Raw genomic sequence first — 72089 nt, forward strand, 5'->3', positions numbered from 1 at the left:
AACAAATGAGTTGGAATGATGTGTGTGTTCTGATGGCTCTCTCTTCAAATGAGAAAGAGGTGGAGGGGTATATAGCCTCCACACAAAATCCAACCGTTACACAGTTTTCCAATCTCGGTGGGACCGAATCATAAAACTCGGTCGGACCGAAAATGTAAACCTAGTGACCGTTAGGAATTTCGGTGGGACTGACATGCAACTCGGTGGGACCAATTCGGTTAGGGTTTGGGCATAACGTAATCTCGGTGAGACCGATTACACAAACTCGGTGAGACCGAGTTTGGTAATTAGCTAACCAGAGAGTTGGTCAGGCAAAATCGGTGGGACCGATTTGCTCTTTCGGTGGGACCGAGTGGAACTCAGTGAGACCGAAAAGTTACAAAGGGGAAACACTGAGTTTACATTGCAATCTTGGTGGGACCGATTCGCTCTTTCGGTGGGACCGAAAAGTTACGAAAGGGAAACAGAGAGATTGCAACCCCATCTCGGTGGGACCGAAAACCTTATCGGTAGAACCGAATTGCTAGGGTTTTGGCAGTGGCTAATGACAAGTGAAACTCGGTGGCGCCGGATAGGAAAAATCGGTAGGACCGAGTTTGGCTTAGAGTTTAGGTCATATGTGGATATGGGAAAGTAGTTGAGGGTTTTGGAGCATATCACTAAGCACATGAAGCAAGAGGCTCATTAAGCAACACCTCATCCCTCCTTAATAGTATTGGCTTTTCCTATGGACTCAATGTGATCTTGGATCACTAAAATATGAAGTGAAGAGTCTTGAGCTTTTGAGCTTGAGCCAATCCATTGTCCTTAGCATTTTGAGGGTTCCACTTTCATATCCATGCCATGCCAATCATTGAGCTTTCCTGAAATAATCATCTTGGAATAGCATTAGCTCAATGAGCTATATGTTGTTATGAATTACCAAAACCACCTAGGGATAGTTGCACTTTCAATCTCCCCCTTTTTGGTAATTGATGACAACATATAGATCAAAGCTTCGACAAATGATAATAAGCATGAAATATATCGTCGCTTTGAGAAGTATGTGATAAGTAAGAGCTCCCCCTAAATTTGTGCATATTTAAAATTTGCTTTGGACTGCAAATGCACAATGAGTTAGAGTCATGGGTTACTCTTCCATGTCACATACATCTTGGTGGAGCGCTCAAAATGATAAGAATGAAATACATGCACTCATCACCAAGAATAGTGAATGATCACAAATGATAGATATAATGATGATATTTAAGCAAGCATTAAGCAAACATTAAGAGTAGCTTATGATCAAACACATGATCATCGATGTCTCACAAATAATGACATAGTATCAAGCACTCAAAAGCAAACAAAGTTCAAAAAACCACTAAATAAAACAAGAGAGAAAAGCAACACTCTCTCTCGAAGCCTATGATCTATACATCTTCTCCCCCTTTGGCAACAAGTTACCAAAAAGTTTCCAGAAAATGCATAGCACTAGATCAACGCTCAGGCTTGATCTTCAGGTGGTGGTGGAGTCCGAATCACTCCAAGGACAAAGGCTTCTGTAGATGCTGAAGTAGTTGCAGGAGTTGGAGCTGAGGTAGACGCTGGAGTTGAGGCTGTAGCTGGTGCTGAGGTGGTGGATCTGGTGTCAGCGACTGGCAGTGCAGACGACCTCGGGCCTCGTGGCACTCTAGAAAAAGCATGAGTTGTGGTCCTGCCTCTCCTCTCATTCATGTCCTCCTGGAGCTGCTCCACTACAGACTGAACTTCTGTTACCTTGACATCCAAGTCATAGAACTTCTGTTCCATGATCCTCTCTAGGCTCTGCTGATTTTTAGTAAGGTTGGCTAGACTCTGCTCAATTCTCAGCGAGGATGCAATCAAGTAACTGAGCTTCTCTTGCTTGGTCTTCAAGAAATAGTCAGATGCCTCCTCTTGAGTAGGCATCCTGGCAGCTTTTTCCTTCTTCGCCTTCTCCTTCTTTGCAAATGCTTGTGCAGACGATGGCTCATTCTCTGTCATCACAACTTCATTGTTCTCAAAATCTGGACGGATGGGCAGGTGTTCCTTATCCAACAAGTATATGCCCGTGCCCATCTTGGAGTTGATGAGCTCCTGAATCTGAGGGGCATATCCACAGCTCCTCTTCTGATCTGCAGCTGTCCTCTTAATGGTTTCCACAATGAGACTCATGACCTTGAATTTCGGAGGCACGTCAAAGACATGAAGCAAGTTGATCGCGTGACCTCTGATCATCTTGTGATCTCCAGATTTGGGCAGAAGGGTGTGCCTAAGGATCCAGTTGATCGTAGGCAATCCTGAGAGCAGATAGTGCACTGACCCAAACTTGAATGTGTCAAGAGCTTCATTGGGAATTTCCTTATACATGTTGGACATGGAGTTATGGTCCATCTTCTTCTTGGCATAGATATCCAAGTCCTCATCTTGCTCTTCTGGGGCATTGATGATCTGTGCCCACTCAGCCACTGTAGATTGGTACCTTGTACCCTCAGACATCCATGTAATTCTTCCATCCGGATAAAAGTGAGCTGTGGAGTAGAACTGCATGATGAGTTCCTCGTTCCACTTTGTGAGCTTCTGCCCAATGAAGTCCTCTACTCCACACGCTCTGAAGCTGTCCTGAACTCCTGGGAAGTACTCCTCATTCTCCTTGATGTAGGTCCAGTCGACCCATCTCATGTCACAAACGATTGGCTTCTTGTCAAGAAAAACAGTCTCATAAAAGTCTTGTTGCTCCTTTGTATGAAACCTGTAATCCATGGCAGTCCTTCTCCTAGAAGCATACGGGTCTGCTTCTCTCCACTTTCTCAGCCCTGAGTCTCTCCTGAGCTTCATGTCCTCAGCCACAGGATGAGCATCGTTGTGGTCTGGGATCTTGGGCTTGAGCTTCCGGAGGACATTCTCTTCCTCTTCTTCAATAGCTTCAGGCACTGGGGCCTTGTTCTTTTCTGCAGCAGGTATACTCCTTGTGTTCCTCTTTGGTGCTATCTTAGGCTTAGGTGCAGCCTTAGGAGCTTCCTTGGGCTTGGATGCAGCTCCCCCTGACCTTATGGCATCTCCCATAAGTTTGGCTGCCTTGGGTGCTGGTGCAGCAACCTCTTCTTCCTCCTCCTCCTCTACCATGATGGAGGCTCTCCCAAGCACTTTGGCTACAGTCTTCTTTACTCTCTCCTTCCTCTTTTTGCTTTCAGCAGCAATGGGCTCAATGGGAGCAGGTGCAGGCTTCTCGGTTGAGGCTCTAGCCTTTGACATTGGCTGCCTCCCTGCTGGCCTCTTAATTTTCAGGCCTGGCTTTGAGCCTTGAGCTGGCTCAACCCTTTTGGAAGTGGCCTCTTCCTCTGCCACATAGTCTTCATCCTCAGAATCAGATGTTCTCTTCTTTCTTTGACGTGTGGCAGCCTTAGGCAGATTGCTGGGTGTGCTCCTGCTGCCATCATCAGAAGAACTTGAGGGGCTAGTGCCCTCACTCATCACAACTTGCTGCTCTGAGAGGTTTTGGCTGTCACTTTGATCAGACATGTTGCTCACTGACTGCTGACCCTGTGAATAGATTATGGATAAGATAGAGTGGATGAGCATCACAAAAAGCAGAGATTTTTGCAAAAGAATAATCCAAAAACTTGGTTTTAGTTTTCCACAGAAAGCATCTCGGATCTACCGATTTTCAAACTCGGTGACACCGAAGCAGTTTTGGCACCAGAACTGGTGAACTCGGTCAGACCGAGTCACAGTTCGGTGGCACCGAGACTGCTAGGGTTTCACAGAATTCCAAAATCGGTCGCACCGAAAAGTTATTCTCGGTCAGACCGAGTTTAACTTGTGCAATGGCAAAAGCCAGATCGGTGGGACCGAGTTTTTCAACTCGGTGGGTCCGAGATGGTTTCGGCGGAAACCTAACCCTAAAATTTTCGAATTAAACCTAATCTACGAGCGTTTTGACTGGATAGAAGTTTATCAATCGTGGCAAGATTCATGATGATCACAATGTGCTAGGAATCAGATTGAGGAATAGCACAATGATCAATTCCATACACTAGTTTGGCGTGGACTTGCTACGGCGGCAACGGCGGGGCAGAAATCCGTTGACGGCGGCGAAGACCAGCGACTGGAGGCTGCTGGCGGTGAGGAGACGATCCGGAGACCTCGGGGGCAGAGCAGGCTATCGCGTGGGCGAGGAGGTTTCGGAGAAATTTCCAAAATTCTGCCCGTCACTATATATAGCCCGACCCTGTCGGTGTGACTGAGTGGAACAACTCGGTGGCACCGAGATGCAAAATTGTGTGCAGTTATTGCAACTCGGTGTGACCGAAAAGTTCAAATCGGTTGCACCGAGATCGAAAACCTAGATCAACTTAATGAACTCGGTAGGACCGAAATGGAGTATCGGTCAGACCGAGATTCATAAAGAGGTTTTGGAAGTTTAAGTCTATGACGAATCGGGGACTCCGAGTGCTCCTCACACAGAGTGGTTCGAATCTGACTTGATCAAATTTTGTGATGCAGCATGAATAGAGTTTGAGACGAGAAAAGCATAGATAGCTAGAGGAGGTTGTTAGGCATTCTTGTCCATCCACTTGGCAAAAGAAGATAAAGCCAAACATCAAAGCAACAAGTGGATGTCCTCGAATGAGTAAAATATGCAATCAGCATGCTCACACAATGAGATGGCAAATGAAATATGTGGCAAAGCATGCACAACCAATTCTAGCATCTATCAAGCAATTTGCGATGACTAGGTCATCTATATATGAGTATATTGACTTAGGACTCAAGTGAGAACACTTGATCGTAGGTCATACTCATCGTTTAAGCTCAAGTGGGGTTACCACTTTTACATAAAGCATTGCTTTGTTCACATCTTTAGAGTTGCTTTAGCTCAAGTCTTAGAGTAAAGCTCCCCCTAGATGTGATATCCCCCCTAAGAGGGATGAACTAACCTTGGGTTTTGTCGATGATGACTTCATGTAGATATTGAAGATGTGGATGCTCAATGTTGATGTAGATCTCTTGGAGCTATCCTTTTGAGTGAATTGCACTTTCAATACCTACATGGGTTAGTCCCACAAGGAACAAACAAGGATATCCATAGACATAGAGTGATGCACACAAAAGATGATGTCCATGAAAACTTTAGGTTACCTTGTCCCTTGTCTTACCAACAAGAGGGTTTGTGACTCCTTGAACTAGTGCAAGATGTGGAAGTTGATTGCACTTGTTCTTGCCAAAATGATAAGAGTGAAGTATGTTGGCGGAGTCACCCTCAAGAACTCTCTAGTTCTTCTTCTTTTGGATCCACATCATCTTGATGGGAATCCTTGGAGTTGTAGTCGTACTTGATGAAGTGGAACTTGAAGTAGTCTTGGGAATCCACTTGACTAAGGTCTTAGGAGCTTCTTCAAATGCATCAATTTCCTCTTGAAGCTTGTCCTTGCCTTTTTGCTCGTAGTATTGTGGTGGAAGATCATCTTGAGCTTGTGTCCCTTTGAAAAACTTCTCTTGTTGAGGGACAAACTTCGTATTGGGGTATTGATCTTCTTCCCATTCAACTCCATTGGCATTGAACTTTCGTTCAAAACCAACACCTTGATTCTTCCGGTGCATTCCTTGCTTGCGCACAATTTCCTCGAATTGCTTACTCCCGGCAAGGCTTTTGTACACTCCTTTCTCTATAATTCCCTTCAATAAGCTATTTTCTTGCTCAAGTGTAACTTGGCTAAGAGAATCATTAGTGGAATCAAGAGAACTACTAGAAGCAACAATATTGGATTTAGCATGATCATTGTTACTCCTAGCGGAAGAATCTTTCTTGTTAGACTTGACTTGAGGCATGTAAGTGGATAAGAGTAAACGCTTGGCAATGTAATAAGAACTTTTCTTGCGGAGATCATCATTGATTGCCTTTAAGAACTCATGCTCTTGCTCAAGATTGAGCTTTTCAAAGCGTAGTTTCTCATGAGCTCTTAAAAGTTCTCGATGATCTTCGAAGATAGTGTCATGAGCTAACTTAAGAGTTTTTAGTTCTTTAGTTAGGGCCTCAATCTTCTCCTTATCATTGTCACTCGTTTTATCTTGATTAGCATGATTAATTGGTCTTTCATAATAGTATTCATCACTAGAGTTGTCACCAATCAAATCATCTCCTGACAAGTCATCCTCATCACTATTGAAATCAACATACTCGGGGTGTGTTACCTTAGGACCTTTGGCCATGAAGCATCTTCCAATTCCTTCATTTGGTGAGTCAAATATGTCGTAGGAGTTGGTTGACACAAGTGCTAGACCGGCAACACCTTCATCTTGAGTATCTTCGGAGTCGGAGTGATAACTTCTCTCGGAGTGGCTGTTGGAGTCGGATCCGGATACCCATTCACCAACATGAGCTTGATGTCTTCGTCTTGTGTAGCTCCTTGATGATTTTTTCTTCCTTTCCGAGTCCTTGCTTCTCCGTGAGTATCTACGTTCATAAAGATCATCTCTACTCCTTCTCTCTCTTGGTGGTGATCCTTTGCTTCTTCTTTTTGGAGAATCTTCTCTTCTCTTGTAGGGAGCCGTACACTCGTTGGAATAGTGTCCGGGTCTTCCACAACTGTAACAGTTTCGCTCTCGACTAGAAGATCTTTTGTCATTGTAGGACCTTGATTTGGAGCTTCTATCTTTGCTTCTACTCTTGTAGAACTTGTTGAAGTTCTTCACCATTAAGCTCAATTCTTCATTGAAGTCTTGTTTCTCACTTGATGATGTAGGGGCTTCACATGAGGCTTTATAGGCACCACTTGATTTGTTGTGAAGTTCCTCTTTATCCTTAAGTGACATCTCATGAGCAACAATTCTTCCAATCACTTCCGTTGGCTTGAGATCTTTGTAATTGGGCATCATTTGGATCAATGTGCACACGGTATCATATTTTCCATCCAAGGCTCTTAGAATCTTCTTGATGATGAATCTGTCGGTCATCTCTTCACTTCCTAAGCCGGCAATCTCATTTGTGATGAGAGCAAGCCTAGAGTACATTTCAGCGACACCTTCACCATCCTTCATCTTGAACTTGTGAAGTTGGCTTTGAAGCACATCCAACTTGGATTCCTTGACAGAGTCGGTACCTTCATGCATATCAATCAAAGTGTCCCAAATTTCCTTCGCATTCTCAAGATGGCTGATTTTGTTGAATTCTTCGGGGCACAATCCATTGAAGAGAATATCACAAGCTTGAGCATTGTATTGCAACATCTTCAAGTCATCCGCGGTAGCTTCACGGTTTGGTTCTCTCCCATCAAAGAAGTCACCTTGCAAACCAACACACACAATAGCCCAAACGGCGGGGTTATGTCCAAGAATATGCATTTTCATTTTATGCTTCCAACTAGCAAAATTAGTACCATCAATGTAGGGACCTCTACGGTGGTAATTTCCCTCGCTAGACGCCATACTCTCCTAGGTTGTGAAACCAAGGCTATGACCACCAAAGCTATGGAGATCAAAGCAAATGGAGACCAAAGCTTTGATACCACTTGTAGGATCGAAAGTATGTCTAGAGGGGGGTGATTAGACTACTTGACCAAATAAAAACTTAACCTTTTCCCAATTTTAGTTCTTGGCAGATTTTAGCTATTTTAGGACAAGTCAAGCAATCATCACACAGTTCAAGCAAGCATGCAAAGAGTATATTGGCAGCGAAAAGTAAAGCATGCAACTTGCAAGAATGTAAAGGGAAGGGTTTGGAGAATTCAAACGCAATTGGAGACACGGATGTTTTTCCCGTGGTTCGGATAGGTGGTGCTATCCTACATCCACATTGATGGAGACTTCAACCCACAAAGGGTAACGGTTGCGCGAGTCCACACAGGGCTCCACCCACAAAGGGCAACGGTTGCGAGAGTCCACACAGGGCTCCACCCACGAAGGGTCCACGAAGAAGCAACCACCCATAAAGGGTCCACGAAGAAGCAACCTTGTCTATCCCACCATGGCCATCGCCCACACAGGACTTGCCTCACTAGCGGTAGATCTTCACGAAGTAGGCGATCTCCTTGCCCTTACAAACTCCTTGGTTCAACTCCACAATCTTGTCGGAGGCTCCCAAGTGACACCTAGCCAATCTAGGAGACACCACTCTCCAAGAAGTAACAAATGGTGTGTAGGTAATAAACTCCTTGCTCTTGTGCTTCAAATGATAGTCTCCCCAACACTCAACTCTCTCTCATAGGATTTGGATTTGGTGGAAAGAAGATTTGAGTGGAAAGCAACTTGGGAAGGCTAGAGGAATGGAATGTCTTGATCTCAACACATGAGTAGGTGGTTTTCTCTCAGAACAAATGAGTTGGAATGATGTGTGTGTTCTGATGGCTCTCTCTTCAAATGAGAAAGAGGTGGAGGGGTATATAGCCTCCACACAAAATCCAACCGTTACACAGTTTTCCAATCTCGGTGGGACCGAATCATAAAACTCGGTCGGACCGAAAATGTAAACCTAGTGACCGTTAGGAATTTCGGTGGGACTGACATGCAACTCGGTGGGACCGATTCGGTTAGGGTTTGGGCATAACGTAATCTCGGTGAGACCGATTACACAAACTCGGTGAGACCGAGTTTGGTAATTAGCTAACCAGAGAGTTGGTCAGGCAAACTCGGTGGGACCGATTTGCTCTTTCGGTGGGACCGAGTGGAACTCAGTGAGACCGAAAAGTTACAAAGGGGAAACACTGAGTTTACATTGCAATCTCGGTGGGAACGATTCGCTCTTTCGGTGGAACCGAAAAGTTATGAAAGGGAAACAGAGAGATTGCAACCCCATCTCGGTGGGACCGAGAACCTTATCGGTAGAACCGAATTGCTAGGGTTTTGGCAGTGGCTAATGACAAGTGAAACTCGGTGGCGCCGGATAGGAAAAATCGGTAGGACCGAGTTTGGCTTAGAGTTTAGGTCATATGTGGATATGGGAAAGTAGTTGAGGGTTTTGGAGCATATCACTAAGCACATGAAGCAAGAGGCTCATTAAGCAACACCTCATCCCTCCTTAATAGTATTGGCTTTTCCTATGGACTCAATGTGATCTTGGATCACTAAAATATGAAGTGAAGAGTCTTGAGCTTTTGAGCTTGAGCCAATCCATTGTCCTTAGCATTTTGAGGGTTCCACTTTCATATCCATGCCATGCCAATCATTGAGCTTTCCTGAAATAATCATCTTGGAATAGCATTAGCTCAATGAGCTATATGTTGTTATGAATTACCAAAACCACCTAGGGATAGTTGCACTTTCAAAGTCGGGGAGCAGCACAGCAACGCCGGCGACCCGATCCCCTTCTCCGGCCATCGCGACGCCGACGCCTTGATTCACTGCACCGAGTCCTCCCCGAGCACGCTGTCGTCCCCCTACAGCCTCGTTGTGAGCTCCTTCCCCTCCTTCCCCTCTCCATTCGCCCTCGCGCGCCTCCTAGCTAGCTCGCCCACCATCGCCCGAGCGCGTTGCCGCTGACGAGCTCGGCGCCGTGGCCATGGGCGCCTTCACATGAGGCCGAGCGCCGCATCGTGCTGCTGGGGTTCCCAGGGGCCCAACGCGCGCGTCCGTTGCTCTCGCCGAGCCCTGTAGCGTCAACCTCGTGCTCCGACCGGATGCGCCTCCGCGTAGCTCGTCACCGACATTGTTCCGGCGACCTTTTGGTCTTTTGCTCGCGCCCATCTTGCTCGCGTGTGCACGTAGGCCTCGCCCCGCTCTCTGGATAGCCCGAACTCGCGTCGTACCACCGCTGTCGTTGCTCGCCCGAAGCACCTCGCCGCCGGCGAGCTCGAAGCGCTCGCCCTCATCCGTTCCAGCCACTCCGGCCACCACCGTTCGATGCGCGACGCCGAGCCGCGTCGAACGCGCCCAGCCACAACCCCGCAGACCCCCTGTGCGCGAAATCCGTGCCCCTCCTGAGCCGCGCCGTCGCGTTTGGCTCGCCGGAGTCAACTCCGGCGCATCTCCGGTCGGTGTCCGACGTGGCATCCACGTGGCACCACCTGGTGGGCGCAGGGGCCCCCTTTGACCTATTGACTTGGGTCAACACTGACGTGGCCGCCCCCAGTGCCACTGACATGTGGGCCCCGCGCTAATTAAACAGGTTTTATAAATAAACAAAATGCTAATTAATCTGTTAATTAGTTTAATCACTAATTAGTCGCTGACTAATGGGGCCCACGCCCCTAACTACTACTGTTAGTCAAACTAATCCACTGTTAACCCACAGAGGCTGACATGTGGGTCCCGGTGGCCCCACTGGTCAGGTTTGACCTGGTCAGTGCGGCTGTTGACTGCTAACGTCACACCTATGTCATACTGATGTCATATTTCCTTTTCTATTAATTTGAATAATTCCAAAAAAGGCTTTAAACTTTAGAAATTCATAGTAATTAAACGGTAGCTCGGATGAAAATGTTTTCTATATGAAAGTTGCTCAGAAAAATCCAACGAATCCAAATGCGTGGTCCGTTCATCTGTCACATGCCCTAGCATGCTGAACATGGAACCGTACCCTCTCTTTCATGTGTCTGGAATCCACCTAACGCCGGGAATTCATCCTCGGATGTTTATCCCCTCCGTCTGCAACGTGTAGTGCTACGTTAGGGCAACCCTAGCTCTGCCTGTTGTCATGTTATGCCTTGTGATGCATTGTTTGCTCTGTATTTACTGTTTCTTCCCCCTCTTCTCTCCGGTAGACCCCGAGACCGATGCTGCCCTTGTGATCGACTACGTCGACGACAACCCCCCTCCTTGCCAGAGCAACCAGGCAAGCAAACCCCCCCTTGAGCATTCTGACATCGCCCATTTCTTTCCCTCTCATGCTTGCATTAGAACTACTACTGCTTTCTGTATGATCCTACTCTGATGCATAGCCTGTTGTTGTTACCTGCTTTCATACCTTATCTGCTTATCCTAAACTGCTTAGTATAGGTTGGTTAGTGATACATCAGTGACCCCACCTTGTCTCTGTTGCCCCTGCTTCATCATCGAAGACCCGAACAACGGGATTGAAGACCAGGCCCCGACACCGCACATCAGTTTCCTCTTAGTTGCTCGACACTACTGGGTTACTATCGAGTGCCGAGGGTGAGACCTCTTCAGCACTTCTGTTGTTAACCTGTAGTGTAGTTATTCGGTCATGGTCATCGAGGGTGATTTCCTCCTTAACCACTTCCGATACGGCTCTGTCGTGCAACCCCTCAAGTGTGAACCTCGAGGGTGGATCCTCTTACATTCACCTTGATGATTACATCGAGTGGAATTCACCGAGGGTGATTCCTCGGGTTTTCCCCTTGATGTTTGGACACACGGATACTTGGACTTTACCCCTGATACTTGGAAAGATGGGTCGACCCTGAGGGGTACCCGCGCAAGCTTAATTGCGAGTGATGTGGAGACAGGTTGACCTGGAAGGTGCCCGCGAGATACTTACGAGGCGGGCATTCTTAGCCCTTGCCGCAAGTACTCGAGATGGGGCGACGGGGTCACATCAATCATGAGTCTCTGCTCGTTACCGCGCGTTCCTAATCCACTATGATTTGGATATTTGATCCGAGGGCCTATGGCCTGATAGCACTAACCATCACGTGGGCATAGTATGGGCGTTCTGCGTCGTATACATCAGCCGAAGCTTAATAGACGTCAGCGACTGAGCGGCGCGCGCCGAGTTGGACTGCGTAAGCTCCTGCCTTGTTGAAGGAGGTAGCTAGGTCTGCTCACCGGCCGCGTACGCAACGTGTAGGAGTTCCCGGGGAGATGGCCCATGACCCCTGGGGGCATAGGTTTAGTCCGGTGTGCTGGTCTCTCTATTAATCCTAGGTCAGGTTGCGGCGTATTGTTTGGCCGAGGCCGGGCATGACCCAGGAAAGTGTGTCCGGCCGGAGTTAATCGAGCGTGGTGGGTAAGTTGGTGCACCCCTGCAGGGAAGAAAACATCTCTCGATAGCCTGTCCTACGGTAACGGACACTTGGAGTTGTATCCCGGTCGATACAACTAGAACTGGATACTTGTGATGAGAAACGGATGGTGATGAGAATTGGATTGTGATGATAACTGGATAGTATGGCTCTGGGATTGCTTTCTCGCAGGGAGTCGAGAAAGGATCTCTGGCCGAGGTTGATAACACTTCTACTACTTTACTTTATGCTACTCTACTCCCTCCTGTTGCTGCAAGATGGTGGTTTCCAGAAGATGCTAGTCTTTGATAGGCTAGGATTTCCCCTTCCCTTCTAGCATTCTGCAGTTTAGTCCACAGATACAGCCCATTTCCTTTGATACAGATGCATACTTGGTTTAGCTCTGATGTAAGTCTTGCGAGTACTTTGGATGAGTACTCACGATTGCTTTGCTACCTCTTTTTCCCCTACCCGGTTGTTGCGACCAGATGACGGATCCCAGGAGCCAGACGACACCACTGATGACTACTACTACCCGGAGGATGCCTACTACTACGTGAAGACCGCAGACGACTAGGAGTAGTTAGGAGGCTCCTAGGCAGGAGGCTTTGCCTTTTCGATCGTTGTTGCTTTTGTGCTAGCCTTCTTAAGGCAAACTTGTCTAACTTATGTCTGTACTCAGATATTGTTGCTTCCGCTGACTCTTGTGTATTCGAGCTTATGTATTCGAGCCCTCGAGGCCCCTGGCTTGTAATATAAAGCTTGTATTGTTTTAATTTGTGTCTAGAGTTGTGTTGTGATATCTTACTGTGAGTCCTTGATCTTGATCATACACATTTGCGTGTATGATTAGTGTACGGTCAAATCGGGGGCGTCACAGGCGCGCCCAGGGGGGTAGGCACGCCCCCTGCCTCGTGCCCTTCTTGATCATTTCTTGACGCCCACTCCAAGTCTCCTGGATCACGTTTTTTGAGAAAATCACATTCCCGAAGGTTTCATTCCGTTTTGGACTCCGTTTGATATTCCTTTTCTTCGGAACCCTAAAATAGGCAAAAAACAGCAATTTGGGCTGGGCCTCCGGTTAGTAGGTTAGTCCCAAAAATGATATAAAAGTGTAAAATAAAGCCCATTAACATCCAAAATAGATAATATAATAGCATGGAGCAATCAAAAATTATAGATACGTTGGAGACGTATCAATGGGCATCTCCATAGCCCGTTGATATGCCTAGTTGATGTGAGACCATCTTCTCCTTTTTTGTCTTCTCAACAACCACCATTCTATTCCACCTATAGTGCTATGTCCATGGCTCACGCTCATGTATTGCGTGAAGATTGAAAAAGTTTGAGAACATCAAAAGTATGAAACAATTGCTTGGCTTGTCATCGGGGTTGTGCATGATTTAAATATTTTGTGTGATGAAGATAGAGCATAGCCAGACCATATGATTTTGTAGGGATAGCTTTCTTTGGCCATGTTATTTTGAGAAGACATGATTGCTTTGTTAGTATGCTTGAAGTATTATTGTTTTTATGTCAATATTAAACTTTTGTCTTGAATCTTATGGATCTGAATATTCTTGCCACAATAAAAAGAACTGCATGGATAAATATGTTTGGTAGCATTCCACATCAAAAATTCTGTTTTTATCATTTACCTACTCGAGGACGAGCAGGAATTAAGCTTGGGGATGCTTGATACGTCTCCAACGTATCTACAATTTTTGATTGTTCCATGCTAGTATATTATCAACCTTGGATGTTTTATATGCATTTATATGCTATTTTATATGATTTTTGGGACTAACCTATTAACCTAGAGCCTAGTGCCAGTTTCTGTTTTTTCCTTGTTTTAGAGTATCGCAGAAAAGGAAAATAAAACGGAGTCCAATTGACCTGAAACTTCACGGAACTTATTTTTGGAACGGAAGCAATCTAGGAGAGTTGGAGTAGACGTCACGGAAGCTTCGAGGGAGGCACGAGGCAGGGAGGCGCGCCCTACCCCCTGGGCGCGCCCCCACCCTCGTGGGCCCCTCGTGGCTCCTCTGACCGACTTCTTTCGCCTATATATGTCCATATACCCTAAAAACATCAGGGAACAGAATAGATCGGGAGTTCCGTCGCTAGAAGCCTCCGTTGCCACCGAAAACCAATCTAGACCCATTCCGGCACCCTACCGGAGGGGGGAATCCCTCTCCGGTGGCCATCTTCGTCATCCCGGTGCTCTCCATGACGAGGAGGGAGTAGTTCCCCCTCGGGGCCGAGGGTATGTACCAGTAGCTATGTGTTTGATCTCTCTCTCTCTCTCTCGTGTTCTTGAGGTGATACGATCTTGATGTATCGCGAGCTTTGCTATTAAGTTGGATCTTATGATGTTTCTCCCCCTCTACTCTCTTGTAATGGATTGAATTTTCCCTTTGAAGTTATCTTATCGGATTGAGTCTTTAAGGATTTGAGAACACTTGATGTATGTCTTGCATGTGCTTATCTGTGGTGACAATGGGATATCATGTGATCCACTTGATGTATGTTTTGGTGATCAACTTGCGAGTTCCGTGACCTCGTGAACTTATGCATAGGGGTTGGCACACGTTTTCGTCTTGACTCTCCGGTAGAAACTTTGGGGCACTCTTTGAAGTTCTTGTGTTGGTTGAATAGATGAATCTGAGATTGTGTGATGCATATCGTATAATCATACCCACGGATACTTGAGGTGACATTGGAGTATCTAGGTGACATTAGGGTTTTGGTTGATTTGTGTCTTAAGGTGTTATCCCAGTACGAACTCTATGATTGATTGAACGGAAAGAATAGCTTCATGTTATTTTACTACGAACTCTTGAATAGATCGATCAGAAAGGATAACTTTGAGGTGGTTTCGTACCCTACAATAATCTCTTCGTTTGTTCTCCACTATTAGTGACTTTGGAGTGACTCTTTGTTGCATGTTGAGGGATAGTTATATGATCCAACTATGTTATTATTGTTGAGAGAACTTGCACTAGTGAAAGTATGAACCCTAGGCCTTGTTTCCTAGCATTGCAATACCCTTTACACTCACTTTTATTACTTGTTACCTTGCTGTTTTTATAATTTCAGATTACAAAAACCATTATCTACTATCCATATTGCACTTGTATCACCATCTCTTCGCTGAACTAGTGCACCTATACAATTTACCATTGTATTGGGTGTGTTGGGGACACAAGAGACTCTTTGTTATTTGGTTGCAGGGTTGCTTGAGAGAGACCATCTTCATCCTACGCCTCCTACGGATTGATAAACCTTAGGTCATCCACTTGAGGGAAATTTGCTACTATCCTACAAACGTCTGCACTTGGAGGCCCAACAACGTCTACAAGATGAAGGTCGTGTAGTAGACATCAATAATTTGAAGAGACTTGCAAAGATAAATCAATCATACATAAAAGAATTCAGAGGAGATTCAAATATTGTTCATAGATAAACTTGATCATAAACCCACAATTCATCAGATCTCGACAAACACACCGCAAAAGAAGATTACATCGAATAGATCTCCAAAAAGATCGAGGAGAACTTTGTATTGAGATCCAAAGAGAGAGAAGAAGCCATCTAGCTAATAACTATGGACCCGAAGGTCTGAAGTAAACTACTCACACATCACCGGAGAGGCCATGGAGTTGATGTAGAGGCCCTCCGTGATCAATGCCCCCCTCCGGCGGAGCTCCGGAAAAGGCCCCAAGATGGGATCTCTCAGGTACAGAAGGTTGCGGCGGTGGAATTAGGTTTTCGTGGTGCTCCTGGATGTTTGGGGGTACGTGGATATATATAGGAGGAATAAGTAGGTCAGTGGAGCAACAAGGGGCCCACGAGGGTGGAGGGCGCGCCCAGGGGGGTAGGCGCCCCCCTGCCTTGTGGCCTCCTCGATTGTTTCTTGATGCCCACTCCAAGTCTCCTGGATCACGTTTGTTGAGAAAATCACGTTCCCGAAGGTTTCATTCCGTTTGGACTTCGTTTGATATTCCTTTTCTGCGAAACACTGAAATAGGCAAAATAAACATCAATTTGGGCTGGGCCTACGGTTAATAGGTTAGTCCCAAAAATGATATAGAAGTGTAAAATAAAGCCCATTAACATCAAAAATAGATAATATAATAGCATGGAGCAATCAAAAATTATAGATACATTGGAGATGTATCAGCCCTCGCTGGCCTGGTCCAGGCGGTATCTTGGCCGGGCCCTCTACCGCTTTGACCGCACCCACGTTGGCGGCGGCCTTGCCCGCCCCGCGTCGCCTGTGGCCTCGCCTGCTGACTTGTCCGCCTCGACCGTGGTCTCATCTCCGCCACCCGCGGCCTCGCCCGCGGTCATGTCGCCGTCACCCGCGGTCTCCTCCGCGGATGCCTCTTCGCCACCGGCGGCCTTGACGCCGCCGTCTGCGGTCTCGCCTGAGGCCTCGACCACCGCCTCACCCGCGGTTTCTCCCGTGGCCATGCCTTCGTCCTCTTCCTTGGTTGTGCCTCCGCGTCGACGATGGGCTCGTCCCCCGCCTCCGCCGCCTCATCACTCCATGGCGACGCATGCTAAAGACGGGATCCATCAACCGAACCCTCGCTATCACGATCTCAGTGTCACGGTCATCTCTCCAGTACCACGCTCGGTGTGTTCTGCACTGAGTGATCCGCACTGGCTAGCGGCTATGTGTGCTGAGTAGGATGCTTTCATCGCCAACCGGACCTGGACGTTGGTCCCTTGCTCCCCTGGGGCCAACATCATCACCGACAAGTGGGTATTTTGGCATAAGCTTCTTCCTGATGGCTCTCTGGACAGGTACAAGGCCCATTGGGTTGTTCAAGGTTTTGCACAACGTGCCGGTGTCGACTTCTCGGAGACCTTCTCCCCGGTCGTCAAACCCGCTACGACTCGTGTTGTTCTTCAGCTCGCCGCATCTCGGCACTGCCCTATTCATTAGCTCGACATCAACAACACTTTCCTCTATGGTCATCTTCAGGAGCATGTTCTCTGTCAGCAGCCTACTGGTTTTGTCGATCCCACTCGGCCTGACGATGTTTGCCTGCTATCACGGTCTCTCTACGGTCTGAAGTGGGCGCCCCGTGCGTGGTATCAACGCATTGCAGCATTCCTCACTGCTCTCGGTTTTTGCAGCACCACCTCCGACGCGTCGCTGTTTGTGCTTCATCGAGCTGATCATGTTGCCATGCTTCTTCTATATGTTGACGATATTGTCATCACCGCCTCTCGTGCGGACTTACTTCGCGACATCATTGGCCGTCTTGGTTCTGAGTTTTGGCTTAAGGACTTGGGCGCCCTGCACTTCTTCCTCGGCATCAATGTGCGACGTGACACTTCTGGGTTTTTTCTTCATCAAGGACAGTATGCTCTTGATCTCTTGAATCATGCTGGTATGACCGATTGCAAACCTGCTCCCACTCCTGCTGAGGCCAAGCCGAAGCTCTCAGCCACTGCTGGACAACCTGCCACGGATGTCGCTCTCTACTGCAGTATTGTTGGTGCTCTTCAGTACCTCACGCTCACCAGACCAGACATTCAGTTTGCTGTGCAGCAGGTTTTCCTGCACATGCACTTGCCTCGTGATGTTCACTGGTCTTTGGTCAATCGCATTCTCCGGTACATTCGTGGCGCACCGACATTCGGTCTTCGTCTTCGCGCCTCCGCCTCCACCGAGCTGTTTGCTTACACTGATGCGGATTGGGCCGGTTGCCCCGACACTCGACGATCTACGTCGGGATATTGTGTCTTCTTCGGCGACTCTCTCATCTCATGGTCCTCTAAGCGGCAGCCCACAGTCTCCCGCTCGAGTGCTGAGGCTGAGTACCGTGCCGTTGCCAACGTTGTTGCCGAGACATGTTGGTTACGTCAACTACTTGGCAAACTTTGGGTCTCGATCCCGAAAGCTACAGTGGTTTTTTGTGATAATGTTTCGGCCACCTATCTCGCGGCGAATATGGTGTAGCATAAGCGCACCAAGCACATTGAACTTGATGTTCACTTCGTTCGCAAGAAGGTTCAGTTGGGTCGGCTTCGTGTTCTTTATGTACCGACCACCCAACAGTTTGCCGACATTATGACCAAGGGGCATCCAACCTCTGCATTCCAGGAGTTCCGTTCCAGTCTTTGCATCGCCGACGCCGACGCTTCAACTGCGGGGGAGGGGGTGGGGTGTTGAACGTGACATATTTGTATTGCTATTCCTATCTTCTCTAGCCTTGTATAGTTGACTCCGAGAGATATGATAGGATTAGTTTCCTTGTCACGCAAGACATCATGTGTATTTATTGTGACCGACTCCCTGGAATACAATTGAGTTGCACAAAATATTCTCTCTACAGCCACTACCGCTGCCGCAGCTCCGCCTGCCCTGCCCTGCCCGCAGGGCTGGCCGCCACCGCCGCTTTGACGCCACACGCCGTCACCGCCACCGCCACGGTGGTCGCCACGGCCGCCCCTCCCGTGTGCTGCCGGTGCGCCGCCATCGCTCGTCGTCACGATCTCTATCACTGACATGTGGGTCCTATTTGCTATAGTTTTTAAACTGAAAATAGAAAAATAAAGATTTTATGGGACGATGTTTACGGAACTGAGAAAAGTGCCTATCCAAAAACTTCCCATAAATTATACAGCCATCCCGTAAAATAGGACGTTTTTTAGGGGTACTCTTGAAGTTGCTCTAAACAACATTAACATCAAGGAATGGTTCTGCTACAAAACGACATTAACATCAACGAATGGTTCTGTGAGTGGCAGACCTACTAGTATCTCTGCATTGAGGGTGCTACGGTTCAGAAATTATGAAAATTTACACTATATAGTATAATTTGGTACAAACATTGTCATAGTCTCAACAAGTAGTTCTAAAATAGCACTAACTTCTTAAATAAGTAGTGTTAAATCTATACTACTGTTAAACAATCGAGTTGTGGCAGAAACATTACATCTCAGCCATACATCCGCCATCTCTCAATGGACCAGATTGCCTCAATGTTGTATCACATCATTTATCATAATCAATTAGCAATAATTATCATGATCTACGCCATCATAATTACGCAATAATTACCACGATCTCGCTCCAACCTGGGCCTATTTTAATCATATCAATTAGCAAGAATTGCCATGATCTACGCCATCATATTTTTTTTTGAAACTCAGCATTGTATGCTGCGTACATAGAAGGAAAAATATCAATTAGCAATAATTACCATGATCTACATCATCATGTTATTTTTTGAAACTCAGCCTTGTGTATTGCATACATAGAAGGAAAAAAGAAAAAGGTCTGGCCCATGTTCGCATGTAGGCAGAGAATAACGTGGAAACCAAAGCGCTCCTTTCCCTGTTTGTTTGCATCACAGGATCGATCAGACCTTGACCTTGATTCTGATCGTTCTTGACTTCCGTCATTTCTTTTTTTTTTGTTCACCAGTTTGAGTGTTCGTCGTCTTCGACGGCTCGACTCTTGGTTTGACTCTCCCGGTCTTCTCGTCCTGAGGAACGACAGTGACGTGGGCCTGCAGCGCTACGCGGCCAGGACAGGTATGAGCACGTCTCCTATGCCTTCGCATGTACTGTTAATTACTCAAACTTGTGTGGAACTGGGGTTCAGAGATTGACCATCAATTCATCCTGGATCAAATCCATTTTCGAGGAACAAAATTCCTGATCAGTGCCAGGCAAATAATTAAAGCCTGATCCTATCGCAGCTCCATTTAATCGCATGCCCGCTGTGGGGAGATTGGACGTACCACCCGCTAAGTAGCGGATCCACCCGATTGATCCAGGCCAGCGAATTCGTACGCCACACACGTAATCTCCATCCAGTTAAGATGGGAATCCCTTCGCAGCAAGCGGAACAATAGTAATTAAGCTCGGTGCAGCTGGTTCGTACGTGGTACTGTGGTACGAGCAGAGCCCCATACTTAGCATATGTCTTTCACTCCTAAGTAATATCAATGTTTACCTAAGAAATAAATATGGATTCTATAGTTAATGGCTTGGTAGAACTTTTGCTAAATTACATATAAATACTACAATCTGATCCAACTTTACACAATGCAGATATGAAAGGGAAAATCCAATTTGATGTGATATGGGATTCACACTGATATTTCATGACCTTTGGTCCTTATAATACTGGAAGCAATCCAATTGCTTGTTGAGGTGTCAAATAAGATGTGCATGTTTCCAACACTTATCTTAAGGAGTGAAATTATTTTGCCACTGAAAAGGAGCAAGCACATTAGGAGTAAAAAACATGTTTATTTCCCTTGAATTAGAGTGAAAAACAGGGTAGACTGTTGGTTAATGTGATATTCTATTTTTGTCAGATGGCTTGAAATTTCTTTAACATTACTTTTAATGTTAATGTCATGTACCATCATATTTATTTCCAAACTTTGGCGTGAGGTTATATTGCCAGTTTATGTCATGTTCGGTTCACAAATATATAGTGCCAGTCAATGCCTTTAAGCTTTGTTGGTAGATTTTGTCATTTACAATGCATAAAATCTATTTCCACTTTTAGTGTAAAATTGACTTGTACATAGTTTGACATTTTCAGAGTCATTTACAGTGCATAAAATTTATTTCTACTTTTAGTGTAAAATTGACTTGTACACAGTTTGACATTTTCAAACATTGTGCTTACATGTGTTTGCTTTCGCTATATTTACTATAGATAGTGTTCTGACAGATTTTATAAAGTATGTCAATAGTTGGATTATGTATCCTTGACTTGATAGACAAGTTCAAAGATTTACATTCTTCAGAGTGCATAACTGACACACTAGATGCTAACTTCGACTGCTTACATAACCAATATTTAGTTCAAGGAAGCTTCAGGTCTTACCTTGGAAATTTCTTTTACCTCTTCCATCCAGCACGGACATGCTTTTCAATTATTGATTACCTATTTTACACACAAAAAAAGTTCCCAATAATCTTTTCTACAATAGTCCAACATAATCAAAGGAGTCACTAAAATTAACCTGGAAATACCAAGGGAACCTATAGGCATGGCCGCCGCAATAATCAATCCTCCTCCCTCGACACTTATGCCATCGCTCCCCTTCCCGCGATCCAATTTTCTCTCTATTTCATAACTCTATGATACGTGCGTTGCACGTGCATACTTACTAGTACATAGTAACAATTATGTTGCAGTTTTGGGTTTTGTATGCATATCATCTAATTCACTATGTTCCCTATTGGTTCATGATTTTGACCGGATCAACTATCTCTTAACAGGCTCTCTCACTCAGTTGAGGTATTCAATTATGGATTTTATTCACAATTTTGACTGGGTCAATGATTTACCAAGTTAATCGGCGTAAAAACACATCAGGCATGTGCACCCTCTCACCATCTAAAAAAAGAAGCGCCAACATATGACATTATAGCACAAATATAGTACATGCGGTTACGAACACAAATAACTTCTTCACATAAGTATTGCTTGATTAGCATATAACACATAATCACAACGCCAAAAAAGCCCACTACACAACACATTATAAAAAAAGAAAAGAAAACACACTTCATCATCTTCCTCACACGTCAAACCAATTTTTATTTTGATGAAATCTCAACAACACCATAAACGCATCGAAGCGCACCCAACCCTTTTAATCTAAAGTTACTAGGCTCCCTAGAAATGAAATCTCGATTCATCGAGGTACCTTTTGCATTTGTGGCCTCACGGGTCAAGGAATGCTTATGTTGTGGGCTGTGACTAGGCCTATTCATACATGAACGTGGAGCTCCTACGATGATCTATAGACAAATCTTTAAATTCATGAACATTTTAAAATCCGTGAATATTTTCGAAAATGTGTTAACACTTCTGAAAATCAGAGAACTTCTTTTGAAATCTGGTAACATTTTTTTAATTCATGAGCATTTTTAAATTAGCAAAAAAAAAATCCACAAACATGTTTAATTTACGAGCATTTTTCAATATCCATAGACATTTTTTATTTTTAAAATATTTTCTAAAATTTATGAATATTTTTATTTTTTTGAAACATTTAAAACATTTGCTTTACTTTTTAAGTTTTCCTTCCGCTTTTTTTCCTTCGCTTCTGCGAATGGGTTAAGGCCCAATAGGATGACTGGCCAGCCAACCAAAGCGAGTGTTATGAGGAGTGCATGTTTAGACGTCCTTCGACATGTTACATAGTGAATAGGGCCTCCAACGCGTGTGGGATATTTAGCTGGCGGGGGAGGGGTAAATTGGTTTTCTGCTTCATGCGTTTGTGAGGAGGTGACGCCAACTTGCCGGTTCTAATCTCAGCCGAGCGTCGGGTCACCGCTTTCTGCGTCTTCCCCGTCAGGCTCCTTAGGCAATGGATTCACAGTGGAAGACCCACGTCGTGCTAGCGTTGGGGGAGAGCTAGAATAGAAAGATCTGGCGCTGGAGATCCAAGCCAACATGAGCACACGTCGAAGAGTAGTTGTAGTTAGGCCTCGTGGCAGTATATCTGACTTCAAGGTTGAGAGATGACTAGGTTGAGAGGGAATCTTTTTGGGCACAAAAACTGGTGCAAGGAGAGAGATTGATGCACGAGTGAATAGGGTTGTATGGGATCCATGAATTGTATGCCTAGGGCTATGTCTGAACGTGCCAGCAAAGTAGGGAAGCTAGAGAAAAGTGAGGTCCATATTTGTGTATGTGGTTTGATGGTCAATTCGGTTTATGTAAGATAGAAATCATTAATACACATGTTCACAAACAGCTAAACACCAAATCACCATAAACCTAATAAATGAAGAATATATGTCAACTCAGTTCATTTCAGTTCTTCAATTTTCGATGTAGAAGTGTTCATCTGTAATTGTAATAACTAAGAAAAAATAGACTTAACTCACGATTGATCAGAATGCGTGTCACCCAAACGTGGCCAAATGGGTTGGTCCTGGCGTGCCAACCCAATAGCTCGCGTGCCCGTTGATACGTCTCCGTCGTATCTACTTTTCCAAACACTTTTGACCTTGTTTTGGACTCTAACTTGCATGATTTGAATGGAACTAACCCGGACTGACGCTGTTTTCAGCAGAATTACCATGGTGTTATTTATGTGTAGAAACAAAAGTTCTTGAAATGACCTGAAACTTCACGGAACATCTTTTCGGAAATAATAAAAAATCCTTGCAAAAGATGAAGACCAGGGGGCCCACACCCTAGCCACGAGGGTGGGGGCGCGCCTGCCCCCCTAGGGCGCACCCCCTACCTCGTGGCCCCCCTGGAGCTCCTCCGACCTCGACTCCAACTCTATATATTTGCTTTCGGGGAGAAAAAACCCAGATAGAAGGATTCATCGCGTTTTACGATACGGAGCCGCTGCCAAGCCCTAAAACCTCTCGGGAGGGCTGATCTGGAGTCCGTTCGGGGCTCCAGAGAGGGGAATCCGTCGGCATCGTCATCATCAACCATCCTCCATCACCAATTTCATGATGCTCACCGCCGTGCGTGAGTAATTCCATCGTAGGCTTGCTGGACGGTGATGGGTTGGATGAGATTTATCATGTGATCGAGTTAGTTTTGTTAGGGTTTGATCCCTAGTATCCACTATGTTCTAAGATTGATGTTGCTATGACTTTGCCATGCTTAATGCTTGTCACTAGGGCCCGAGTGCCATGATTTCAGATCTGAACCTAACATGTTTTCATCAAATATATGAGAGTTCTTGATCCTATCTTGCAAGTCTATAGTCACATATTATGTGTTATGATCCGTTAACCCCGAAGTGACAATAATCGGGATACTTACCGGTGATGACCGTAGTTTGAGGAGTTCATGTATTCACTATGTGTTAATGCTTTGGTCTGGTACTCTATTAAAAGGAGGCCTTAATATCCCTTAGTTTCCTCTAGGACCCCGCTGCCACGGGAGGGTAGGACAAAAGTGTCATGCAAGTTCTTTTCCATAAGCACGTATGACTATATTCGGAATACATGTCTACATTACATTGATGAATTGGAGCTAGTTCTGTGTCACCCTAGGTTATGACTGTTACATGATGAACCGCATCCGGCATAATTCTCTATCACCGATCCATTGCCTACGAGTTTTCCATATATTGTCCTTCACTTATTTACTTTTTCGTTGCTATTGCTATCATCACTACAAAATTCCAAAAACATTACTTTTGCTACTGTTACCTTTTGCTACCGTTACCACTACTATCATATTACTTTGCTACTAAATACTTTGCTGCAGATATTAAGTTTCCAGGTGTGGTTGAATAGACAACTCGGCTGCTAATACTTGAGAATATTCTTTGGCTCCCCTTGTGTCGAATCAATAAATTTGGGTTGAATACTCTACCCTCGAAAACTGTTGCGATTCTCTATACTTGTGGGTTATCACCCGTCTCGTGATGAGTTGGCATGGCACACAGATTAAAGGGTAGTGCCCGACACTGGCCAGATAGGGGCGTGCTTGAGTTACCTGGTCAGGCACGTATGCTAGCCCAACCCGACATGACATGACCGGCCCGTCTGGCACGTTAGCGAGGGAGAGAGAGTTGTTGCGAGGAGTGTCTCACTCACTTGTCTTGTGCGCATGTCAGGCAAGAGAGAGGGAGACACACACAAATAGAGAGACGTTGCAGGGAGGAGCGAGGGGACCATGAGAGGTTTAGGGGGATGGGGTTTGGGACGGTTTAGAGGGGTTTAGTGTCCGCTTAGCACCGAATTTCAAATATTTGACCGTTAGAGGGCTAAATTGGTCCAAAAATGTCATTTTTTTCTATAAAAGGGCTGCTCACCCCTCTCATTTCTCACTCAAAGCCCCTCTCATTTCCCACACTCAACACATGGATGATCCCAACCGGTTCCAATTCAATGCAAGTAATTTCGATATGCGCATACCCGAGTTTGTCAATCCCACTGCCCACAATACCACCACCTATCCTTCTTCCGACAAGAATACACAATCACCATACGACACCCATTCCACTACTGCCAGCACTATCTCCACCAATATCGGTACAAGAAGGGTTTGTCGCAAAACCTCAAATTGTTAGGACTACTTCAATGAAGAAATAATTGTGGATGGGTGGTATCAACATGCTTAAAGCTAGGTGGAAAGGATGTGGGGGACTTCTATTCCAAGGGAGGAGGGGCAAGGATGAATCACCCACCTGAATATACTGTTTCACCTTTCCCCTTGCGAAATACAAGTCCCTGTATCTTTTGACACCACCCACTACGAAGTAGTCTCATCACTTTGAATTTTTGCGACGAACCCTTTTTGTGCCGATGATGTTGGAGGAAGTGTTGACAGTAGTGGAATGAGTGTTAGATTGTGCCCGTGTATTCTCGTCGAAAGAAGGATAGGTGATGGTATTGTGGACAGTGGGGTCGACAAACTCGAATATGTGAATATATAAATCACTTACATGGAGGTTGCACTGCTTGGGATCATCCATGTTTAAGTGTGGGGAACGAGACGGGTTTTTTTTTTTGAAACTTGAACGAGACGGGGCTTGAGTGTGAGAAATGAGAGGGGTGAGCAGCCCTTTTTATAGCAAAAAAAATGATACGTATTGTTTTAGAGGTTAAACACCATACTTGCATAGGAAAAGTGTGCACCAAATACGCGCAACTCTCCCTCGTCTCCCCGTAAAAAAAAAAACTCACTCTCTCCGTCTCTCTTCCCCGAAGCCGTCATGGCTTCCGCTGCCCCCTACCCTCCGGCCGCCGGCACCACCGTCACCAGAGCCAGCAACAGCAAGCCACCGACCGCCGGATCACACGCCAACCTCCTCCCCGCTTCTCCCTCCTCCGCGTCCCGTCTTCACCTCCCCCGCCTGCCCCCGCCACCTCCCCTCTCGTGCAACAACCACGCCCCCGTCCCCGCCACCACCTCCACCGTCTCCAGGAACCCCACCGCCGCCACCCTCTACCCGTCCGAGGACTCCCTCTCCGCCATGTCTCCGCGCGAGCAGACCGCCCTTCTCTCGCGGCAGCGTCACTGGCGCCGCGCCCACGACCTGTTCGACCGCGTGCGCGCGCTCCCAGGCTACGCGCCCAACCCTGTCCACTACAGCGTGCTCCTCCGCCACCTTGCCCGCGCGCGCCGGTGGTCCGAGCTCCGCCGCGTCTGGCTCATGATGTCCCGGGACGACGCCATCCGGCCCTCCAATCCAGCCTACGCCGCCCTCGCCGATGCCCTCGCCAAGGCCGGTTCGGCACAGGAATCCCTCCTGCTTCTCCTGCACATGCGCGCACTGGGTGTTGCCCCCGACGAGATATCCATGAACACCTTCGTCCGTATCCTCAAGAACAGTGGCCGCTACACGGACGCGCTCGTCCTTTTCAATAACTGGTGCATTGGCAGGTTCGATGTTGAATTTCTTCATCTTGGATACAGAGCGGTTGATTTGCACGGACCAATGCAATTCTTGATAGACGACGTGTTTCATGGTAAACTTGATTCTGCTGGTGCATTGGGCATTCAGAAAGTTCCTAGGAAGCCAAAGCTTGTGGAAACCTATAACACGATGATTGATCTTTATGGAAAGGCCGGGAGGCACAAGGATGCGATGGACATGTTTGTGGACATGCTGGCTTATCAGGTTATGCCAGACGTATGCACGTTCAATACAATGATCTACGGATTTGGGTCACGTGGCAGCGTCAAGGAGGCAGAGGCGCTGCTAGCTAACATGGTCGTCAGGGGGGTCACTCCAGATATTAGGACATATAATGTGATGATGACGCTGTTTGCGTCAATGGGGGATGCGGAGGGAGTTTTGAAGTACTACCATCAAATTGGGAGGACTGGGTTATGTGCTGATGCTGTGAGCTATAGGATTGTGCTACAGGTGCTATGTGAGAGGAAGTTGGTGCGTGAAGCAGAAGATGTGATAGAAGGAATTATCAAGTCTGGCACTAGCATCCATGAACAGTCCATACCAGTTGTCATGAAGATGTATATTGATCAGGGATTGCTTGATAAGGCAAATGCATTCTTTGAAATGCATTGCAGAGGCAAGGAGGTCTCATCCAAGAATTTTGCTGCCATCATGGATGCGTATGCAGATAGGTATCTTTGGGAAGAAGCCGAGCATATTTTCCACTGTGATAGAGGGATTGGGGGCAAGAGGGAGATAGTGGAATATAATGTGATGGTCAAGGCTTATGGTTTGGCAGGGAAATATGATAGAGTCATTTCTCTACTTGAGAACATGAAGGGCTCTGGCATCTCACCAGATGAGTGCACTTACAATTCCTTAATTCAGATGTTTTCTGCCGGTGGATTTCCACACAGAGCTAAGAAGCTCTTGCATAAAATGAAGGACACAGGATTTAAACCGGTGTGTGAGACATACTCTGCTGTTATGAGAGCTTATTCTCGCAATTCCTTGGCATCTGAAGCTATAGATCTGTACAGTGAAATGAAGGCCTCAGGTGTCGAACCAAATGTGGTTGTTTATGGTTTGCTGATTAATATGTTTGCGGAGACAGGACAAGTGGAGAAGGCACTGGATTATAGCAACTTGATGGAAGAATCTGGAATCACTCCAAACCATATTGTCTTAACTTCGGTTATCAAGGCCTACAACAAGATCAATTGCTGGAAGGAAGCGCAGGATTTGTATACAAGGATGAGGAACATGGATGGTGGCCCTGATATCATTGCCTCGAATACCATGCTAAACCTGTATGCAAAACTTGGGATGGTCATTGAGGCTAAGGCAATCTTTGACAATTTGAGGAGAAATAATCAGGAAGATGATGTTTCATACATTATCATGATGTTTCTCTACAAGAACATGGGCTTGCTTAACGAGTCCATTAAGATTGCTCATGAATTAGATAATTCAGGCTTACTATCTGACTGTGCTGCATATAATGCTGTTATGGCATGTTATGTGGCCAAGGGCAACTTGAGAGAATGTGCAGAGCTGGTGCAAAAAATGGTGGAAGATAACATCTTTCCAGATGCGTCAACCTTTCAGATGATATTTTCTGTGGTGAATAAAATTAATATTTCATCAGAGGAAGTTTTGCAGTTAGAATCAGCATACAGTGATGGCAGGAGTTCTGCCAAGCATGCTATACTTGCATTCTTGTTTTCCATGGCCGGCATGCATGCTGCTGCATTAAATGTCTGTGAGCAACTTTCAAAGCCTGAGTTGACAATTGATCCATGTGCATACAATGTTGCCTTCAAGGTGTATGCTTCCTGTGGAGAGGTGGATAAAGCTTTCAGTTTGTTCATGCGGATGCATGCTTTAGGGCTAAAACCGGACACTGTTACTTGCATCGATTTGTCAACTTGTTATGGGATATCTGGAATGTCAGAAGGCATGAGAAGGATAAGTGGTCTTCTTGCATACAGAAACAGCGAGTTTAGTAAGTCTTTACATAAAGCACTGGTTTCCTATAGAGAAACTGGAAGCAATGATTTTGCTGCTCAGTTAGTCAACAAATGAGATGTTAAGATAGTTCACCTCGTGTGACCTGGTAAGCTCACAAGGTGATGATGACTTAGTTGTGGACTTCCCAGGTCTAACTTTGTTGTGGTAATGTAATTGATTATTGGAGGTGACACATATTTGCTTCAAGATAAAAAAAGAAGGGGATCAGAAATATTAATGAGATTGATGATTGGAGTTAAGGGGCTGGACACGCCCATGGCTGATGGCTCCATGCTAAGTGTGGACAACTGCCACATGGAAACTGCAGTTCTGTGGATGAAGTCATTCTCAAGTTCATCCGTGTGGTGACTGACGTCATAGAGTCTCTTGTGAAGAGAGTGATTGTGGTTGAGTCTGAAACTGCTATCGAGAAAGGAATGTGAGGATTAGGTTGGAAGAGATCAGGAGGAAGACCACACAGGTTGAGTCCATGTCGGTGACAGTCGAGGAGATGGAGAAATTTGCAGTGGGTACAAATGGTATGCTGGATGAAATCTCATAGGGTTGAAGATATGGTGCCGGAGACCACATGACAGAGGCAGCGCACTGCTGAAAATGAGCAGGAGCTTAATCATGTGAAGAATGACTTTGACTCGCCCAGAACTTATGCCAGCACACTCGTTAATGTCAGAGAAAATCTTCTTCCGCCGGAGAAGCAATTTGAGACAATGGAGAAGATTTTTGACAGGTACTTTCACAAGTCTCATGTTGTTTCTAGTAATTACATCCTGTCTCATGTTGTTTCTAGTATTGTGATAGGTTCATTTTCCTTGCAAAACCCTTATAAGAAAATGGCAGATGAAGGAAGAGTAGAAATAGTTCATTTCAACCTCCCAATTTTGAACAAAGCAGCAGCACTAACCATTCATTCCATAAATTCTGGCATGCATGTTATGATGTGCTTCTATTGTCTTATGATACTTTGACGCATCAGTTTGGTAGACTGGTAATTACCATGATTACCATCTTAACAATATATTCAATCAGCTATGCATCGAACTAGTTTGTAACACGGTCAGCATTAGTATCTTTGAGATGCAAAACAAAAATAGTCTTAGTATATGATGCTAATGTTCTTCTGGGTTTCATCTCCATAAGAGTGGCTGAGTTTTGACGTTGGCTCGCCAAGACTATGACAACCCTCCTCCTTTACCCGGGCTTGGGACCGGCTATGTTGAGACAACATAGGCAGAGTTACCATGAGTTGGTTTCGAGAACTTATGGGTTTCAGCTCTAGCCTATCCCCAACTTGTTTGGGACTAAAGGCTTTGTTGTTGTTGTTGTTGTTGTTGTTGTTGTTGTTGTTGTATATATGATGCTAATGCTGTGTTAGTACTATATATTTAATTTTCTGTTGGCAATTCCAATTTATTTTTTACTAAATGGGCCCTATCTTTTCTATGGACTTTAGGGCACACAACCATATGGTCTGTTATAATTAGCACTTAAATGTCATGCCTAGATTTCTCTCTGTATCACATTTGTTATCAGTTTCTTCCCCCACTTCATTGTCTGTGAGGGATCTGGGTAGAGGTTTGTATGTGCTTTTTTAGAGTTACGTTGGCTATATATATTGCAACCATCGGTTAAAATAGTTAATACTGTTCTATCACTTGACATCTGAGGGAGGCTGTTGCCATATAAAATGTTTCAAGTAGATTCAAATTCAATGCACCGCTCTCCTAAATGCAGCAGTTTTATGCTTCGATCGTGTCCCAACTGTTTTTTGATATTTGTAGTGGTCAACAAGATGCAGATAGACTTGGGTAAGTCTAGAAGTCTGATTTTCTGCTGGTCTGCCTTTGCACAGAAAGAAGCGGAGGTCCAGAAGGACTAACCAGCTCGAGACTGAGAAAGCACAGAAAGAAGTCGAGGTCCAGAAGGCGATGGAGGAAAACTTGAGGCTACGTGCTATGGTCGACAAGAAGGACGTCCACTCGTTCAGCTCCAGGTGATGAGCGAGTGCATGTTCATGGATTTGAACCATCCAAACTGGTGGAAGACAGACACACCAGATAAGAAACCTGCACTTGTCCAACTGATGTCACTTACAGTTATATTGCCGCCGCAGCGGAAAATACATATATCCCTGGATGTCCCGAATAACAGATGGTGATGCAATGTTTTGGGGTCTGTGATTCGTGTCGCGAAACTAAATCGTGAAGTGTTGTTATCTTAGACGTGGTGTGTCGTAATCGCAACCCTGACAAGGCAGTTGTTGTATCTTGAGCGAGTGCAAAGGCTGGACGCATTTGTCCGGTTGGTTTCTTAAGTCCATAAGAGACGACGCAGCACTTTGGGGATGCTTTGTTTGAACTTTGCTGTTCCGTTATCTGTGATAGTGAAACCCGTAGAAATGTATTCCCTCCGTCCCATAATATAAGACGTAAGTCTATTATGGGACGGAGGGAGTATGATCGTAGCTCCATTCATCCTTCCGACCTGAACGGTATAATTCAGCTGCTGTTTTTACTTGGTGCTGTTAAAAATAACCGAAATGTTTTGCATATATAGATAGATTGGTGCATGTTCGCTTCAACTCTCTTGAGCTCGTCTTTCCGTAGCTGTGCCTCCACGCAATGTTTGACCACTTGGGTTGGAGTTAAGGTTGAATCCAGCATTCCTTTGTGCTTTAAGATTGGTGTGGCCCTCGAGGTGTGATGCACAGATGACATCCATATATGACAAAACATTTGAGCTGTTTTCACACTTTCTGTTATAAATTTTATTAGCTTAATGTTGATAATGTAGAAATTGTTTGCTACTCCCTCCGTTCTAAAATAGATGACTCAACTTTATACTAAAGTTAGTACAAAATTGAGTCATCTATTTTGGAACGGAGGGAGTATACAGCATTAACAATAACGAATGTTTTTGTACTCATCTGTTTCATCTATTTAATAGCATTTATGCTACTAAATTAGTGCCATTAAATTCATCATTAAATATATTTCACATCATATACAATTATTATAATAATTGAATTTTGTAGTATTTTTATAAATTTAGCCAAACATAATAGCATTTGGGTTAGAACAAAGTTAATATACAGAGCAATAAAAAGGAAGGGAGTATTTGCATAGGAAAAAATGTGTACGATGGACCTAGCGGGCCCCACCTGCCAGAGGGTCCACAGCGCGGATCACGAACCCCCTGACACCGAATTGAATGTGCCAAACCAAAGCAACAAACCCGAGGAAAAAAGAAATGGAAAATCCAACGCGGCAAGGTATGACGCCACCGGCTGCCATGTCACTACAGGCCGTGGACCTCGTGGCGTGGGCAGCAACTCCCTCTCTCTGCTCCTCCTACTAGTAGACACACCACGTCCACCCCCCCGGAAAAACCCACGCGACCGAGACCAGCAGCAGCACCACCTCCTCCCTCCATCCTGATCCGATCTGACTGAGCCGGCCATGGCGGTTAGGGTTTGGCTCTCCGCCATCCTCCTCGCCTTCCTCCTCGCCGCCTCCCCCTTCGCCCAAGGTAACCGCGCGTCCCCGTTCGTTCCCCTCCCGGTCTCCGCCGCCCAGATCCGCTCCTCTGTCTGGTACTCTCGGGAATTCCGCGGCGGGGCGGCGCTAGATCCGCCGGCTGCGCGCCGATCTGGAGCTAACGTTGGAGCCGATCGGGCTCTGATGGGGTTGGGGATGCGCCGGAGCTGGCTGGTATTTGGAGCGGGCGGGCGGGCTAGATCGGTCCGCTCGCCGGGGTGTAGCGCGCGGCGTAGGTGCGGTGCGGCGGAGTGAGCTCTTGGGTACGGCCGGCTGAGACTCGAGACCAGTTTGGTTGGTGCGGGGTTTGGGGCGAAATTTGAACGAGGACGCTATTTTGAGCGCGCATGTGTGCTATGCTCTATCTGTGGTTGCATGCTGCGGCAGTGAATCTTCGTGGGAATTTAGTAGCATTTTCTGAAATGTTCCGTGTTCTCTATACTGTATGGTTAGCAATTCAGCGGTAGATTGATATGATGGTTTCTCGGTTCTAATTTTTACCATAGTGAAATGTCGTAGCTATGTTGGCGGCCGTTGTTGACGGACAAATTAATTGGTCCCAGCAAGCAGTTTGAATTTGCAATTTATTTTACTCTTTTTTGAATAGGAGATCGAACTTAGTAGCTTGAGTGCTCTCACGTGGTGTTCTGTTTTTACCAAGCATGGATGCTCCCAAGTCATTTTCCTTTCATGTTTCATCTAGACTGATTGATATGTTAATTCTGTTCCTACAGTTGCTAGAGCTCAGTCTGAGGAAGATGCTGCTATGCAAGAAGTTGTTGATGGGGCTGATCTAGGATATGTGGGTGATGATACTCCGGTTTCCAGTGAAGAGCCTTTAAGCCCTGCTCCTGGTGTGGAGACTGTTTGCGTCTTCCCCAAAAACGCTGGGAAAAGTAAGTTCTATTGTGCAATTTTGTGAAGCCTCTTCTTTCATGATCAGTCATAAGAATTATATCACCATCTCTAAGCAACTGGAATTATGTGTCTTGACATTAAATATGATATGACCATGTATGTTTGCCACTCATTTTACTTTCAGAAGATCATAAACTTGTTACTTTTATTGAGCTGAAAAGATTCCATGAATATAAGTAGAGTTTGGTATGTATTTACTATTTACATACTAAAATATGAATTACTTCTAGAGCAACCATTTATGTTGAAAATTTGTATCCCATCTTTCTTGAGTTCAGTAATCAATAATATGTCCCATCTTTTTATTTGGTTGCAGTTGTACCAGCAGGTGAAGAAACTGAGCTTTTGGTTGGCCTGCAAAATGAGGGTAACTAATGCTGTTTTCTCCAACTTACGGTTATTTTCTCTAGCACCTACATTCACTACTAGGCTTGGATTGTGGTGTGCTTGGGACTACTCAGTGGAAGTTCTCTTTCTTTTATGCACATGTGTGCTGCCAGTTGTTTTTTGCTTTATGTCAACTTACTGCAAATTCATCTACATTTGGTTGGTATGCAATGTATGAGATTGTTTGAGTAGTTCAGTACTTCAGTTCTCTGTCATTCTTGCTTGTATGTTTCTACAAAGCCACTCTTACGTAAACTGCATATTTTTGATAGAAACACAATTTTCTGCACTGAATATTTCATTTCCATGCTAGTTCCTGTTGACCGGGCTCACACTTGTATATTGTGTTTACAGGTGAATCAACTTTGAATGTTGTTGCTGTCCATTCAACCTTGCATCTTCCTTATGATCACAAAATGTATGGACAAAACCTTACAGTTCAGGTGAGGAAACATATGGTTTTGTTGCTTGCTGAGTTATGTTCTATGCTAGCTGAAGTAACTGAAACTCTCATTTGTCAATTATGGACCATCTTAACTGTCCTACTCAGTCATCATTTACTTAATTCTGATTGCTCGAGAACTTGTTTTTACCTTCAGAAGTCTGAGAAATAATTATAGCCCTGGATTGGATGGGTGTGACCCCTAGTGGAGTAGGTGTAGGGTGTGTGAAGTGGAAGGAGCTACTGGTCAACATGTGGGCAGGGTGCAGGGTAGCAAGGGTTCTAGAAATGTTTGAATCCTACTATGATTTGGCAATCTCATTTCTGAAACTATTAACATGGCATTAGTTGAGTGAGTGGACATAAAGTGATCGCCATGTGTTTATACTTTACTGAGCCAAGCATGTTTTTAAACAGTCAGACCAATTCTACAATGTTGAAGATTTCATGTCTTCTTTCTTGCAGAGTTTCTACAACGCGTCAGTTCCTGTCTCTGTGCAAGCAACCTTTCCCTATACATTTGCCGTGAGCAAATTCTTGCAGGTTTCAATTCTCAAGCTTACTATTTTCTTTACCTTTGGAACAACTAAAGACTGAAGATGCCTCTCATAAAAAGAGAAGATGCTCATTTCTTACTTCTGGAAGGTCTGATGCTTGTCCCCTTGCAGCCTGGAGCATATGATCTTGTTGGTTACATTGTGTACGAGATTGATCAGCACCCTTACCAGAACGTATTCTACAATGGCACCATTGAGGTTGTTGAGGTCGGAGGGTTACTGAGTGTTGAATCTGTGTTCCTTATTACCCTTGGAATTGCACTTCTTGGTCTCCTAGGATTGTGGGCTTATGGTCAAGTGCAACAGCTCTCGAAGGTAATCCTCTATTTGACAGTGATATGCTATGCTGAACTCTTGAGATTGTTCATTTGCATTCCCCCACTATGTTTCTGTAGTGCCATTAGTTTTTTTTTTCATTTTCTTCTGGAAATATGAGATATCCATTGTGGAATCATCTGAACAGCTAATCCAGGCTACTTCCTGGTGACTGTTTAGGAGTCCCTAAGACCCTGTAGCTGATATAGCAGGATTGCATGCTTTGAGATGCATAATTGGTATTTAGCACTCATCTCAGTGTTGTGTATTTATTCTATACTTGTTTATGTGATGTAGAAAACAAAGAAAGGCCCCAAGGTGGAACTCGGAACTGGAACAACTGACGCCAACATGGACGAGTGGCTGGAGGTATCATTCGACCTCCACCAATATATCTTTATTCAGCTGAGTCTGGTGCCGAAGCTTATTGATATGACACCATTCTGTTCTGCCTTGCAGGGTACCGCGTTTGCAAAGGACAAGGCCAAGAAAAACAAATAGATTTGAGGTTGATGGGCCTAGCTAGACATTTCAGGATCTAGAATGAGACAAATCGAGGGTAGCCCTTCACAAGTAACCTGGATAGATGAGAGAGCAGAGGTGTTTGAACTAGTCTCGTGGCTGCACATCTTGTTGACACCATTTTCGACCTTGCTGTGTACTTTACAGATAGTTTTCCTTGAAACACAATTTTGTTGAAGGTATATGTTATCTATGGGATTTCTGATCTTTGATCCTAGAGCTGCGTGGTTTGGCATACACTTATGGCATTAGCCAAAGTATGTTTGGAGGTCAGCATACTTGTTTTTTCTTTGTTCATCTTCTCATTCTTATAGAACGGTATTGGCCAGCCGGTGTAGATATCTTCATACTCGAACTTTAAAGCCTGTCCTTGTTTAATGAATTTTTAAACCCTCGGCAAGTCTTTAGCAAACTAGTACTATACAGCGTTTATTTTGAACTTTGATTCAATGCAATCTCTTCAATGCCTGGCCACGGCTCTCAGAGTACAGGCAAGACCTCTCACAGAGGGAGTATCCCAAGTTCCCAACTTACCTTGCAGAGGTCAAAAAAAGAAACAAGGGGAGTTGTATCTCCCTCGATGATTCTGCAAGCCGTGGCAGGAGCCAATCGGAAACTTCCGTTCCTGCCTCGCCGCCTGTGCCATCTTGCTGCAGCTCGGTAACCCTCTATTGGAGTTCCCTTTATCGGAGATGATTTATATGGAAACTGCTGGAGATGCTCTTAGGTGGAAACATGGTTGTTCGTCTGACGGAGTATTTTCCAAAATAAGAAGACCACATAGAAAACTCTGAATCCAAGGAACAGAGAAGCATGAAGTATGAATGCTAGCTAGCTTGACATCGCCTGCTATCATCGTTAGAATAGGATCCAGTGTTGGGAACAAATTGACGGTTGCTTGCTTCTATAAGCTATTCAGATGTTTGTTACCGCTTGCAAACTAAATCCGAAAGATATCCGTGGAAAAAGTTGATATGAAATTGAAGCAGAATCATACCAAGCTATCCAGTTGGTGCACTAGCAGGAAACCCGCTGGAGATGCTCGAATTTGAAACATCCCCTACGGGGCAAAAACCTGCTAGCAGTGGATAACACTTCAAGATAACTACTTATTACAAACAAAGCATGACACAAATCACACCAAAGGAGGTAACCAGCACTACGCTTCCATGAGCAGCAATGGACCGCCATCACCTGGCTTCGCATGACCATCGGCACGATCCTTTGAACTTCAAAGTTCGAAGGTTCAAACGTACTGCACCAGTTTGTGATGCCAAATCCCAAATTGCACGCCTCAGTAATAGTTGTAGCTTGGAATGAATCGCCGGCGCTATGGAAAGGGACATTACCACTGAGAAAAAAAAAGACAAGATGTTTGAAGGATCAGTAGTCAATCGGGTGAGCTGGTATAGCTAAATGGTAGTACTACAGAAATACTAGCAGCATCGTTCAATCCACGACATATTTGTGATAATTGTGTCACATTTCAAAGCAAGTAGGTAATTAGTTAGAGAATTAGTTAGTGAGGACGTACTCCTTCTATAGAAAAATATAAGACATTTTAAATCACTATTTTAATGATCTAAGACGTCTTATATTTATTTACAGAAGGAGTAGCAGGTAGCTATACGTGCTTCAAGAATTAGATCAGCAGTAGTACTAGATCGAGTTATTTACTCCCTCCAGTCCTTTTTAGTTTGCATATTAGATTTGTCTGAAGTCAAGCCTCGTAAAGTTTGACCAACTTTATAGAAAAAATACCAACATTCACAATGTGAAATCAATACTAATAGATGCGTCATGACTTAAAGTTTCATGTTGTATAACTTTATCATGGTAGATGTTGATATTTTTTTTTATATATATATATGATCAAACTTTGTAAAGTTTGACTTCAGACAATTTTTATATGCAGAGTAAAAAGGACCGGAGGCAGTACCTTATTCAAGTTGAGTGTGGGGTTGTTGGGATTCATCTGGACCGCTTTACGGAATGCAGCCTCCCTGGCCTCCATCTCCTCCGGCTGAGCCTCGTAACATTCCAGATCGATAATTACCTGCTGAAGCGAACAGAGGTTCTCCAAGCCCAAGTCAAAATAGCCAGACTGATGCATGGTATCCCGCGCTCCGATATGCAGCTCCAGGATCCGGAGCTTCGCATGGCTCCAGATGCAAAAACCACCTCCGCATTGTGAGCATATCTCAACTCTGTTAGACACCTGAATGGGTAGCTAACAGCATCGATGACGGGCCATCCTTGTCTCTGCCGACGTGTGGCTCCGAACACACTCATGTCGAGATGACGGAGGGATGGTATGCAACCTAGGACATGAAGGTCTTCCTCCCCCAGTGTGTACAAGGAGATCACAAGGTGCGACAGAGAGGAGAGCGAGGACATCCATCTTGGCACTAAAGAGGCCATATTATCCTCTGCTATGACGCGCTGAAGCTGTTGAGGCCCCGACAACAATAAAGTTCCACATCCAGACTCCGGGCCAATATCGCAACCACTCACTCTCAAGGTTTGGAGGTTGATGAGCTTGGACAGACACTGGCGGAAGGGCTCCTCAAAACTCTTGTCCCATTCAATGACTTTCATATCAAGGCACCTCAACTCGGCCAGCCCGGACAGATCAAGCAGGACAGATGGGGACATGACAATCACCGTCTTCAACTCTTGTAGAGGTTTCAGATTCTCGGATCCATATGGTACTCTTATCCAAGTATTAACACGCAGATAGACCAGCTGGCACAGTTGTTCAAAAGTTGATGGCAGCTCCTCTATTTCAGTATCACCTATGTCGAGTACCTGCAAAAGCCGGAGATTTGCAATCTCTCTCGGGATCTCCGTGATGTAGGTGAAGGAAATATGCCCTAGAGGCAATAATAAAGTTATTATTTATTTCCTTATATCATGATAAATGTTTATTATTCATGCTAGAATTGTATTAACCGGAAACATAATACATGTGTGAATACATAGACAAACTTAGTGTCACTAGTATGCCTCTACTTGACTAGCTCGTTAATCAAAGATGGTTATGTTTCCTAACCATGAACAAAGTGTTGTTATTTGATTAACGAGGTCACATCATTAGTTGAATGATCTGATTGACATGACCCATTCCATTAGCTTAGCACCCGATCGTTTAGTATGTTGCTATTGCTTTCTTCATGACTTATACATGTTCCTATGACTATGAGATTATGCAACTCCCGTTTGCCGGAGGAACACTTTGTGTGCTACCAAACGTCACAACGTAACTGGGTGATTATAAAGGAGCTCTACAGGTGTCTCCAATGGTAGATGTTGGGTTGGCGTATTTCGAGAATAGGATTTGTCACTCCGATTGTCGGAGAGGTATCTCTGGGCCCTCTCGGTAATGCACATCACATAAGCCTTGCAAGCATTGCAACTAATGAGTTAGTTGCGGGATGATGTATTAGGGAACGAGTAAAGAGACTTGCCGGTAACGAGATTGAACTAGGTATTGGATACCGACGATCGAATCTCGGGCAAGTAACATACCGATGACAAAGGGAACAACGTATGTTGTTATGCGGTCTGACCGATAAAGATCTTCGTAGAATATGTAGGAGCCAATATGGGCATCCAGGTCCCGCTATTGGTTATTGACCGGAGACGTGTCTCGGTCATTTCTACATTGTTCTCGAACCGTAGGGTCCGCACGCTTAACGTTACGATGACAGTTATTATGAGTTTATGCATTTTGATGTACCGAAGATTGTTCGGAGTCCCGGATGTGATCATGGACATGACGAGGAGTCTCGAAATGGTCGAGACATAAAGATTGATATATTGGAAGCCTATTTTTGGTTATCGGAAGTGTTCCGGGTGAAATCGGGATTTTACCGGAGTACCGGGAGGTTACCGGAACCCCCCGGGAGCCATATGGGCCTTAATGGGCTTTAGTGGAAAGGAGAAAGGGGCAGCCCAAGGTGGCCGCGCGCCTCCCCCCTCCCCTAGTCCTATTAGGACTAGGAGAGGTGGCCGGCCCCCCTCTCTCTCTTTCCCCCTCGAGGAATCCTAGTCCAACTAGGATTGGGGGGGGGGAGTCCTACTCCCGGTAGGAGTAGGACTCCTCCTGCGCCCTCCTCCTGGCCGGCGGCCCCCTCCCCCTTGGCTCCTTTATATACGGAGGCAGGGGGCACCTCTAGACACACAAGTTGATCCTTGAGATCGTTCCTTAGCCGTGTGCGGTGCCCCCTGCCACCATATTCCACCTCGATCATATTGTAGTGGTGCTTAGGCGAAGCCCTGCGGCGGTAGAACATCAAGATCGTCACCACGCCGTCGTGCTGACGGAACTCTTCCCTGATGCTTTGCTGGATCGGAGCCCGGGGATCATCATCGAGCTGTACGTGTGCTAAGAACTCGGAGGTGCCGGAGTATCGGTGCTTGAATCGGTCGGATCGGGAAGACGTACGACTACTTCCTCTACGTTGCGTCAACGCTTCCGCAGTCGGTCTGCGTGGGTACGTAGACAACACTCTCCCCTCTCGTTGCTATGCATCACCATGATCTTGCGTGTGCGTAGGAAATTTTTTGAAATTACTGCGTTCCCCAACAGTGGCATCCGAGCCTAGGTTTTATGGTTTGATGTTATATGCACGAGTAGAACACAAGTGAGTTGTGGGCGATATAAGTCATACTGCCTACCAGCATGTCATACTTTGGTTCAGCGGCATTGTTGGACGAGACGACCCGGACCAACATTACGCGTACGCTTACGCGAGACTGGTTCCCCCGACGTGCTTTGCACATAGGTGGCTTGCGGGCGACTGTCTCTCCAACTTTAGTTGAACCGAGTGTGGCTACGCCCGGTCCTTGCGAAGGTTAAAACGGAGTCTATTTGACAAACTATCGTTGTGGTTTTGATGCGTAGGTGAGATTGGTTCTTGCTTAAGCCCGTAGCAGCCACGTAAAACTTGCAACAACAAAGTAGAGGACGTCTAACTTGTTTTTGCAGGGCATGTTGTGATGTGACATGGTCAAGGCATGATGATGAATTTTATTGTATGAGATGATCATGTTTTGTAACCGAGTTATCGGCAACTGGCAGGAGCCATATGGTTGTCGCTTTATTGTATGCAATGCAATCGCGATGTAATGCTTTACTTTATCACTAAGCGGTAGCGATAGTCGTGGAAGCATAAGATTGGCAAGACGACAACGATACTACGATGAAGATCAAGGTGTCGCGCCGGTGACGATGGTGATCATGACGGTGCTTCGAAGATGGAGATCACAAGCACAAGATGATGATGGCCATATCATATCACTTATATTGATTGCATGTGATGTTTATCTTTTTTATGCATCTTATCTTGCTTTGATTGACGGTAGCATTATAAGATGATCTCTCACTAAATTATCAAGAAGTGTTCTCCCTGAGTACGCACCGTTGCCAAAGTTCGTCGTGCCCAGACACCACGTGATGATCGGGTGTGATAAGCTCTACGTCCATCTACAACGGGTGCAAGCCAGTTTTTGCACACGCAGAATACTCAGGTTAAACTTGACGAGCCTAGCATATGCAGATATGGCCTCGGAACACGGAGACCGAAAGGTCGAGCGTGAATCATATAGTAGATATGATCAACATAACGATGTTCACCATTGAAAACTACTCCATCTCACGTGATGATCGGTTATGGTTTAGTTGATTTGGATCACGTGATCACTTAGAGGATTAGAGGGATGTCTATCTAAGTGGGAGTTCTTAAGTAATCTGATTAATTGAACTTAAACTTATCATGAACTTAGTACCTGATAGTATCTTGCTTGTTTATGTTGATTGTAGATAGATGGCTCGTGCTGTTGTTCCGTTGAATTTTAATGCGTTCCTTGAGAAAGCAAAGTTGAAAGATGATGGTAGCAATTACACGGACTGGGTCCGTAACTTGAGGATTATCCTCATTGCTGCTCAGAAGAATTACGTCCTGGAAGCACCGCTAGGTGCCAGGCCTGCTGCTGGAGCAACACCAGATGTTATGAACGTCTGGCAGAGCAAAGCTGATGACTACTCGATAGTTCAGTGTGCCATGCTTTACGGCTTAGAATCGGGACTTCAACGACGTTTTGAACGTCATGGAGCATATGAGATGTTCCAGGAGTTGAAGTTAATATTTCAAGCAAATGCCCGGATTGAGAGATATGAAGTCTCCAATAAGTTCTATAGCTGCAAGATGGAGGAGAACAGTTCTGTCAGTGAGCATATACTCAAAATGTCTGGGTATAATAATCACTTGATTCAGATGGGAGTTAATCTTCCAGATGATTGCGTCATTGACAGAATTCTCCAATCACTGCCACCAAGCTACAAGAGCTTCGTGATGAACTATAATATGCAAGGGATGAACAAGACTATTCCCGAGCTCTTCGCAATGCTGAAAGCTGCGGAGGTAGAAATCAAGAAGGAGCATCAAGTGTTGATGGTTAACAAGACCACTAGTTTCAAGAAAAAGGGCAAAGGGAAGAAGAAGGGGAACTTCAAGAAGAACGGCAAACTAGTTGCTGCTCAGGAGAAGAAACCCAAGTCTGGACCTAAGCCTGAAACTGAGTGCTTCTACTGCAAGCAGACTGGTCACTGGAAGCGGAACTGCCCCAAGTATTTGGCGGATAAGAAGGATGGCAAGGTGAACAAAGGTATATGTGATATACATGTTATTGATGTGTACCTTACTAGAGCTCGCAGTAGCACCTGGGTATTTGATACTGGTTCTGTTGCTAATATTTGCAACTCGAAACAGGGACTACGGATTAAGCGAACACTGGCGAAGGACGAGGTGACGATACGCGTGGGAAACGGTTCCAAAGTCGATGTGATCGCGGTCGGCACGCTACCTCTACATCTACCTTCGGGATTAATATTAGACCTAAATAATTGTTATTTGGTGCCAGCATTGAGCATGAACATTATATCTGGATCTTGTTTAATGCGAGACGGTTATTCATTTAAATCAGAGAATAATGGTTGTTTTATTTATATGAGTAATATCTTTTATGGTCATGCACCTTTGAGGAGTGGTCTATTTTTGATAAATCTCGATAGTAGTAACACACATATTCATAATGTTGAAGCCAAAAGATGCAGAGTTGATAATGATAGTGCAACTTATTTGTGGCACTGCCGTTTAGGTCATATCGGTATAAAGCGCATGAAGAAACTCCATACTGATGGACTTTTGGAACCACTTGATTATGAATCACTTGGTACTTGCGAACCGTGCCTCTTAGGTAAGATGACTAAAACGCCGTTCTCCGGTACTACGGAGAGAGCAACAGATTTATTGGAAATCATACATACCGATGTATGTGGTCCGATGAATATTGAGGCTCGTGGCGGATATCGTTATTTTCTCACCTTCACAGATGACTTAAGTAGATATGGGTATATCTACTTAATGAAACACAAGTCTGAAACATTTGAAAAGTTCAAAGAATTTCAGAGTGAAGTTGAAAATCATCGTAACAAGAAAATAAAGTTTCTACGATCTGATCGTGGAGGAGAATATTTGAGTTACGAGTTTGGTGTACATTTGAAACAATGCGGAATAGTTTCGCAACTCACGCCACCCGGAACACCACAGCGTAATGGTGTGTCCGAACGTCGTAATCGTACTTTACTAGATATGGTGCGATCTATGATGTCTCTTACTGATTTACCGCTATCGTTTTGGGGTTATGCTTTAGACACGGCCGCATTCACGTTAAATAGGGCACCATCAAAATCCGTTGAGACGACGCCTTATGAACTATGGTTTGGCAAGAAACCAAAGTTGTCATTTCTTAAAGTTTGGGGCTGCGATGCTTATGTGAAAAAGCTTCAACCTGATAAGCTCGAGACCAAATCGGAAAAATGTGTCTTCATAGGATACCCAAAGGAGACTGTTGGGTACACCTTCTATCACAGATCCGAAGGCAAGACATTCGTTGCTAAGAATGGATCCTTTCTAGAGAAGGAGTTTCTCTCGAAAGAAGTGAGTGGGAGGAAAGTAGAACTTGACGAGGTAACTGTACCTGCTCCCTTATTGGAAAGTAGTACATCACAGAAAACTGTTTCTGCGACACCTATACCAATTAGTGATGAAGCTAATGATGATGATCATGAAACTTCAGGACAAGATACTACTAAACCTCGTAGATCAACCAGAGCGAGATCCGTACCAGAGTGGTATGGTAATCCTGTTCTGGAAATTATGCTGCTAGATCATGATGAACCTACGAACTATGAAGAAGCGATGGTGAGCCCAGATTCCGCAAAATGGCTTGAAGCCATGAAATCTGAGATGGGATCCATGTATGAGAACAAAGTATGGACTTTGGTTGACTTGCCCGATGATCGGCAAGCAATTGAGAATAAATGGATCTTCAAGAAGAAGACTGACGCTGATGGTAATGTTACTGTCTACAAAGCTCAACTTGTCGCAAAAGGTTTTCGACAAGTTCAAGGGGTTGACTACGATGAGACTTTCTCACCCGTAGCGATGCTTAAGTCTGTCCGAATCATGTTAGCGATTGCCGCATTTTATGATTATGAAATTTGGCAGATGGATGTCAAAACTGCATTCCTGAATGGATTTCTGGAAGAAGAGTTGTATATGATGCAACCGGAAGGTTTTGTCGATCCAAAGGGAGCTAACAAAGTGTGCAAGCTCCAGCGATCCATTTATGGACTGGTGCAAGCCTCTCGGAGTTGGAATAAACGCTTTGATAGTGTGATCAAAGCATTTGGTTTTATACAGACTTTCGGAGAAGCCTGTATTTACAAGAAAGTGAGTGGGAGCTCTGTAGCATTTCTGATATTATATGTGGATGACATATTACTGATTGGAAATGATATAGAATTTCTGGATAGCATAAAGGGATACTTGAATAAGAGTTTTTCAATGAAAGACCTCGGTGAAGCTGCTTACATATTAGGCATAAAGATCTATAGAGATAGATCAAGGCGCTTAATTGGACTTTCACAAAGCACATACCTTGACAAGATTTTGAAGAAGTTCAAAATGGATCAAGCAAAGAAAGGGTTCTTGCCTGTGTTACAAGGTGTGAAGTTGAGTCAAACTCAATGCCCGACCACTGCAGAAGATAGAGAGAAAATGAAAGATGTTCCCTATGCTTCAGCAATAGGCTCTATCATGTATGCAATGCTGTGTACCAGACCTGATGTGTGCCTTGCTATAAGCTTAGCAGGGAGGTACCAAAGTAATCCAGGAGTGGATCACTGGACAGCGGTCAAGAACATCCTGAAATACCTGAAAAGGACTAAGGATATGTTTCTCGTATATGGAGGTGACAAAGAGCTCACCGTAAGAGGTTACGTTGATGCAAGCTTTGACACTGATCCGGACGATTCTAAATCGCAAACCGATACGTGTTTACATTAAACGGTGGAGCTGTCAGTTGGTGCAGTTCTAAACAAAGCGTCGTAGCGGGATCTACATGTGAAGCGGAGTACATAGCTGCTTCGGAAGCAGCGAACGAAGGAGTCTGGATGAAGGAGTTCATATCCGATCTAGATGTCATACCTAGTGCATCGGGTCCAATGAAAATCTTTTGTGACAATACTGGTGCAATTGCCTTGGCAAAGGAATCCAGATTTCACAAGAGGACCAAGCACATCAAGAGACGCTTCAATTCCATCCGGGATCTAGTCCAGGTGGGAGACATAGAAATTTGCAAGATACATACGGATCTGAATGTTGCAGACCCGTTGACTAAGCCTCTTCCACGAGCAAAACATGATCAGCACCAAGGCTCCATGGGTGTTAGAATCATTACTGTGTAATCTAGATTATTGTCTCTAGTGCAAGTGGGAGACTGAAGGAAATATGCCCTAGAGGCAATAATAAAGTTATTATTTATTTCCTTATATCATGATAAATGTTTATTATTCATGCTAGAATTGTATTAACCGGAAACATAATACATGTGTGAATACATAGACAAACTTAGTGTCACTAGTATGCCTCTACTTGACTAGCTCGTTAATCAAAGATGGTTATGTTTCCTAACCATGAACAAAGTGTTGTTATTTGATTAACGAGGTCACATCATTAGTTGAATGATCTGATTGACATGACCCATTCCATTAGCTTAGCACCCGATCGTTTAGTATGTTGCTATTGCTTTCTTCATGACTTATACATGTTCCTATGACTATGAGATTATGCAACTCCCGTTTGCCGGAGGAACACTTTGTGTGCTACCAAACGTCACAACGTAACTGGGTGATTATAAAGGAGCTCTACAGGTGTCTCCAATGGTAGATGTTGGGTTGGCGTATTTCGAGAATAGGATTTGTCACTCCGATTGTCGGAGAGGTATCTCTGGGCCCTCTCGGTAATGCACATCACATAAGCCTTGCAAGCATTGCAACTAATGAGTTAGTTGCGGGATGATGTATTAGGGAACGAGTAAAGAGACTTGCCGGTAACGAGATTGAACTAGGTATTGGATACCGACGATCGAATCTCGGGCAAGTAACATACCGATGACAAAGGGAACAACGTATGTTGTTATGCGGTCTGACCGATAAAGATCTTCGTAGAATATGTAGGAGCCAATATGGGCATCCAGGTCCCGCTATTGGTTATTGACCGGAGACGTGTCTCGGTCATGTCTACATTGTTCTCAAACCGTAGGGTCCGCACGCTTAACGTTACGATGATAGTTATTATGAGTTTATGCATTTTGATGTACCGAAGATTGTTCGGAGTCCCGGATGTGATCATGGACATGACGAGGAGTCTCGAAATGGTCAAGACATAAAGATTGATATATTGGAAGCCTATGTTTGGTTATCGGAAGTGTTCCGGGTGAAATCGGGATTTTACCGGAGTACCGGGAGGTTACCAGAACCCCCCGGGAGCCATATGGGCCTTAATGGGCTTTAGTGGAAAGGAGAAAGGGGCAGCCCAAGGTGGCCGCGCGCCTCCCCCTCCCCTAGTCCTATTAGGACTAGGAGAGGTGGCCGGCCCCCCTCTCTCTCTTTCCCCCTCGGGGAATCCTAGTCCAACTAGGATTGGGGGGGGAGTCCTACTCCCGGTAGGAGTAGGACTCCTCCTGCGCCCTCCTCCTGGCCGGCGGCCCCCTCCCCCTTGGCTCCTTTATATACGGAGGCAGGGGGCACCTCTAGACACACAAGTTGATCCTTGAGATCGTTCCTTAGCCGTGTGCGGTGCCCCCTGCCACCATATTCCACCTCGATCATATTGTAGCGGTGCTTAGGCGAAGCCCTGCAACGGTAGAACATCAAGATCGTCACCACGCCATCGTGCTGACGGAACTCTTCCCCGATGCTTTGCTGGATCGGAGCCCGGGGATCATCATCGAGCTGTACGTGTGCTAAGAACTCGGAGGTGCCGGAGTATCGGTGCTTGGATCGGTCGGATCAGGAAGACGTACGACTACTTCCTCTACGTTGCGTCAACGCTTCCGCAGTCGGTCTGCGTGGGTACGTAGACAACACTCTCCCCTCTCGTTGCTATGCATCACCATGATCTTGCGCGTGCGTAGGAATTTTTTTGAAATTACTGCGTTCCCCAACAGTAGGTTCCAAATAGCCACAAGTACCTTAGGTGAAACATATTGCATATAAGCATAAAGTGCCGATCATCCACCTGCTTACAGTTGGTTAAATCCAGTGCACTTAAGAGTGGAAAGCTTGAAAGTGTTGGCAACAGAGAAAATGATTTCCTGAACACCGTAAGTGACCTGACATGGGACATATTCATTGTAGAGAGCACCTTGGCATCCTCTTGCTTGCTGGTATGGAGGGATAGTCGACGGATCTTTCCTGGTACAGACTCATACTGTTGACCACCTAATGTTGTCATAAAATTTTCTTCACGCGACAAACAAGTGATGAGATCAAGAACCATGTCATGTAAACGGCAATAACTTGCCTTCTTTTTTGAGCCAGCCGAAAAAGCAGAATGCAAATCCCATTTACTACTTACTGGCTGGATTGAGCTTTGGTTAATAAGCTCGTCGAAGTATTCCTCTCCTACTTCGTACAAGCTCTTTCCTTGTTCTGGCTGAATAAAACCTTCACCCACCCACTTCCAAATTAAATACTTTCTCTTAAATTTGCAATCCTCTGGATACAAACTTAAAAATAACAAGCAAATCTTGAGATGAGGAGGCAGATAATAGTAACTAACATATAATATCCTTCTCATGTCATTCACATCTGGATTATTTTCCAGCCCGGTGCCCATAGATTGGTAAACCTTGGACCAATGTGCGCTGTCATTTCTTTCCGCCAACAAGCTAGATATTGTAATGATAGCTAATGGTACTCCACCACATTTCATTAAAATTTTCTCTGATACTTCGACCAACTGTTTATGAGAGCATTTTTCTCCTTTTCCAAATATTCTTTGGTGGAATAATATTTTTGAGTCAGCGGTAGAAAGAGGTTTCATTTCATAAACATCACCATCTTATTTGGCAACACCTAGAATGCGAGTTGCTGTGATTACTCTACTTCCACATTCATTCTCAATCAAAGCACATCTAATATTTTTCCAGACAGATTTATCCCATATGTCGTCAATAACAATGATGTACCTATGGGGAAATACCAGATGATCATATATATTAGTAGATGCATTTTTATATGTTCTAATTATTTGAGTACCATTAAGAAATTTCAATCAAACATATAATTGACAAGGGAAAAAACAAGTGTATAATAAGTACTTGGTGATGGTACCACCTATACGAATGAAAAAAGTTGGTTTGGTGGCCTTCATCGGGGAAGAGAAAAATATCAATGTTATGTGGTCTCAGAGTATAAGGTATTAAGTTTGGGTGTGCAGCGTATAGGTGTTGGGCTGACAAGGCACGCAATAAGAGCCTTGCTCCAACTGACTAGTTTAAACCCTTAGTTTCGTTCCCAAAGTGCTATAGATAACTCGTTCTAAATTATAATTTATTCTTTTACATTCTAGTAGTTCATTATTCTACATTTACCCTACCAAACCACTTTTTCCATCTTGATGAATCTAAGACTCACCTGCTAGAATTTCACAAAACATCACAACATATTGGGAACAAATAAAAATGAATGATGTTATATACGTTGGGAAACAAAAAACACATGTCTTCAATTTTTAGCATAGACTTGGGTGACACTCGTCCCTAATATTTAAAAATCACGACAATATTATAACTTATGCATACATGATTTCTGTTTGAAGGATTTCACATTTTTTTGGGAATATTAATTTCCTAAAATATTTATTAAGCACAAACTAGAAATTCAATCTGTTATGGTATTTCCATATTATAATTCTACAAGGTTTTAGTGTAGAAGGGTCACTTGATTTGGAGTTAAAGGTACGATATTCTAAATGTTTAAGAGGATCAAAGGGGTAGGAAAAGGATGAAGTCAAAAGAAATTAGCTTAGCAATACTCATAGAACAATATAATACAATTGGATAATCAATACTAATGGTTTAGCAAAAAAGAAGTATGTATTTATATAATTACATAGTCATAGTTTTTGTCACAGGTAACCAATGTATATGCTATTAGCACATACAAAGTTTCAAAACAGTAGTTATTAGGCTCACATCGGTTAGCACCTCTCTACAAATAATATTGCGTCTGTATACAAGTCAATGATAGGAACCATATGTAGAATCACGACTACATATATGACATTAGTCTTAATTACCTATACTACCTACTGTATTTGATTTCTTTAAATCCAGCCTTACTAGGGAACATGTCCACGAGTAGTTGTAAGACAATACTGGCTTACACTTTAACCACAAACATCAATATAAGGAGCTAATAATTAAGAACTCACAGTCAACATATCAAAACCCTAGGAGGATGAAAAACATATACCTCTTGTTCCGAAGGAATTCTCTTATTTCAGCAATGAGTTCTGTTTCTCCCCACATCGATTCATTAATGTTTTGATACCATTTGTTGTCAAGTTGATGGAGTAAGTTCTTGAAGATCTTCTCGATATTAGGAGTAGAAGACACGGAGACAAAAGCTCCACAATCGAACTCCACTTTAAGCTTCTGAAACGCCGCATTTGCAAGAGTTGTCTTGCCCAACCCTCCAAAGCCAACAATAGAGACCATCTTGAGTTGTTTCGCCGACACCTCATCACCCACTCTCAGCATCTTCACTAGCTCATTGCTCTTCTCTTCGGTGCCAATGAGCTCCGTGGCCTTTCTGTACAAGGCTAACTGGCGAAGGCTATCAGTGGTCATGGAAGCTGGCCTAGCGGGAAGGATGTCGACCTTGCATGCATCACGCCGTCTACCGACCTCCTTGGCACGGCTCTTGATGTCTCTGATATCATTGACTATCTTGTGGCGGATCTTGGCCGTCGTCAACAGGTTGAGTCTCCTGTGGATGAAGCCCATGAAGATGTGAGACTTGTCCAGCCCATCGGTCCACATACGCACCATGAACCTGTCGACGCTGTCCTCGAGATCGCGGGACAGGTCCTGCACTTCCTTGGCCCAGAGCTTAAGTTGGACGTCGGGTGGCTTGTCGATCGGCGCCAGCGATACCTTGACAAGGGCCGCCTGCATGCTCTCCATCTCGACTTTGAGGAACATGATCTCGCCCCTGGCGGCCCTGTGAAGGCCGCGCTCCTCCGTGAGCAGGCTGGCCAGCTTGGGCAGGAGGGTGCCCGTCATGACGAGCTGCGCCATGCTCGGTCGGTGGTTAATTAGCTTATTGGTGTTTGGAGAAGTAGCAATGGAATGGAAGGCTTGGTTGATGATGGGCAGAGCATGTGCTATTCACCCTGGCGTCGACTTCGTTTATAGAGGCTATATATCCTGATAAATCATGAGTGGACATGGTGCCACGCGAGGATGGTATCCACACCATTCATTTTCCGTGATTCATGTTGTATTTACATTGCCAAAACATATATTGGTCGTATTCCATGGATAATAGATGAGTATGGCCCACGGATCTGCACAAGTGCAGTTAAAGCCCCATTGATGACCACACTGATCCCACATTATTGATTAGAGGAGTTCTTTCAGTTATTTGCAGCGTACATTAACCACAACCTGCACCATTGCATGTATTTTCTCCCCATTCCTTGTTCATTCTACAGCTCCTCTCGCACTCATCTTGCTTCTCTTGTTTTTGCTCTTCGTTCAGGGCATGGCTAGCTAGAACTCATACATGGAGATTTAGAGTGTCTTTTAAAAAAAAATGGAGATGTGGAATTGTAGCTACAGTAGTTCATCTCTCTCTCTCTCAGCTTTGGTAGTTATGTGTCACTCAATGACTGTCTAAGAGCAATCCATATTCCTCACCCTCTCTTTCTCTCAGATCTTCTCTGTCGTGCCAACTTTTTATATCCATCAGCTCCTACAACAACAACATTTTATGTTCATGTCATAGTGTTATTCATGTCTTCATCAATGTCCTACATCGATTCTCCAGCTCCTCCCATGGGAGTTTTTTTACGATGTGGCTGAATCATAGCTCACACGTCAAGTAATCCCGTGTAAATAAATTTGCTCTATACCCAGCCAATCTGATGATAAGATTCAACAATGTCCTTCATACACCCACATGCATGAAGCATATCTAAAATACATGCCCTGCACAAGCCACCCCCATTAACTCGTACTGGCTGCATAAAGACTTGTAAATGCTATGCAGGCCATCAAGTACTCAGCAGGGATTAATTCAACACATCTGACAGAGTGCCAAAACCCAACTACCAGACAAAGTGCATACGAATTTAAAGTGTCATGGCCCACTCACTGCTGCGTATTCCAATGTATTATTGAGTAGTTGTGATCGTATTGGAAAATGTCCTATATTAATTAGTAATCTCAAAGCACAAGCGGGCGGCCAAGATTTCAGCATCGCGTGGCACCATGTCCCAAAAATCCGCGTCGTCTTTTTCTTCTTCTTTTTCTTCCTTGCTTTTTTTTTTGCATTGGTGACCAAGTGGGCATAGCTAATTACGTTACCTACGTACCACTCGCCACCTAACGCTCGTCGTGGTACTATCAAGTGGAGTAGGTCGAAACCTCCCCGATACATCGTGTTATTCCGCACCTAAATTCAATAGGCTAGCTATTTGCAAAAAAAAAAAAAAAATCAGTAGGCTAGCTTTACTAGTAGAACGTACTCGCCACTAGTAGCACTAATCTTTTTTTTGAGGCAACTAGTAGCACTAATCAAATCGAAACCTCGCCCCGGACGATCATGTTGTTGACCGCCCTTGAGAAGCAACTCACCAGCCCGCTAGATTGGTGGTACGTACCCGTGGGCAGTGCTGCTGGCGCATATCTAGACTAGAATAAGCTAGAATAAACTATCCTCTATCTAGCTTATTTTAGGAGGCCAAGCAAGATTATTTTTTAGAAGCCTACTAGTTAAGACTTGAGTAATAGACTTCTAAAAATATAATTTCGGTTGGGCTTATAAAACAAGCTGGGTAGGAAGGCAACTTATTTTAGAAGTCCAAAAAAGCCATACAAAAAACTGATCCTAAATCCAAAGAGTTTCGAGAGCGCTGAGACCACTTGTCAGAAACAACGCACGATCGAGAGAAAGCCGTCCGCCTCGTTCCGATCCTATAAGCTGGAGAAAAACAATAGTACTCGGCACGTTCGGACGGCATGGCGAAGGGAAAATGATATGCTTGCAGACGAAGGTATGACCTACAGAAGAACCATCCTGTTCAGGGATAAGAGCAACTCCAGGTCTCCAGCACACTTACCAGAAGTGACCGATCTCCATAATAATACCTCTCGTTTGACTATTTTGGCCGAGAAGGCTAGTATGGCATTACGCTTGAACGTCATAATTCTTGAGGTCATTTTGAACTGAGCGGACGAGCCTTTGTATTTGGAGGCTACGGGGATATCTAGATCGCACTCTATCCCAAAAATGATTTGGTAGGGCGACATTGCCCCCTCCCGCGCCCGCATCGGCGCCTAAGCTGATTTGCCGTAGCGCCGCCTTTGACCGCTTACGGCCGTCCGTGGTCCACACCGACAATTTCATGGACTGCACCTCGACCCCCGTGTCCCATTTTGTTGGTTTGGAGGCAGATCCCGTGACTTCAACACCCGTTGCTCCTCTGCAGGTCCTGACAGCACCCCGCCATTGTCCAGGCGAACACATTGTTCACGCCGCCGAGAGTGACTCAACCGCATAGGTGACAAACCCTATGCCGTCACCATACGCATCGGCCTCCCTTTGCAGGGAAAAAAACTGAGGAAGAAGACGGGGCCAGGCCCTGCTCGTGCCCCTTCTTCCTTGGTCCCGGTGGCGGGTGAAACTTGGGCAATTTCTCAGTTTAATCACGGGAGGAGAAATGTTGAGGATGTAAAAAAAACTCCTTTGTCTTCTATTTGCAATGGCTCGATTGAATGCAAAAATGTTTACACATGTGCAATGTTTGTGTTTAGCGATGATTTTGTGAATTTGGGGAGATCAGTGAACAACGACAAATCATTTCACCATAGTATGATGGGTGATTCCATCGGGACTAATGATTTCGATCTAGATGGTGCATCATGGTCACATTTTGAACAATTGGATGCGAACGACAAAGATATGGAATCAATCAATTCCAACACTCCAGTTAATCGAGGAAGAAAGCATTTCATCAAACTACACCGCAGAAGATGATGTTGCTCTTGTAAGGGGATGGCAAGACATCACTCTTGATGTAGGCACACGTAAAGATCAAACAAATGCAAAGGATTGAAAGTGTATCGAGAAAAATTTCAAACATCACCTTGGGTATCAAACGAACAATACCCTTAAATCTCTCACAAACCGATGGGGTAAGATTCAGGAGATTTGCAACCATTGGGCCGGTTGTTTGTACCAAGTGTAGTACACTCCTCCTAGCGGTGTCACCATTGACTAATATGTAAGCAATCTTGTTGTTTTTATCGCTACATTTGCAACCCTTTGAGCATTTTCATCAATGTGAGCATTTTTATGTTTTAAGATAACATAGCCTAAGAAAGGTATCGAAAATGGCCAATTCAAAGGGAAATCGTTTGGCCTCCAACATTTTTGAATGTGTTGGAAGATAATGAAAAGTGGAAATCGGAAAATCCGGCGGCTCCTCCAATATATGGTAAGTGGAGTAATTCATCTCCACAAATGTACGAGGGTAGTGGAGAGGAAAGGTGGCTACAAGTCTCGCTCCAGCCTGCGTCTAGCATGGGTTGGCCTGACGGGAGGAAGGGAGCGAAGCAGATGCTCAAGAGACAAGGAGAGGTGAAGGCGATGGAAAAAAGATCATCGAGTTGATGAGGTCAAGAAATGAGTACATGAAGAAGAGGAAGAAAGAAAAGTTAGAGATGGAAGAGAAGAAGCAACAAGAGAAGAGGGCAAGATGACATGTTATATAGGAGCACACGACGAAAGGAAGAGATGGAGATGCATAGGCTCCAAATTGAAGAGCAACAGCTGGCACAAGATCAGATAGCCAAGAAGATCCAGTTCATTGTGTTTGATCTGAATACCATTTAACATGGCACCCGCCGGTTCATGTGCATGTAATGGTGGCCCAAACCCGTACTTGTCTCAATATTTTTTGCCCAAAAACGTACTCTTACCAACACCTCGGGTTTCAAACTGTTCCCATACTCGTATCCTGCCGGGTGTGGGTAGTACCCGTGGGTAAAAATGCACATCTCGGCCACCTTACCCATTTCACACTTCATCATGTATTTTTCAGCATTTCCTCATATATACACAACATTTCAACATGTATAGTTCAACATTTCAGCACATATATGCCACATTTTAGCATTTCAGCGCGCACGTGCACACACACATATCACGATTTGATGGCACTAAATAATGTCCAATTACATTCATGAATGAGCAGCCTATAAGTTATTTTGTTAGAGAAACATTCACATATGTTCTTTCTTCTTTTTTCCATTTACAAGACGGAAAAGAGGGACGCATTTTTTCTATTTTTCTTTTATTGAAGATACTTCTACAACCCCTACTTCGAAATGGTCAAATGAAGGAGACTATATAATAAGATCAACAAAAGTAGATACATAATCATGAGTGACAAAACAAGATCAACACATATAAACAAGATCATTCACTTTTAGGGTCAAGGCTAGCAGCTTAGCCTAGGGTAAAGCGGCTAGATTTTTCTTCTTTAGTGAGTGGCGCATGGGACCTACCTGTTAGAAGGAATTAGTATATGGGTATGCAGGTACGAGGGTATGGGTATTGTCTTCCCCTACCCGTACCCAGCTTACCTGATGATGCGTACATTTTTCCTATTTATAAACCCATGGGCATTTATTTTTCCCAAACCCTTACCTTAATAAGGTTTTTACCCATCGGGTTCGCGAGTTGCGGGTACCCACTGTGATGTTGAAATACCATGGATCCAGTGGTGAGATCATTTTGGGAGGACACACGAGCGTTGATCAAATGTTCTAGGATCGCAAATGCTAGAGGAGGGAAAGGTGCCCACACAGGAGCAAGGGACAGTGCACACGCCGTCGGAGAAGGGAACGATGCATACACGAGGAGGGGATAGTCCATAGTCTGAAGCTGGAGCCATGTGATTTGTACATGTCTGTTAAATGCCTTCTTCATGCAACTTGTTAAAAATTATTTGCATGATTGCTTTAAAAATGTTGTGAAATGTTTAATTTTGAATGTAATCGAAGTGTTTGAATGAAGACAAGGCAAAAATATAGGCTAAGATATGACGCCTTTGAGTTTTCCTAGTGCCTCGACAGCCCCCTGAATTTTATGGATGGAGATTATGCTAGAGTTGGTCTAAAGGAAGGACAGATGAGTAGAATAGTTGTGCGCGTGTTTTTTTAGGAAATCGGCAGCAAATCTGCATTTATGTTAAGAAGAATTGAATTGACCAGTTTAGAAATAAAGCTATCCGAAAAACAATACATTTGCAACAAGCACACATGCCAACCCCAATGTTGTGCACCAATCAAGCCGACGATACCGCCACCCAAGTGAAAAGAGTCGACCCCCTGCAATTCACTCTGATACACTAAGGGATTGCCATCCTATAGCAGACATATTTTCCATGCTATTACACAAAATTTGTCATGTTGAAAAGAACAAATTGCCATGCCAACAGAAAGAATTGTGAATTGGCCATGTTACATCAGAGTAAATTGCCATCTGTAACAGAGATTCATACATTGCAAAAAAAGTTACCATCTTACAACAAGGGAAAAGTTTGCCACAAATGTTCATGATTTGCCATCCGCAATAGGGGAATTGCCATGCTATAGCATGGAGAATTGTCATGTGATGATCCAAAAGTATACGGGATCAATCGTAGTCCTTTCGATAAGTAAGAGTGTCGAACCCAACGAGGACCAGAAGGAATCGATAAGCAGTTTTCAACAGTGTATTCACTGCAAGTGCTGTAAAGTAGTTGTGACTGATAGTTGATGCCTACTATGCAACTTTATTCTTGTAGACACGTGTTGGGCCTCCAAGCGCAGAGTTCTGTAGGACAGTAGCAATTTTTCCTAAAGTGGATGACCTAAGGTTTATCAATCCGTGAGAGGTGTAGGATGAAGATGGTCTCTCTCAAACGACCCTGCAACCAACTATAAGAAATCTCTTGTGTCCCCAACACACCCAATACAATGACAAATTGTATAGGTGCACTAGTTTGGCGAAGAGATGGTGATAAAAGTGTAATACGGATGATAGAAATATATATATTTATAATCTGAATAAATAAAAACAGCAAGGTAGCAAATAGTAAACAGGCACAAAAACGGTATTTCAATGCTTAAAAACAAGGCCTAGGGTCCGTACTTTCGCTAGTGCAATCTCTCAACAATGCTAACAATGGTTGGATCATATGATTATCCCTCAAAGTACAACAAAGAATCACTCCCGAGTTCCTATTAGCGGAGAACAAAAGGTAGGAATTGTTTGTAGGGTGCGAAGCCACCTCAAAGCTATTCTTTCTGATCGATCTATTCAAGAGTTTATACTAAAATAACACAAAGCTATTATTTTCGTTCAATCTATCCTAGAGTTCGTACTAGAGTAACACCAAAGCATATTCATATTCATAATACTCAATCCACACAAAGAACTATAAAGAGACCCCCAAGTTTCTGTCGGAGAAAGAAGTGCATCAACCCCTATGCATATATTACCCCAATATCACCGCGAGAATCCGCGACTTGAATGCCATAACATATATCAAGTGAATCAATAAGATACCCCAATTGTCACCTCAATTATTCATACCGCAAGACATATATCATGTGTTCTCATCTCTGAATATTCAATCCGACATGACAAAACTTTAAAGGGTAAAGATTCAATTCATCACAACAAGAGTATAGAGGAGAGAAACATCATATGATCCGACTATATTAACAAATCCCATGATATAGATCACGAGAGAGAGAGAGATTAAACACATAGCTACTGGTACAAACCCTCAGCCCCGGGGGTGGACTACTCCCTCCTCATCGTGGTGGCCGCCGGGATGATGAAGATGGCCAGTGGAGATGATTCCGCCCTCCGGCAGGGTGCTGGAACGGGTCTAGATTGGTTTTCAGTGACTACGGAGCCCTACGGCGGCGGAACTTTTGATCTAGGTTAACCCCGAGGGGTTTCGAAATATTTGGGAATTTATAGTGCAAAGAAGGGGTACAGGAGGCCACCGAGGTGGGCACAACCCACTTGGGCGCGCCCTGGTGGGTTGTGCCCCCCTTGGGGCACCCCCCAGGTGCAACTCTGGCCCATTGGGTTCCTTCTGGTCCAAAAAAAATCTCCGTAAAGTTTCGCGGTGTTTGGACTCCGTTTGATATTGATTTCCTGCGATGTAAAAAACAAGCAAAAAACAGCAACTGGCACTGGGCACTGGGTCAATAGGTTAGTCCCAGAAAATGATATAAAGTTGCTATAAAATGATTGTAAAACACCCAAGAATGATAAAATAACAGCATGAATACTTCATAACTTATACGTATCAATAGTTTGATAGAAAAAATTATAACAAGTAACAAGGTGCAGCAAGGTGGCCCAATCCTTTTTATTGCAAAGGACAAGCTGGAAGTACTTCTTATAGTGATCAAAATATTGTCGAGGACACACAGGAATTTCTTCTAGTTGCTTTCATCACAATTCATTGACTCGCATTCACTACTTTGATAAGTTGTTATGTGGGTGGACCGGGGCTAAGGTGTTGTTCTTGAACAATCAACCTACTTATGCTTACCCCTTCTCGCAAGCATTCACAGATACAAGAGAAAAGTAAGATAAATCTAACCATAGCATGAAACAATTTCCACCATGCCATCCAATGCATTCTCTTTTGGTTGTCACTATCCCGCCCACCAATAGTGTGACATCGAGTCGGATATTCCTTTACAAACTTCTTTAGGAATTTTAAAGACTGACATTTCATATGATGGTATAGCCTGTGCAACTGACTTGAGAAGGATTTCTTTACCGCCCAATGATAATTGCCTCTTTATCCAACCATTCACCCTCTGCATGACATGATCAATCAAGTATTGAAAACAGTCTGTTTTATCAATCTGCACTTTAGACGGCAATCCCAAATACTTATCATTGAGCGCTTCTATCATGATATTTAGTAAAGCACAAATTTGGGCCTTCACATTAACATTAGTGTTAGCGCAACTGTCAAGCCTGTGGGATCATCATCATCACATTGGTGGCTAACTGGTGTCTACTGACCTAATTCTGATGCGCAAAAAGTGGATTTCATGCAGGAGTTGGTTGATATACGGGAGCTCATCACTGGCCCTTGGGCAGTGGTTGGTGACTTCAATCTGTTAACCAACCCGGAGGATAAGGACAACGGTTCCTTAAATCGGCGTATGATGGCGCGTTTTCGGGCTAAGCTCAACCTACTGGAACTCAAGGAGATGTACCTAAATGGTAGGCGATATACATGGTCTAATGAGCGTGGCAATGCCACCCTCGAAAAGATTGACAACGTCTTTTCCACAACGGACTGGGAGGACCTATATCCAGCTAGTTTCCTCTCAGCCCTGGGAACGGCTGTGTATGACCACTGCCCATTGCTGCTGGATCTCAACGCCGATTATCGGGCCGGGAGGAGGTTTCGTTTCGAGGCTTTTTGGGCCAAGGCGAATGGTTTCCAGGAAGTGGTGGCGGCCGCCTGGGCTTCCGTCCCCTCGATCGGTAACCCGTATGTGGTCTTGGACAACAAGCTGAGGGCCACAACAATTTTTTTGCAAAGCTGGAGTGAAAAATGGATAGGGAATGTGAAGATCCAAATCACCTTGGCCCTCGAGCTCATTTTGCGCCTGGATGTTGCGCTAGGGTCCCGGGCGCTGACGGAAAGTGAACTTGCTCTGAGACGATTGTTGAAGCGCAAACTGCTGGGGCTGTGCTCGCTGGAGCAGTCCATAGCTCGCCAGAGATCTTGCTTGCTGTGGCTGCGGGAAGGAGACGCGGGTACACAATTTTTTCACCAACATGCCAATCATTAGAGGAGGTGTAATGCTATCATGACCCTACATGACAATGGCCAAATGCTCACTGGACAAGATGAAATTGCGGATGCGGTGGATTACTATTTCCAACAAATTCTTGGTGCGGCTCAGGCACGTGATCATGCCCTAAACCTCGATATGCCAGGCTTACCAAGACTGAACCTGGATCACCTTGAAGTGCCATTTACTGAAGATGAAGTGGCAAAGGCACTTAAGTCAATGCCAAGGGACAAGGCACCAAGGCCGAATGGATTCATAGGCCGTTTTTACGCGTGTTGCCGGAACATTATCAAGACTGACTTCATGCGAGCGTTGGACACTTTCTACATAGTGGATATGAGGGGCCTACACGCCATCAATAAGGCTCTTATCTCCCTACTACCAAAGTAAAATGGTGCGGTTGAGCTTCGTGATTTCCGGCCGATCAGCATGGTGCATGGGGTGATCAAGATTTTTGAGAATATTCTCTCTGTGAGATTAACTGCCGATCTGTCGAGACTTGTGGGCCTGCACCAAAGTGCTTTTGTGCGTGGGCATTCAATCCATGACAATTTCATGCTCATCCAATGCACCGCTCGGAAGCTGCATGCACTTAAAAGCCCCGCAGTCATGATCAAATTGGGTATTTAGAAGGCGTTCGACCCGGTACAATGGCCCTTTGCAATGGAGGTGCTCTCAACAATGGGATTCGGGCCAAAGTGGATGGATTGGATAGATGGTCTTCTCTACACGTCCTCAATGAAGGTTCTGGTAAACGGAGTGCCTGGGGCGCCAATTTGCAATCGGAGAGGGTTCAGGCAAGGCGCCCCCATCTCACCTATGCTCTTTATTCTGATGACGGAGCCGCTCCAGCATTTGTTCTCTCCGGCGGCTGACCGAGGGTTATTCGCACCTCTGACCCACAATGGAATGCAACAGCGGATGTATATCTTTGCGGATGATGTGATGATCTTTCTGAAACCGATGGAATAAGAGCTGGAACTGTGCTTGTCCATGCTTGAGATATTTGGTGATGCCTCAGGACTGCGGGTAAATCTCAATAAAACCTCCATAATTCCAATACGATGCTCTGAAGAACACACACACCTTATTGCAAACTACCTCGGATGCACCATTGGGAGCTTCCCCTGCAAGTATCTTGGCCTCCCGCTGAGCATACGCAAATTGATAGCCACGCAGCTCAGAGATCTAGTGCTACAAGTGGCGAACAGACTGCCACATTGGAAGGGCGCGACCTTGCCCAAGAGCAGTAGGCTAATCCTCATACAGTCGGTGCTATGCTCCATTCCTTTGCATACCATGCTCGCGCTCAACCTACCGCATGCAACTATCAAGGCCATTGAAAAAAAAATCTGTAGAGGCTTCCTGTGGTGTGGCAAAAGTGAGGCCAACGGCGACCAATGTGCAGTGGCGTGGAAATCGATTTGCACACCAAAGTGGGCAGGTGGACTTGGTATCCCTGATCTGGCCTGGTTAGACTCTGCTGCAAGCTATAGGCCATGGCTGCAACAGACGGATTGTATGAGGCCTTGGGCTGATTTTGAGATCCCAATCCCGGAGGAGGCACGGCAAATTTTCTAGTCAGCTGTGGTCACATGATTGGGCGACGGCCGGGATGCTCGTTTTTGGGAAGAACGGTGGCTGCAAGGCTAGAGAGTGCAAGAGATCGTGCCTAACCTATATAAGAGTGTACGTAAGAGAATGAGAACGACCAGATCAGTTCATGATGCTCTAATGGAGGGGGCCCGGGCCAGTGATGTTGGGCCGAATATTGATCACCTGGCTCTTATCGAAGTGTTTGCTCTTTGGGAGCGGACGGAGCATGTCCAGCTGCGGCCGGGAGTGGACGATGTGACTGGTTGGGCGTGGGAAGGTAATGGAGTATACTCGGCTCGATCAGCTTATGCAGCAAAGTTCTGAAGGAAATATGCCCTAGAGGCAATAATAAAGTTATTATTTTATATTTCCTTATATCATGATAAATGTTTATTATCCATGCTAGAATTGTATTAACCAGAAACTTGATACATGTGTGGATACATAGACAAAACACCGTGTCCCTAGTAAGCCTCTACTAGACTAGCTCGTTGATCAAAGATGGTTAAGTTTCCTAACCATAGACATGTGTTGTCATTTGATTAACGAGATCACATCATTAGGAGAATGATGTGATGGACAAGACGCATCCATTAGCTTAGCATAATGATCATTAAGTTTTATTGCTATTGCTTTCTTCATGACTTATACATATTCCTTTGACTATGAGATTATGCAACTCCCGCATACCGGAGGAACACCTTGTGTGCTATTAAACGTTACAACGTAACTGGGTGATTATAAAGATGCTCTACATGTGTCTTCGAAGGTGTTTGTTAGGTTGGCATAGATCGAGATTAGGATTTGTCACTCCGAGTATCGGAGAGGTATCTCTGGGCCCTCTCGGTAATGCACATCATAATAAGCCTTGCAAGCAATGTGACTAATGAGTTAGTTGTGGGATGATACATTACGGAATGAGTAAAGAGACTTGCCGGTAATGAGACTAAACTAGGTATGAGGATACCGACGATCGAATCTCGGGGAAGTAACATACCGTTGACAAAGGGAATAAAGTATATTGTTATGCAGTTTGACCGATAAATATCTTCATAGAATATGTAGGAGCTAATATGAGCATCCAGGTTCCGCTATTGGTTATCGACCGGAGATGTGTCTCGGTCATGTCTACATAGTTCTCGAACCCATAGGGTCTGCATGCTTAACGTTCAATGACGATTTGTATTATGAGTTATGTGATTTGGTGACCGAATGTTGTTCGAAGTCCCGGATGAGATCACGGACATGACGAGAAGTCTCGAAATGGCCGAGAGGTAAAGATTCATATATAGGACAATAGTATTCGGACACCGGAATTGTTCCGGGGGTACTAGGTACGTATCGGGTCACTAGAAGGGGTTCCGGGCACCCCCTGACAAAGATATGGGCCTTATTGGTCCTAGGGCGGGACAGACCAGCCGCTTGTGGGCTGGTGCGTCCCCATATGGGCTGATCTAAGTGGAGAAAGGAAAAGGGGAGGAGGAAAGGAAATAGAGGGAATAGGATTCCCCCTTCCTTTCCCCTCTCCCCTCTTTCCTTCCCCCCTCCGGAGATAAGGAAAGGGGGTGGCCGAATTGGAGGATTCCCCCAAGTAGGATTCCTCCTACTTGGGGCGCCCCATGGCTGTCCTCCTCCCCTCCCACCTACATATATGTGGGGAGGGGGCGCCTAGAACACACAACAAACATTGTTAGCCGTGTGCGGCGCCCCCTCCACAGTTTATGCCTCAGGTCATATTCATGTAGTGCTTAGGCAAAGCCCTGCATGGATCACTTCACCATCACCGTCACCATGCCATCGTGCTGACGAAACTCTCCCTCGACCCTCTGCTGGATCAAGAGTTCGAGGGACGTCATCGAGCTAAACGTGTGCTGAACTCGGAGGTGCCGTACATTTGGTGCTTGATCAATTGGATCACGAAAATGTTCGACTACATCAACCGCGTTAAGCTAATGCTTCCGCTTTCGGTCTACGAGGGTACGTGGACATACTCTCCCCCTCTCGTTGCTATGCATCTCCTAGATAGATATCACGTGATCGTAGGATTTTTTTTGAAATGCTACATTCCCCAACATTGGCATCCGAGCCAGGTCTATGTGTAGATGATATATGCACGAGTAGAACACAAAGAGTTGTGGGCGATAATAGTCATACGGCTTACCACCAACGTCTTACTTTGCTTCGGCGGTATTGTTGGATGAAGCGGCCCGGACCGACATTACATGACCGCGTTCAGGAGACTGGTTCTATCGACGTGCTTCGCACACAGGTGGCTGGAGGGTGTCTGTTTCTCCAACTTTAGTTGAATCGAGTTTGACTACGGCCGGTCCTTGTTGAAGGTTAAAACAGCACACTTGACGAAAAGTCGTTGTGGTTTTGATGCGTAGGTAAGAACGGTTCTTGCTAGAAGCCCGTAGTAGCCACGTAAAACTTCCAACAACAGAATAGAGGACGTCTAACTTGTTTTTGTAGGGCCTGTTGTGATGTGATATGATCAAGACATGATGTGATATAATTTGTTGTATGCGATGATCATGTTTTTTTGAAGTTATCGGCAACTGGCAGGAGCCTTATGGTTGTCTCTTTATTGCATAAGATGCAAGCGGCATATAATTGCTTTATCGCTATGCGATAGCAATAGTTGCAAAAGCAATAGTTGGCGAGATGACCATGTGACGACACGTTGGTAGAGATCAAGATGATGGAGATCATGGTGTCATGCCGGTGACGATGGAGACCATGACGGTGCTTTGGAGATGGAGATCAAAGGTACAAGATGATGATGGCCATATCATGTCGCATATTTTGATTGCATGTGATGTTTATCTTTTATGCATCTTATTTTTTTAGTACGGCGGTAGCATTATAAGATGATCCCTTACTAAAATTTCAAGGTATAAGTGTTCTCCCTGAGTATGCACCGTTGCAACAGTTCGTCGTGCCGAGACACCACGTGATGATCGGGTGTGATAAGCTCTACGTTCACATACGACGGGTGCAAGATAGTTTTGCATGTGCAGAATACTCGGGTTAAACTTGACGAGCCTAGCATATGCAGATATGGCCTTGGAACACTGAGACCGAAAGGTCAAACGTGAATCATATAGTAGATATGACCAACATTGAGATGTTCACCATTGAAAACTACTCCATCTCATGTGATGATCGGACATGGTTTAGTTGATATGGATCACATGATCATTTAGATGATTCGAGGGATGTCTATCTAAGTGGGAGTTCTTAAGTAATATGATTAATTGAATTAAATTTATCATGAACTTAGTCCTTATAGTATTTGCATATCTATGTTGTAGATTAATAGCTTGCGATGTAGCTCCCCATTTTATTTATGATATGTTCCTAGAGAAAACTAAGTTGAACGATGATAGTAGCAATGATGCGGACTAGGTCCATGATCTGAGGATTATCCTCATTGCTGCACAAAATAATTATGTCCTTGATGCACCGCTAGGTGACGAACCTGTTGTAGGAGCAGATGCAGACGTTATGAACATTTTGCAAGCTAGGTATGATGACTACTTGATAGTTTAGTGCACCATGCTTTACGGCCTAGAATCGGGACTTCAAAAGTGTTTTGAACGACATGTTATGAATGTTTTGCAAGCTCGGTATGATGACTACTTGATAGTTTAGTGCACCATGCTTTACGGCCTAGAACCGGGACTTCAAAAATGTTTTGAACGACACAGAGCATATGAGATGTTCCAAGAGTTGAAATTGGTATTTCAGACTCATGCCCGTGTTAAGAGGTATGAGACATCTGGCAAATAATTTGCCTACAAGATGGAGGAGAATAGCTCAGCCAGTGAGCATGTACTCAGAATGTCTGGGTAGTACAATCACTTGAATCAAGTGGGAGTTAATCTTCCAGATAAGATTGTGATTGACAGAGTTTTCTAGTCACTATCACCAAGCTACTATAACTTCATGATGAACTATAATATGCATAGGATGACGAAAACGATTCCTGAGCTCTTCGTGATACTGAAATCAGTGAAGATAGAAATCAAGAAAAAACATCAAGTGTTGATGGTTGACAAGACCACTAGTTTCAATAAAAAGGGAAAAGGAAAAGAAAGGTAACTTTAAGAAGAATGACAAGCAAGTTGCCACTCCCGTGAAGAAACCCAAAGCTAGACCTAAGCCTGAAACTGAGTGCTTCTACTGCAAAGGGAATGGTCACTGGAAGCGGAACTACCCCAAATACTTGGTGGATAAGAAGGATGACAAAGTGAACAAAGGTATATTTGATATACATGTTATTTATGTGTACTTTACTAGTGTTCATAGCAACCCCAGGGTATTTGATACCGGTTGAGTTACTAAGATTAGTAACTCAAAATAGGAGTTGCAAAATGAACAAAGACTAGTTAAGGGCGAGATGACGATGTGTGTTGGAAGTGATTCCAAGGTTGATAAGATCACCATCGCACACTCCCTCTACCTTCGGGATTAGTGTTGAACGTTAATAAATGTTATTTGGTGTTTGCGTTGAGCATGAATATGATTGGATCATGTTTATTGCAAATACGGATATTCATTTAAGTTAGAGAATAATTGTTGTTCTGTTTACATGAATAAAACCTTCTATGGTCATACACCCAGTGTAAATGGTTTATTGAATCTCGATCGTAGTGATATACATATTCATAATATTGATGCCAAAAGATGCAAAGTTGATAATGATAATGCAACATATTTGTGGCACCGCCATTTAGGTCATATTGGTGTAAAGCGCATGAAGAAACCCCATGCGGATGAACTTTTGGAATCACTTGATTATGAATCATTTGATGCTTGCGAAGCATTCCTCATGGGCAAGATGACTAAGACTCCATTCTCCGGAACAATGGAGCGAGCCACTGACTTATTGGAAATAATACATACCGATGTATGTGGTCCCATGAGTGTTGAGGCTCGTGGCGGGTATCGTTATTTTCTGACCTTCACAGATGATTTGATCAGATATGGGTATATCTACTTAATGAAACACAAGTCTGAAACATTTGAAAAGTTCAAAGAATTTTAGAGTGAAGTTGAGAATCATCATAACAAGAAAATAAAGTTTCTACGATCTGATCGCGGAGGCGAATATTTGAGTTACGAGTTTGGCTTTCATTTAAAACAATGTGGAATAGTTTCACAACTCACGCCACCTGGAACACCATAACAAAATGGTGTGTCCGAACACCGTAACCGTAATTTATTAGATATGGTGCGATCTATGATGTCTCTTACCGATTTACCACTATCGTTTTGGGGTTATGCATTAGAGACAGCTGCATTCACATTAAATAGGGCACCATCTAAATCTGTTGAGACGACACCCTATGAACTGTGGTTTGGCAAGAAACCTAAGCTATCATTCTTAATGTTTGGGGCTGCGATGCTTATGTGAACAAGCTTCAACCTGATAAGCTCGAACCCAAATCGGAGAAATGTGTATTCATAGGATACCCAAAGGAAACTGTTGGGTACACCTTCTATCACAGATCCGAAGGCAAGATATTTGTTGCTAAGATTGGATCCTTTCTAGAGAAGGAGTTTCTCTTGAAAGAAGTGAGTGGGAGGAAAGTAGAAACTTGATGAGGTAATTGTACCTTCTCCCGAATTGGAAAGTAGTTCATCACAGAAATCAGTTCCAGTGATTCCTACACCAATTAGTGAGGAAGCTAATGATGATGATCATGAAACTTCAGATCAAGTCACTACAGAACCTCGTAGGTCAACCAGAGTATGGTCCGCACCAGAGTGGTATGGTAATCCTTTCTGGAAGTCATGTTACTAGACCGTGACGAACCTACGAACTATGAGGAAGCGATGATGAGCCCAGATTCCACAAAATGGCTTGAGGCCATGAAATCTGAGATGGGATCCATGTATGAGAACAAAGTATGGACTTTGATTGACTTGCCGGATGAGCGGCGAGTCATTGCGATTAAATGGATCTTCAAGAGGAAGACGGACGCTGATAGTAGTGTTACTATCTACAAAGCTCGAATTGTCGCAAAAGGTTTTCGACAAGTTTGAGGTGTTGATTATGATGAGATTTTCTCACTCGTATCGATGCTTAAAGTCTGTCCGAATCATGTTAGCAATTGCCAGATTTTATGAAATCTGACAAATGGATGTCAAAACTGCATTCCTTAATGTTTTTATTAAAGAAGAGTTTGTCAGTGTTCTGGGAACGGGGGTCCCCAGACTTGCCTGCCTGCGGCCCACGGCATGGCTGAGCTAGCAGGCCCGTATGGCCCATCTTCATCGACAAGGCATTCAAGACCCTCGCGAGGCGGATGATGCAAGGCCTCCTCAGGAGCGGCCTCGCTAGGCAGGCTCATGAGGGGCGGAGAGATCAAGGCAAGGCAAACCTCACGAGGTCCTCGTGACGTGAGCCATGACGATCGAGACCAGGCGGGCGCCAACATGCGCAGTGTCCTTGCTTCCTCTTTGGTGCCAAGGGGGCAAGCTCAGGCACGGAGTACCGAGGCATCAAGCAAAGGTTTCCATATCGGTGCAACGAGACCAAGACCAGCAGGACGGCCAGACGGAGGTCATCATGGAGCCCAAGACGGCGTCACCACCAGAGCCTTTTGCAGGCGAAGGCCACTTTTGTCAGGATAAGCTGTACTAGCTGTCCCCTTTCAAATTGGCCATTGTTGGCTCCCTTCCCGCTCAATATTTGGGGAGAGGACCAGGGCCTATATAAGTAGAACTAGCCACCACAGTAGGGGGGATCGACCTCATCATGAATCGAGGACGGATCCAAGATCATCTCACCCACACAAGTTCGCCAAGCACAAGAACACCTCAACCTCGGGAGGCTGTTCTTCCCCTTGTACTGTTCATCATCAGCCCAAGAGGCAATCCACCACCACCACACTGGAGTAGGGTATTACACCACAACGGTGGCCCGAACCAGTATAAATCTTGTGTCTTTCTATGTTGTGAGTTCGTTGAGTTCGTCTGCGAGATCTTAGAGAGCTAGGGCGTGGATCGACAGGACAAAACCTTCATGTGCACCCTAGTGTTCGAACCTCGAGGGTTTGCCAAAGCTTCCTTCCGTCGCTCCGTCGCTCCATCGTCTCCATGGCAGCCGCGCGGCGCGCTCGTGCTGAGCGGCGGGCTGCCCTCACCGCCCACGTCGCTCAGACAGCTCCCGTCGGCGGGCCACCTCGTCGTTCCCCATCGCCTGTGGCCAACGCCGCCACCGGCCCGGCGGGGAACGAGCAGCAGGCATCCTCGCTGCACCCCTCGGTGCGGCGGGACGGCCGCACCGCCACTCCATCGCTGACCCCGGCTGGTTCTTCTTCCCATGCACATCACCCTCCCATGGACGCACGGGCCGCGCTTCTCATAGCGCACGAGCTCCTACGCTACCGCCCGATCGACGACCTCTACGAGGATTGGCTCGACCGCATCGCCGAGCTTGTCCGCGCCGCAGGGGGCTCCCCTGCGCCGTCCCTCTCTCCGCCTCGCCCTCCACCAGCTATGGGCGACGTAGCTCACGGAGCGCCTCCATCACCTTTGCCCCAAGACGGCGCCCTAGCGCCAAGGCACGCGGCTCCGCGACGCGACCCGCTGCATCCCACGCCCGCGCGTGAAGAAAGAAGCTGTCGAGAAGTCCCTCGACCGCAAGAAAACGCTCCGCTGCTCCCCGCATCGGGACCGGCTGCTGCGGCAAGACCGTGCGCCACCTGTAGCGGCAGGGCACGGACCCCTTCAAGACCAAGCTCCACCCCAAGGCGGGCCCCGGTGACCACAGCTGGCTGCCGCACTTTCACCCCCGAGCTGCATAGCTCGCCTGGCCGAGCAAGTTCAAGCCAGATCTGCCTCCTCACTATGACGGAACCCCCGACCCCACGGAGTTCTTGCAGCTCTAGGAGCTGAGCATCAAAGCGGCCAACGGCGATGAGAAAGTCATGGCGAACTGGTTTCCCATGGCTCTCAAGGAGGGCGCCCGCTCCTGGCTCCTGAACCTGCCTCCAGGCTCAATTTCCTCCTAGGACGAAATGCACAACCGCTTCATCGCCAACTTCCAGGGCACTCGCGACCGCCCCCCGGTCGCGGGCGACCTGCGTCGCATCAAGAAACAACCAGGAGAGACCCTGCAGAAGTACATTCAACGCTTCAACAGCGCACAGATCAAGATCCCCAAGGTGACCGACGAGGCCATCATCTCAGCATTCTCCGACGGTGTCCGTGACGTCAAGATGAAGGAGGAGCTCGCCATCCATGAAGAGTTGTGCATGACCCTGGAGCTGTTCAACATCGCGACCAAGTGTGCTAGAGCTGAGGAGGGGCGCCTCTCCCTCCTCGAGCTCCCTGCTGCGGACCCAGAGGAGAAGAAAGCCAAGGCCAAGGACGTGAAGTGCAAGGGAGCAGCCGTGCTCGCAGCGGAACCAGACACCAAGCGTGGCAGAGACCAGCCAGAGTCATCTAAGAGCAGCCGTCCGTTCTGCGCCTTCCAGAACCTGAACACCCACAACACTAGTGACTATCAAGAGCTCAGAGCCATTCGCAAAGGATGCTTCGGTCGACGCCCCGAGCGCGGCGACCGGGGCTACAACCGAGGAGGAGGACGTGGTGGCGAACGCTGGGACGACCCTGCCCGCGCTAGGAGTGGCGCGACCGGCCTCGTGAGGACTGCTGGCAGGATCAGCCTCGCGAGGGCGCCTGGAGGGATCATCCTCATGAGGATCGTCCTTGAGGCAACGCCAAACTCCCTCCGCTGCCACCACTACCAAGAAGGAATGACGAACACCATCAAGACGAGGGGGCTGGGGGCTTCCAGGAACCATATGCTATCGCCTGCATCTTGGGTGTAGCCCAGGCCCCAGCCTTGCAGCGTATATTCAAGCAGTTTGCTCGTGAAGTGAATGCAGCCCTCCCCAAGCTCGAAGCCACACACCCGCTCAGATGGTCCCAGTGCCCCATCACGTTCAACTCGGCAGATCAGCTCAAGTGCGCAGCCACCGCTGGTGCCCTCCCGATGCTTTGCTCCCCAGTCATCAGCAACGTGCAAGTTACCAAGACCCTCATCGACGGTGGTGCAGGGCTCAACGTCCTATCCGTCGACACGTTCGACAACCTCCAAGTGCCATATGACCAGCTTCAACCCACCAAGCCTTTCTCAGGAGTGACCGATGGTTCCACCACGCCGATAGGGCAGGTCCGCCTCCCTGTCACCTTCGGGGAACTCAAGAACTACCGCACCGAGCTCATCGACTTCGACACCGCGCACATCCGCCTGTCATACAATGCCATCCTCGGGTATCCAGCCCTGGACAAGTTCATGGTGGTGACCCATCACGGCTACAATGTCCTCAAGATGCCGGGAAGCGGCGGGATCATCACGACCCCATGTGAAGAAAGAGATGCGGTGTGCTCCCTCGAGCGTGCCTTCCAAGCTGCAGCAATCGATGATCTCGACAGCAAGGGCGAGGGCCCTCCTGAGGCTATCCCCAAGAAGAAGAAGCAGCTGCGACGCGCAGGACCTAAGGAGGGTGGTGTCACAGCCGGAGCCTCGTCAGGATCAGTGCCCGCTCTAGGGGCGCCTCCCTCCATCACATAGGAAGGCACGCCCGACGCCCTTCTCGGGCAGGGCTCGGGGGCTTTCTTATGGAAGGCCTCAAACCTTGCCCGCATCACGAGGGAGGCGCTCGGGCACCACCTGGAGGCGTGCTTCGCGGCACGTTTCCCTCAGGAGGGCGCAGGGCAAGGATTGCCCACCGTTCAGGAGTTCATCACCAAGACCACCCAGGAATTGCAAGATGCAAGGGCCATGCGCGGCGACCGCCGCTCACGAGGCGCAGCTTCCCATCCAGGTGAGGATGGCGGGCTGCGCGTCTGCATCAACGTTCCATGGCTCAACAGGGCCGCTTCTCAGGAGCTTTTCTGGCCTTCCCGCGTGGGACGCTGCGAGGGCCCACCGAACAACTACGTTCGCATGCCCTTTGGCCTGCCGAGTGTATCGTCCGCCTACCAGCGCAGCTTGCGGCGCATCCTAGCGGCTCAGGAGGCCAGGCACCACGCCATCCCGATGGAGATGGAGACGGTCCTCAAGGAACCACCTGAGCCCCCAGAGCCTCCTAGGCTCAGGGCCCCGGTGGCTCGTGAGGAGCAACCCTTTCGCCGTGCACCTTCAGCTGCCCCAACTCTCCTTTGTCAACAGAGCCAGGTGATGTTTTCCAAGTTCATTTAGCTGGGAGCACCCCTCGGGCTGCATCATTCCCAAGCCGTGTGGGTCCGTCCCTGTGGCATGTATCCCTTTTTTTATGTCTTCAACTTATCGTGTTGGGGGCGCCCCTCGGGCTGCATCATCCCCAAGCCGCTCGGGCCTGATCTAGTGGCATGTATATCCCATGCACTTACTTAAGCCTGCTACTCTCATGTTTGATCTACCTATGATTACTACCTGCTCAACCGTCGCCTCCCACGGGGCCTCCTCACGCCGGCACAACGATGGTGCACGGGTCCGTCCCTACCACGTCGATAAACCCGAGCGGTCGAGCTCTGGCTCGCGGCATGCCCTGTGCACGTCACCTCACCAGACCCTCAGTGCCTTCACCCCCTCGCGGAGCAATCAGCGGCAGGATGGCAACCATAACAACAGATCGTGTTCTTCCTTGTGCTGGCTTACAGGAATCTCACGAGGATAGCACCGGGCGGCACCGCGAGCTCCCACCTCTTCCAAGTAATCCGCTTGCACATTAAAAGGGGGGCTCTTGAGCATCACGACTCACAGGATCTCTTACTGGCTCTCCAGCCCTCACCCCCTAGCCTTGACCACGACACGTGACCTGGCATACCAGCGGCGGCTGAGCTCGCTTGAGGGTGGAAACCTGAGGACGTAGAGCACAAAGGAGAGCATTGAAAGGGGGAGGACTCGTATGGGCCTGACCTAGCTACGCTGTGGATGTTCGCGCATAGGTCTGGCGCATCACGAAGAATCGACCCCAGACCGTCAAGGGAACAAAAGATGAGAACCTAGGAGAATCCTATCTACACAGCCCTGCGGCTGACGCCATCATCAACAGTGGGCCGCGGGAGGCCGGCGCCAACCTCATCCAGATCAACGACGGCGGCGGCCGGACTTTGCGGCCCTGCTCCGGGCGCGACGAGAGCTTGGGGGCACGTAGCTGTCGTCGCTCGTCTCCGGAGTCTCGCAGAGCTCGGGAGAACCGCTGGACTCCCAAGAGTCACTGCTGCGCGCCTCATCCTGGTGCTCCCCTTCGGGGCAACACTCCAAGCGGCGACCCTCCGCGTCGAAGACATTGAAGAATAGCGTGGAGGCGCCATCGTACTCGAAGTGGATCACGAGGGCGCCCTCCGCACAGCAAACCCGCGCGACCTCGCCCCAGCCGCGGGTCATGAAGATTTTGCCGGTGGAGACTGCTTCAACCTCTACCCAGGACTCGAGAGGCCCCCTCAGCGGCATCACGTCGGAGAAGAAGCGCGGGAAGCGGATCCAGGAGCTTGGGGGCATCATCGGCCACAGCACGAGCTCGCGTGAGGAGTCCGCAGCATGGACTCCAGGAGCGACGACGCTCGTCGTCGCGGCGCGTCGACCTTGGCCGCTGTGCGCGCGCCGACGCTCGTTGCTCCTTCCTCCCGAGCCCCTGGCTTGGGCGTACAAGGGCAGTGGATACCCAGGAGGAGGCCGCTCACACCAAGGCCTCGTCACCACCTGCATCTCCGCGACGTCGAGGCGGTGGACCGACCTCTTCTTCGGCGGGAGCGGCGCTGGCACGTCGAGGGGAACCTTTCCCTTCTCCTCAGCTAAAAACCTACGGATCGGTGCCATTGGAGTTGCTACTAGCAGTAGAGCAAAGGAGGAAGAAGAAGGCGGAATGGGAAGAAGTGGGGGACAGGGGCTCCGCCCCCTTCCTTATTTATAGCAGGAGAAGGCCAACCAGCGCCCCCCACGATCACATGTAATGATGGTTTTCCTTGCGTCTCGC

General features: G+C 45.9%; 2 protein-coding genes and 1 pseudogene across 3 annotated transcripts; 2 read left to right on the plus strand and 1 right to left on the minus strand.

Annotated features, from left to right (window-relative positions):
• Nucleotides 1–25511: 25511 nt before the first annotated feature.
• On the plus strand, nucleotides 25512–30661 carry LOC125524543 (Pentatricopeptide repeat (PPR) superfamily protein). Of its 2 annotated transcripts, none has more exons than XM_048689580.2 (2): nucleotides 25512–29033; nucleotides 30085–30661. In XM_048689580.2, exon 1 carries the CDS (start codon nucleotides 25589–25591, stop codon nucleotides 28358–28360), a length of 2772 nt encoding a protein of 923 aa, XP_048545537.2. In that variant the 5' UTR covers nucleotides 25512–25588; the 3' UTR covers nucleotides 28361–29033; nucleotides 30085–30661. The 2 variants fall into 2 exon arrangements, with proteins under 2 accessions (XP_048545537.2, XP_048545536.2); XM_048689579.2 differs by having other exon boundaries at nucleotides 30156–30661.
• A 979-nt stretch (nucleotides 30662–31640) lies between these two features.
• Nucleotides 31641–35197, plus strand: LOC125524544 (Translocon-associated protein (TRAP), alpha subunit). The gene is made up of 8 exons (XM_048689582.2): nucleotides 31641–31831; nucleotides 32574–32735; nucleotides 33074–33124; nucleotides 33499–33587; nucleotides 34052–34129; nucleotides 34255–34458; nucleotides 34756–34827; nucleotides 34918–35197. Exons 1-8 carry the CDS (start codon nucleotides 31762–31764, stop codon nucleotides 34957–34959), a joined length of 768 nt encoding a protein of 255 aa, XP_048545539.1. The 5' UTR covers nucleotides 31641–31761; the 3' UTR covers nucleotides 34960–35197.
• Nucleotides 35198–36874: 1677 nt separating this feature from the next.
• LOC125519059 (disease resistance protein RGA5-like) lies at nucleotides 36875–49695 on the minus strand (annotated as a pseudogene).
• Nucleotides 49696–72089: the final 22394 nt, after the last annotated feature.

The sequence above is a fragment of the Triticum urartu genome, chromosome 7A (genome assembly GCF_056163025.1).
Source record: "Triticum urartu cultivar PI428250 chromosome 7A, HENAU_Tu73, whole genome shotgun sequence".
NCBI classification, from domain to species: domain Eukaryota; kingdom Viridiplantae; phylum Streptophyta; class Magnoliopsida; order Poales; family Poaceae; genus Triticum; species Triticum urartu.

Excerpts from the sequence above, each read along its gene's own strand:
- LOC125524543 (XM_048689580.2), top strand. The coding sequence starts at position 25,589 with ATGGCTTCCGCTGCCCCCTACCCTCCGGCCGCCGGCACCACCGTCACC.
- LOC125524544 (XM_048689582.2), top strand. The coding sequence starts at position 31,762 with ATGGCGGTTAGGGTTTGGCTCTCCGCCATCCTCCTCGCCTTCCTCCTC. Across the intron at positions 34,130-34,254 it reads CCGTGAGCAAATTCTTGCAG|CCTGGAGCATATGATCTTGT; the intron begins GTTTCAATTCTC and ends GTCCCCTTGCAG. Across the intron at positions 34,459-34,755 it reads AAGTGCAACAGCTCTCGAAG|AAAACAAAGAAAGGCCCCAA; the intron begins GTAATCCTCTAT and ends TATGTGATGTAG.